Source organism: Mobula hypostoma, chromosome 14, assembly GCF_963921235.1.
Source record: "Mobula hypostoma chromosome 14, sMobHyp1.1, whole genome shotgun sequence".
Lineage (NCBI taxonomy): Eukaryota > Metazoa > Chordata > Chondrichthyes > Myliobatiformes > Myliobatidae > Mobula > Mobula hypostoma.
This window is the reverse complement of record NC_086110.1, coordinates 51,259,028-51,319,975: the sequence shown is the minus strand read 5'-3', so window position 1 is coordinate 51,319,975 and position 60,948 is coordinate 51,259,028. Positions and strand designations below refer to the sequence as shown.

Genomic DNA, 60,948 nt, shown 5'->3' with positions numbered 1-60,948 from the left:
GCAGGCCTGGCAGCATCTCCAGGAAGAGGTACAGTCGATGTTTCGGGCCAAGACCCTAGTCCTGACGAAGGGTCTCGGCCCGAAACATCGACTGTACCTCTTCCTAGAGATGCTGCCAGGCCTGCTGCATTCACCAGCAACTTTCACGTGTGTTGCTTGAATTTCCAGCATCTGCAGAATTCCTCTTGTTGACGCAAAACAAACTTTTCATTCTAGTCCTGACGAAGGGTCTTGGCCTGAAACGTCGACTGCACCTCTTTCTAGAAGTGCTGCCTGGCCTGCTGCATTCACCAGCAACTTTGAGGTGTGTTGTTTTCATTCTACCTCGGTGCATGTGACAATAAGAAACCAATTTCAATTGGTGTACTGAGGAGAGGTGTAAATCGATTGGCGGATTGTGTATCGATCGTACCAAGAATGTAAACAGCATTTCAGCATACGTACTCATCTTCTGTACATTTTTATTGTGAATAACGTTTACTTTTGGAGATAAATAAACAACCCGGGCCAGTAACTCCAAAACGCGCTGGGCGGTGGTTGGCCATCACAGCGCAAACCCTGGTAGAGCCGCCGCTTGGCCAACTACGGCTGGTTCTGGAGCTGCTCCGAGATCATGGGCGACGCCAACGACGAGCCGGAGCCCATCCGACTCAAGTCCCTGAAGTACGAGGGCAGCTTTACCGTGCCGCCGGAGGACAAGGTAACACCAAACAGTGAGGGAACGCAGAGCAGGTTCTCCTTCACCTGCTCCGGAGGGGCCATGCGATGGAAACAAACCTGTTCTGTTTGTGCATCAATGATTGGCCCTGGGCAGTCACGTGGATGAGTGCTGTCATATGACAGACCCCGGAAGTCTGCAACCCAGTCTCCAGCGTTTAAAAACTAAACACGAGCAATTCTGCAGATGCTGGAAATTCAAGCAACACACATCAAAGTTGCTGCAGGACGAAGGGTCTCGGCCTGAAACGTCGACTGTACCTCTTCCTAGAGATGCTGCCTGGCCTGCTGCGTTCACCAGCAAATTTGATGTGTGTTCCAGGGTTTAACTCTCACTCATTCACTGGGGATTTTAAAATGTATGCATACCTCAGTTATAGAGCTACCGTCAACAATGGTGTTCATGAAGCCACTCGATTACCATAAAGATCCATCTAATTAAACTTTCAGGTCAAAAACCACCAGAATTGCTCTTTGCAGAAAATACATTTTAAAAATTTGCCCTGTTTTTTAAAAAAAATTATATATTTGATCTGGCCATAATGCAAAATTTACTGATTCAGTAGAGAAAACTAATCTAATTTTCCTGGAATTTGCCTGAAATGTTATCTGTTTGTCGCTTCACGGATGCGGACCTGCAGTTATTTCGAGCATTCTTGGTTTCTGTTCCGTTTTTGTTTGTTACCCTTTGCATTCTTTCAGCCGCGCCGGTAATTCATAGGCTAATAGAGATGGATTTTACATGTTGACGCAATCTGATCTGCATTTCCAGTATTTCCAGCATTTTGTGTTTTTATTTTAGATTTCCAATAAATGTTTTTAAAGATGTATTTTGGGTATTAATTGTGTCTTACCAGTAACACACGTTCTGTGTCTGTAGACGATATGAATTGTCAATGTTTCAGATTGAATCAGATTCTGATCACGTTTATTATGACCGGCATGTGACGAGAAATTAACTTAGTAGCAGTTTCAATGCAATACATAATATAGAAGAAAAAAAATATAAGGAAATCTTAGTCAGTATACTTTATACAGTATACGTATATTGAATAGATTAAAAATCGCGCAAAAACTGAAATACTGTATATTTAAAAAAAGTGAGTTAGTGTCCAGGGGTTCAGTGTCCATTTAGGAATCGGATGGCGGAGGGTAAGAATCACTGAGTGCGTGCCTTCAGGCTTCTGTACCTCCTACCTGATGGTAACAGTGAGGAAAGGGCATAACCTGGGTGCTGGAGGCCCTTGATACTGGACGCTGCCTTTCTGAGACACCGCTTCTTGAAGGTGTCCTGGGTACTTTGCAGGCTAGTACCCAAGCTGGAGCTTACAAGGCAGTGGGGCTATTTACCCATATATGTGTATTACTTAGAGTGTTGCAAAATCTATGTGTTTTCCCACAGCCCTTTCCTATTCTAGCTGGTGAATTCTGTTGTCTGTCGGATGGATTGTTTTTGTTTTCTTGATGTGATATAAATTGTTGATGTGTGGCCAGAGCTAGGATTGGGACTGGGAAATACAGCCGGGATTGGGAACACTAGGATCAGGAGCATACCGATGCAAATTTACATAGTTGTTACACCTTTGGAGAGGGTGTTTGATTATAACTTCATTGTCATTGCCAATAGTCCAAGATTTACCTACAGGACACTCTGCCCTATCCCTTGCAAACAATAAGAGTGGCCTTGTGTACATTCATTGATATAACTAATACAGTTAATCAGATAGCTGACAGAAAGAAGTTTGTTTTCAGTGAATTAAAAATTCATATGTTGAAAGTTAACCTGCAGATAATTTGCTGTGTGAATTAATTAAGTAAAATAAATAATGTATTGTGTAGGCCTGTATCTTTGGCACTAGCAGCTTTTCTAGTTAGTGGATCTTGAAAGCTACCCTGTCATTAGTTTTTGTTGTACCTTTCTCCCCCTGTACAGAATAGTTGGAGGAAACCATGCTATCTTGCACAGATCTGGCTGTAACCCTCCTAAGGTTAGCTGTCAGGAAGAGTTTCAAATTATGAATCAATACCATTACATCAGAGATCCAAGTTGCATTCAAACAATTTTTTTTGAAAATAGGAGTTTCACTCACAAATTTTCTTCTGTGTTGAAATGGTATGTTTGTATTTTAACTTTGCAGCTGGGTAGAGGCAGGAGTGTGAAAGAATTTGTGAAGCTGAATCGTATTGGTGAAGGAACCTACGGTATTGTATGTAAGTCCAACTTTAATTCTTTCATAATGGGATGATTAAGATCTGCTGTTTTTATTTCAAAATCAATGAGGTTCGTGAAATATTCTTTTCAACCATTCTTAGATGTTTCAGGTGTGATAGTACTCAAGCATTCACTCTCATTGACCCATTGTCCACCATGCTTCTCTCTTCAGTTTTCCTTTCCCCATTGTCCACTTCCATGGCATTGTTCCACTGTGAACATTATATCATTCTCAAATGGTTTCTCCTTCATCGTCTGCATATGTTCCGTTCTCGGGCATCAACATTTTATGCCAAAGGACAAATTACGCTAACAAGAGAAAATCTGCAGATGCTAGAAATCCAAGCAACACAGACAAAATGCTGGAGGAACTCAGCAGGCCAGGCAGCATCTATGCAAAGGACTCCTTTGATTGGTGAAAGAGATACAGGGCTGGAGAAGGGGGAGTCTGATGGGAGAGGAGAGAAGGCTGTGGAAGAAAGAAAAGGGGAGGAGCACCAGAGAGTGCTGAGAGGGGGAAAAGGGGATGGGGAATGGTGAAGGGTGATGGGGGGTGGTGGCCATTATCAGAAGTTCAAGAAATCAATGTTTATGCTATCAGTTTGGAGGCTACCCAGACAGAACATAAGGTGTTGCTCCTCCACCCTGAGTGTGGCCTCATTGTGGCAGCAGAGGAGACCATGGATTGACATGTCAGAATGGGAATGGGACGTATTAAAATGGTGGCCACTGGGAAATCCCACTTTTTCTGGTGACGTAGGTACTCGGTGAAGCTCTCTTCTTAGCTAGTATATGATTTCACATTTTACTGTCACCCAGCTCTATCAGACCACTTTTTTCTATTAACCTCCTGTGTCTTGCCACCACTTCCTGCATTTGAGATGGATGCAGCAAAACTCACAATAAGCAAAAGCAGAACTATCTTCTTTGGTTTCTATAAATTTTATTACTATTTAATAATTTTATTATTTAATTATTTATGGGCAACTGTACGAAAACCAATTTCCCCCGGGATCAATAAAGTATGACTATGACTATGACTAAATAATTCTACACCTTTGGTTTTTAGCATAATTTTACTCCTTGACCAAACAACTCATACAGAACACAGAATTCATAATGTTTAGCCTAGAGTTAGCTTCGGCTGTGAAGTTCAATCTCTCTCAATGTTTGCTATCATTCACCCTCTTGCCCACCTCCTCGTTACTGAAACCTTAATTCATGTCATTAAAATCTTGTAGCTGCCCTTATCCAATGTACTTTTATTTGATTTTGATGTTTCTGCCATTGTAAACTAATAAGTAACCCAAAAGGTTTCAGCCCTAACCTTTACTGCATCCTCGTGATTTTTTTCTTATTCAATTTGACTGCAGCCTTGTAGCCTGAAGAGTCGTTGATAAACTTATTGTTTTCCACTTCAAAAGCCTTCAAGGCCAAACTCCACAGCTTTCAAAATCCCTTTGAGCCAAAAATCCCCTATGCACATTTTGTCCTCTGTATAACCCAGCTTCTCTTTCATCAATCCTCTATTTGACTGTTGGTGATAACCTCTTGTACCATTTTCCTCTACCTGCTGGATCAAAACTCATTCTATAATCCCACACCCATACCAGCTCCAGACTTGCCTTTAGAATTTTTTCTAACATTTGCTTTATATGTCTACCAGTCCTCCAGCTCAATTCTCTAGCCTCAGAAAGGGTGCATCAGCATGTGAAGCATTGTGACATGTCATTTTACACTGTATGTGCGAGCACTTTAGAAATTGAAGGCCAAAACTCTAACTCTTACACTCTGTGAATATAAACATTATTTAGCGCCATGGTAGAGTAGCTATTAATGCAACACAATTACTGCTTGGGGAATCGGAGTTCAATTCCAATGTTGTACATCCTCCCCATTAACACGTAGGTTTTGTCCGGGATGTCTGGTTTCCTTTCACGTTCCAAAGATGTACCAATAAGTAGGTCAATCGGTTATTGTAAATTGTCCTGTGATTAGTCTAGGGCACTGTTTTTGGGTTACCACCTGTTTGGCTCCCAGACCACATCCCCAGTCTCCCTCTCCTTTTCCATCTGTTACATAAAAATTGTGAAGAATTTTGATTAACGACGCACAGTAAAAGAAAACAGGAACTGCAGATTCAAAGCAGTGACAGGTAATACAAATCTATTAAAAGCTACAAAAAAAATTGTTTCTTTATTTAATTAAAGTAAAGACAATTTTCATCTACAATTTAAGAGCGTACCTTTGTAGTCCAACCACTGTATTCACAATTTCATTGCTTTTTCACCTTTCAATGAGGTGGATGGGCTTGGTGCGGTGATATCAGCTTTTCAACATCAGGCTGAATGTCACTCAGAAGGACTGTCAGATCTCCATGTTCAGCTACTTGAAGTCTATTTTGTTGCTCTGAAAGAAGTTGGGCCACTGCATGGAAACCACACTTCGCTAGTTAAGATTTTGAAAAGGCGATAAGGAACATCTTGATATTTTTCCACAGTACGGGATAGCATTCAGAGATTTTTTGTTGCAACCAAAAGTCTTGATATGATTTTCTGAATCTCTGCTTCAGCTCAAAGCCATTTTGCGGTGGGATCAGTTCTTCCTCCATCCTTCCAGTTAATTCCTCGTTACAAGTGTTCAGGAGTGGATTTATTACCCAATCTGATATTTGGATCAAGAGAAGATGGATCCAATGCAGATTACCGAGGAGGAGACATTTGCCATCTTGAGGCAAATCAGGGTGGATAAATCCCCAGGACCAGACAAGTTGTTTCCTTGGACCCTATGGGAGGCAAGTGCAGAAATTGCTGGGGCCCTAGCAGAGATATTTAAATCATCCTTACTGACAGGAGAGGTACCAGAGAATTGGAGGATAGCTGATGTTGTTCCACTGCCTAAGAAAGGCTCTGAACTTAAACCAAGAATTTATAGGCCAGTGAGTCTGATACCAGTTGTGGGAAGGTTATTGGAAGGTACTCTAATAGACCGGATATATAAGTATTTCAATAGTCAGCATAGCTTCATGCTGATAGGTCATGTCTAACCAAAGCTAAGGAGTTATTTGCGGAAATTACCAGGCAATCTCAGGTGGTGACAAGAGGGCGTACAGAAATGAGATATGCCAACTAGTGGAATGGTGCCACAGCAACAACCTGGCACTCAATGTCAGTAAGACGAAAGAGCTGATTGTGGACTTCAGGAAGGGTAAGACAAAGGAACACATACCAATCCTCATAGAGGGATCAGAAGTGGAGAGAGTGAGCAGCTTCAAATTCCTGGGCGTCAAGATCTCTAACCTGACCCCAACGTATTGATGTAGTCATAAAGAAGGCAAGACAGCGGCTATACTTTATTAGGAGTTTGAAGAGATTTGGTATGTCAACAAATACACTTAGAAACTTCAATAGTTGTACCGTGGAGAGCATTCTGACAGGCCGCATCACTGTCTGGTATGGAGAGGCTACTGCACAGTACCGAAAGAAGCTGCAGAAGGTTATAAATCTAGTCAGCTCCATCTTAGGCACTAGCCTAAAAAGTACCCAGGACATCTTTAGGGGGTGGTGTCTCAGAAAGGCAGCATCCATTATTATTAAGGACCTCCAGCACCCAGGGCATGCCCTTTTCTCACTGTTACCATCAGGTAGGAGGTACAGAAGCCTGAAGGCACACACTCAGTGATTCAGGAACAGCTTCTTCCTCTCTGCTATCAGATTCCAAAATGGACATTGAATCTTTGGACACTAACTCACTTTTTTTAATATACAGTATTCCTGTTTTTGCACATTTAAAAAAAAATCTATTCAATGTACGTAATTGATTTACTTGTTTATTTATTATGTTTTATTTTATTTATTATTATTATTATTTTTCTCTCTCTCTGCTAGATTATGTATTGCATTGAACTGCTGCTGCTAAGATAACAAATTTCACGTCACAGGCCGGTGATAATAAACTTGATTCTGATTCTGAAGTGGATAAGTTCAAGGCAGTGGATGTTGTCTACATGGACTAGCAAGGCATTTGACAAGATTCCACATGGGAGGTTGGTCAAGAAGGTTCAGTCCCTTGGTATTCAAGAGGAGGTAGTAAATTGGATTAGACATTTGCTTTGTGGGAGAAGCCAGAGAGTGGTAGTGAATGATTGCCTCTCTGACTGGAGGCCTGTGACTAGTGGTGTGCCGCAGGGATCTGTGGTGGGTCTGTTGTTGTTTGTCATCTATATCAACAATTTGTATGATCATGTAGTTAACTGGATCAGCAAATTTGCAGATGACACCAAGACTGGGGGTGCAGTAGACAGGGAGGACCACTATCATGGCTTGCAGAGCGATCTAGATCGGCTGAAAAAATGTGCTGAAAAATAGCAGATGGAATTTAATGCAGACAAGTGCGAGGTGTTGCACTTTGGTGGGACCAACAAGGGTAGGTCTTACACAGTGAGCAGTAGGGCATTGAACAAAGGAACCTGGGAACACAGGTCCATAATTCTTTGAAAGTGGCGTCACAGGTAGATAAGGTCATAAAGAAAGCTTTTTGCACAAATCAAAATACTGAGGAGATGGGATGTTATGTTGAAATTGTACAAGATGTTGGTGGGGCCTGATTTGCAGTATTGTGTGCAGTTTTGGTCACCTGCCTACAGGAAAGATGTAAATAAGGTTGAAAGAGTACAGAGAAAACGTACAAGGATCTGGAGGACCTGAGCTAGAAAGAAGGATTGAATAGGTTAGGGATTTTTTTTGCGACGGCAGATGTTGCACTTAACCAGGGTTAACTTGGACAGAAATATGGATATGATTGTTTTGACTTTGATTACTGAAAGAAGCATTCTAATCTTCAAAGAATTTTATCACAGTTTCCAAAAGCAGTTTCCTTTGGGAGCCATTTGAGTTCTGTGTGCAACAGCCAGTATTCAAACTGTTTGTCATTCTCAGTACAAAGCTCTCAACATGGTCGAGAATTGAGTGCGATGGACTTGATTTTATTTACCGCTCTGTTAACGGTGTTTAATGATTTGTGTAGCTAATTACATAGGCCTTTTGCAACAAGGTGTTGTCTGTTAATTGTACGGTGAATTCTCGATCAGGATTGTGGGAATGATGGTATTAAGTGCTGAGCTATAGTCGATGAACATCATCCTGACGTAGGTGTTTGTGTTGGCCAGGTGGTCTAAAGCCATGTGGAGAGCCATTGAGATTGCATCTGCCGTTGACTTATTATGGTGATAGGCAAATTGCAATGGGTCCAGGTCCTTGCTGAGGCAGGAGTTCAGTCTAGCCATAACCAACCTCTCAAAGCATTTCATCACTGTCGATGTGAGTGCTACCGGGCGATTGTCATTAAGGCAGCCCACATTATTATTCTTAGGCACTGATATAATTGTTGCCTTTTTGAAACAAGTGGAAACTTCTACCCGTAGTAGTGAGAGGTTGAAAGTATCCTTGAATACTCCCACTAGATATTAAATATTAACTCCTCTGTTGTATCTGTTTCTAGGCCCCTTGCAAATAACAACTCTTAAACCATATTTTTATCTTTTTTGAATCTAAGATTTGTTGACTGGCAATGTTGATCCATCTGACTTAAGAGAAAATTCTGTTGTCCTAAACATGTTGCACAATGCGTCTTCTGCATTCTCAGACATTTCAGCTATTTGTCTTTGAACAGAGTTGTTGCTGAGCGGATTTGCTTTAATTATTTGGTCTGGTGACTTATCCAAAACAGTACACAGAGCCTCTGTTACTGCTGGCAGAACCAGTTCTTGTCCAATTGTATGGGGCTTTCCAGATTTAGCAATGAGTAATGAAATGTTGTATGAAGCACACAAACCATCACTTTTTGTTGTGAAGGACTTTCTATTTTTGAAAGTTTTCACAGAGTGACTGAAAACAAGCCAAGGTCTTGTTAACTTTATCAGAGTGTTTTCTCTTCAGATGTTCAAGGAGCATAGATGGTTTCACTGCTTCATTTGAAAAAATCTTCTTCACACAACAGACGTATTGGCTGTTGTTGGTTGTTTGGTACTGGTATAACTCCATATTTCAGATCCTCCACACTATATCTTCGGCATTTCTTTTTTGTTTGGTCTGCTTCTGCCATTTTTGTTATGGATTAATGGCCATGGTCAATTACCTGTTGTTTAAGGCCAACCAATAAGGGGGAAAGTATGATCTCCTCATATTTCAGGCAAAACCTGACTCTCTGACTGAAGGTACACAAAGTGGGGCAGCAATACCTTGGTTGGGCCCTGGTTTAGAAAAATGCAGTCAAGACCAGTTGAAAGGGCAGATTCTGAACTTTATCCCATTGAACGCCATACCCTAATTCCCAGGAACTGCTTCACTGTGTGAGCATGGGAACTATACTAGCTAACCCTGCACTACAGTAGTGAACAGCAATAACGTGCAGGCCAGGCCCGGAAAAACAATTCCTTCAGTGCAGATTTCTGATCATATGCTAAATAAAGAAGTGTCACATTGCTTTTAAGCAACTATAATGCACTTTAAAGTTCAAAGTTTAAAGTACATTTATTATCAAGGTGTGTATACTGTATACAACCCTGAGATTCGTCACCTTACAGGCAGCCACAAAACAAGGAAACCCAATAGAACCCATTGAAAAAGAAGACTGCCAAATACCCAATGTGCAGAAAAGACAACAAATCGTGCAAACAGTAAAAGTAAGCAAACAATATTCAGAACGAAAGTTCACGAAAGTGATTTCACACAGCCACAAAGCAGTCACAGCCAATCGAGGAGCCCGTTTGTTGCAGGCCAAAGCCTCAGTTTAGCGCAGAGATGAGTAGACTTCGCAAGCAGCGTGCTGAACACCAGCCCATCCCTTCCTTCTGGCCTGAAACCCTGACCTTTACAGTCTGGCCCGGCGTTTAAGTTGTCCAAACAGTGGGTTGTTCCTTGCTATCAGACCTGGCCCTACCACTTCGATATACTCTTGGACTCAGGCTTTGAGGAAAGGGTGGGCTAGCAAAAGAAGAGGCAATTATTGATCATTGTAATCTTAATCAATTACAAGACACTGAGGATCAAATGCTTGTAATAAGTAATTCATTTCTTAAGTTAGGCTTGTAATCCTTCAGTTCCCTCTTGCTACCGAGCACCCCTCCCTACCGCCCCCTTTACCTTTATCACACCAGGGGTGGGGGGTGATAATCACCCACTTTGGGAACTACTGGTCTAGGGTTTAATAGATGAGTTGCAGTGTGGTGTGGCTCGTTGGGCTGGAGAAGCACTGTAGTTTGAAATAAAAATGAATAAAATATAAATGTTTTGACCTCTCCTCTTGATTGTGAATAGCTGCAAAGTAAAAGTTTCGGCATTAATGTTCTTTATTGCTTTAGACCGTGCCCATGATATGAAAACTGATGAAATTGTTGCTCTCAAGAAGGTTCGAATGGATAAAGAAAGGGATGGTAAGTTAGAGATAATAAAGTTAATACCAATTGTTTAATGCTTTGTAGGTAACTCAATTCATCTATTTTAAATGTTAGTCTGATAATGTTTGAAATCAATTCCACTCCAAGTAGATATTTTGAACAATGACTACTTTGGACTTAGTCAATTAGAAACTTTTACTCCAGCTAACTATTAAAAAAATAGGAAAAAGCCATTCATATATTTATATGTAAATATAGTACAGTCAACTTTCTCTACTTCAGGATGCTTTGAAATCCTTTATGCTTATTGTTTGTGCAATTTTAACTTAGGAGCATCTGCACCAATGGGTTACCCTTAAATTCACAATGATTGACACCCGTGACCATATTTTTTCATATATTAAGTTCTGGGGTCCAATGTCAGCAGTAAGATCAGAATTTAGAACTCAAGAAGAACCAGTACCAGTTTGATGAGAGTACCCAGGAGACAGAGAGAATTAATCACAGATTTAGGAGTTTACTGGATTGGCAGCTTAGATTTTTGTGTTTAAGTCTACAGTAATGTATAAAAATATGCAACACCCAAGTGTTGGGACATAGTACAGCTGGTACTTTGGAGAACTTTGTAGAGATGTTTTGAACACTTACTTTATGAAAATATGAAATAAATTTAATGGTTTTTAATTTTTACGTTATGAAATAAGACCATAAGACACAGGAGCAGAATTAGGTCATTTGGCCCATCGATTCTGTTCTGCCATTTTATCATGGCTGATCTATTATTCCTCTCAACCCCTTATCCTGCCTTCTCCCTGTAACTGTTGATGACCTTACTAATCAAGAATCTATCAACCTCTGTTTTGAATATACCCAATGACTTGGCTGTCAATGAATTCCAAGATTCACCACCCTGGGGCTAAAGAAATTCCTCTTCATCTTTGTTTTAAAGGTACATCTTTGTATTCTGAGGCCGTACCCTTGGTACGAGACTCTCCCACTATAGGAAATTTCCTCTGCTTGTCCACTCTACCTGGCCTATCTCTGAAAATAAACTGCTGCTGGATTCTAATAACTTCTGATTGGATCTCATTATGTACAAAGGTACAGTTGGCATTTCTGTCTTTTATGCAATAAAGCAGTCCACAGTCAAATGCAATGGGACTTGGACAATATCAAGGCCTTGGCTGATAAGTGGCAGAATTAGTACCAGATTTATTATCACTGACTTATGTATATGACGTAAAATCTGTTGCTTTGTGGCAGCAGTAAATACATTGACATAAAATTACAGCAAGTTATAAATTAAATAAATATAGCAAAACAATGAATAATGTGGCAGTGTTCATGAAATTTATTCAGAAATCTGACGGTGGGGGAGAAGAATAATTTGATTGTGGGATTTCTGGCTCCTGTACCTTCTCCCCATTGGTAGGAAGGAGAAGATGGCATGTTCTAAATGGCGAGAGTCCTTAGTGATGGTTGTCACCTTCTTGAGACACAGGCCCTTGAAGATGTCCTAGGTGGTGGTCTGGGTTGTGCACACACGTGCCAGGCAGTGATGAAGAAACAGCTATTACCCTAACTGGCATTATTGTCACTGAACTGCCCAGTGGACAATATCCTGGGGGTTACCAATGACTAGAAGCTGGAATGAAGTAGCCATAAATACAACGAGATTACTGCAGTAGGTCAGAGGCTAGGAATCCAATGTGAGTAACTCACCCCCTAACTCCCTTGAGCCTGCCCATCATCTACAAGTCTCCCATCAGGGGTGTGGTGGAACACACTCCAGTTGCTTTGTTGAGCGCAGTTTCAAAAGCACTCAAAAAGCTCAACTACGTACAGGACATAGCAGCCCACTTCATTGGCACCCCATTGGCACTTCATTCGCACCACCCTGCTGGCACTCCACTGGCACCACTTCATTGGCAGCCCACCTGCACCCATTCACTCATTCCACAACTGATACACAATAGCAGCAGTTTGTAACATCTACAGGATGTACTGCAGCTACTCACTAAGATTACCCAGACAGCACCTCAAAATCTTTAGATCTACTGATGAGGAAGAAAAGGACAGCAAAAGTATGGGGAACACCATCACTTAGAAGTTGTCCTCAAGCAACATAATGTCCTGACTTGGAAATACTTTCAGTGGCCACTTTATTTAGGTACACCTGAACATCTGCTCATTAATACAAATATCTAATCAGTCATTCACGTTGTAGCAACTCAATATATCAAAGCATGCAGACATGGTCAAGAGGTTCAGTTTTGTTCAGGCCAAACATCAGAATGGGGAAGAAATGTGATCTAAGTGACTTTGACTGTGGAGTGATTTTTGGTGCCAGGCGGGTGGATTGAATATTTCAGAAACTGCTGATCTTCTGGGATTTTCACGCGCAGCAGTCTCTAGAGTTTGCAGAGAACGGTGTGAAGAACAAAAAAACTACCTGTGAGCGGCAGTTCAGTGGGCAAAAACTCATTAATGAGAAAGGTCAGAGGAAAATGGGTAATCTGGTTCAAGCTGACCGGAAGGGAACAGTAACTCAGATAACCATGTGGAGCAGACTCAATGAGCCAAACAGCCTAATTCTGCTCCTATATCTTGTGTCTTATGGTTACAAAGTGTGGGCATGCGGCCAAGTGGTTAAGGCATTGGACTAGCGACCTGAAGGTCGTGAGTTCAAGCCCCAGCCGAGGCAACGTGTTGTGTCCTTGAGCAAGGTACTTAATCACACATTGCTCTGCGACGACACCGGTGCCAAGCTGTATGGGTCCTTGGACAACATTGGTGTCGTGGAGAGGGGAGACTTGCAGCATGGGCAACTGCTGGTCTTCCATACAACCTTGCCCAGGCCTACACCCTGGAGACTGAAGACTTTCAAGGCGCAGATCCATGGTCTCGCAAGACTAACGGATGCCTTATGGTTACAAAGAAGACCATCTGAACATACAACACATCAAACCTTGGAGTGGATGGGTTTCAACAGCAGACCACCACACTGGGTTCCACTCCTGTACCTAATAAAGTAACCATTCCTTCACCAGCTCTGTTCAAAATCCTACATCTTTCTCACCCTGTAACACCATTGTGGGTAAATCCACTCCTGAATGACTGCGCGGTTCAAGAAGGCAGCTCGCTTCCACCTTTCGAGGCCAATTACAGATGGGCAATTAAATGGGTTTCAGCCTGCAAAACCCACATCCCATGTATGAATATATATAAAAACGGAAAGCTGACAGAATTTAGTTTTATGAATTTATGTATCATCTTTTTCAACTTTGGGACATCTCAGAGTGATTTATAACTTTTGAAGTGTTGTCATTGTAAGCAGAAATAGAGTTTAATTTAATAAAACTACACAGCCAAGCTTCTTTGTTTCTTTTGCTTATTTGCAGGAATCCCCATCAGCAGTTTGAGAGAGATTAACCTACTACTTAAACTGAGACACCCTAATATTGTAGAGCTAAAAGAAGTAGTGGTGGGAAATCACCTGGACAGGTCAGTGATTTGATTTTTTACCTGAAGCTAATGGACAAGCCAGACTTTTGAGGTTAGCTTTTAAAAAAAAAACTTAATAATCTTAAATTTTCAATTTACGAGCAGGAAAATAATCATTTCTCCTTTGAGGTTTCTCTACCTGTTGTACGATCACATTGCAAGGAGAACGGGCAAATCTTTTGATAAGCAGTTTGTAGTTTTAAAATACAAAACTATCAGCACAAAATTTGAAAATTTTGTAATAACTTTATTAAAGTTAGTTTTGCTTAAAAAGGCAACAAAGCTTATTTTGAAAGGATAGAGACCCACCTTTTTGCAACAGAGGTTACTTCTAAAGACTTTTTCAGATTGACTTTATTTGTTACATGTATATTGAAACATCAAAACACAGGGAATTGTATTGTTTGAGTCATCAACGACCAACATATTCTGAATATGTGATGGTGGTAGCCCACAAGTGTAATTCACACATCTTTGGAATTTGGGAGGAAACCAGAGCCCTTGGAGGAAACCCATGCTATCATGGGGAGAACATACAGTACAAGCACTTTATAGAGAATGCTAGGAGGATGTTACCGAGGTTCTGTGTTGATGGACTGGACTGTGGACTCCTTCAGTTATGTTTTTTATATTCTGTGTTTTCACCCATTCTTTTTGTGTGGCGTGTTTTGTTAGTTTTTTTTGTGCAAGGGGAGGAGGTTTGGGAGAATGATGTTCTTGTTGTGTTTTGTTAGTTTTTTTCATGTGGATGGAGGGGTGTTTGGAACATTGAGGCGATTGTGGAAGGTGAGCAAGGGTTCAGCACCGGCTGCCTGGCTTTTGAATTGCTGATGGGATGGATCTCTGATGCTGGAGAAGTTTGTGGGTCCCATCGCTCTCTGATCCATCCCATCAGCGACTTGAAAGGCAGGCAGTCGGGACAGAACCCTTACTCACCTTTCGGTTAAGATGGCGCTACCGAATGTGTGCGATAGCTTCCTGGTCGTCAAAAAACTAAGAAATATGACTAAAAACATCACTAAAATACCTTTCCTGAGGTAAGTTGTGTTAAATTTTCACCACAAACATTGAAGGGCGAGTGATGATGAGAAAAGCTCGGGGGATGAATCATTGCAGGTGGAGTTTTGATGCTCGTACAACTGGCTCGGGAGTGAGGTTGGATCACTCTGGGTGCCGTAAGGAGAAGTTGGGCCCGGGCAGAGGAGATTTGATTTTGATGCTCGTACAATGCAAAGTTGGATCACTGTAGGTGCCAAGCTGATTTGAAGAACTTGAGAGCGGCTTTGGGCTGGGCCACGAAACCTGGGCCTGGAGTGAGTGGCTGGGCGGCGGAATCTGAAGTGAGTTACTGGGTGGCATGGTCTGGGCCCAGAGTGAGTTGCTGGGCGGCATGGTCTAGGCCCAGAGCGAATCGCTGGGTGGTGAAGTCTGGGCCTGGAGCTAGTTGCTAGGTAGCAAAATCTGGGCCTGGAGTGAGTCACAGGGCGGCGTGGTCTACACCTGGAGCCTTTTGCTGCAGCTGGGTCCTAGTGCAAGTTACGATTCGCTGTAAGAATTTAAATTTAAATTCCGGCCCAGATCGGAGGCCTGAACTGATTTTGCTTGCTCTCTGCGATCTTCACTCCTTTCTCCAGGGTGCTGGAGCCTTTCCCTGTTCCGTTGTTTGCTGGCCCTGAGAGCCTGAAAAGACAGGGCACTGGTCAGAACGAGAGCTGATTTTGCCCATTCTTCACAATGTCATCTCCATGGCGCTGAGGCATTGAAGACTCTCCCGGCTGCTGGGCTCCATGCCCACTAATATGATGAACTGATAAGCGAGGCTTTCTGGGCTGCTCAGGGGTTCAGATCTGAGGACTCAATTTTAGTTTGAAATGCTGTTGTTTGCTTCAATTGTTTGAATTATTTGTACTTTTTCTCCTTCCCTTGTGCATCGAGTGTTGGTCTTTTATTTTTATTCTTTTTGCTTAATTGGGTTCTTTCGGGTTTCTTGCTTTGTGGCTATCTGTAGGCAAACAAATCTCAAGTCTGTATAATTTATACATTCTTTGGTAATAAATGTTCTTGAATCTTGTTGGAGGACAGGCCTCTGTGCCTTGTTACGTTTGTTATTTTTTGTGTGGGGGTGGGGAGGTTTGGGGGTGGATGATCATGTTGTTCTTTTTTAGGCAGGGGTGGGGGGTGGTTTGATTTTTTTTTGCAGGGGTGGGGGTGGTTTGATTTTTTTTGCGGGGAGGGGGGTGGTTTGATGGGTTTTTTTGAACGATCTCCTTGGCTTTCTTTGTTTCCTGACTTTTTGGGGGAAGATGAATCTCAGAGTTGTATACTGCTTACATACTTTGATAATAAATAAACCTTTGACCCTTTTGACATCAATGGCGCTGTAAAGCGTTACACTAGCTGGTACTCTGACGTTCCACCCCCTATGCTCAGTTTGTCTTTAATTGTTGCTTTTTAATCTCCCCGTATTTACCTCATTATTAAGAGAAAAGGGATAATCTATTGGTAGTAAGTTCTGTAACTGGTAAATGTTCAAAAAGGTTGATTTTTTATTATGACAGATTCTTGTTAGAAAAAGTTTTGTCCAGTAATGCCCTGACATACCCTGACAAAAACATACTTCTTGATTTGTGCAAATGTTACTCCAGTGCAGTAATGAGAGCTGATGATCAAAGCCACCACCTGGTGTCAAATGAAACATTTATTTACTTATATTTTGAATATCAAGGCATACAAGCAGCAATTTTAACATCCTTAGCTTCACAATATTGTTAAGTTGTTGGTCAATAATGCTACTACTAACGACCGTGTGTGAGGACCAGTAGGAGACAATAAATTCACTGCAATTTAAATTTTATTTCCCACAGTATTTTCCTAGTAATGGGATACTGTGAACAGGATCTTGCCAGTCTTCTAGAAAATATGCAGTCACCATTCTCAGAGGCTCAGGTAAACAGAGAACTATTTAACATATTAGAATCTTTTTACAGGAGTTGCTTTACAAGTACAAATTTCTGCTTGAAGTTTTAGTACCAAATTAAAGTGATAAATATATGCTTTTGTATTTTTAAATATATGCTCCACATTTTAATTATGAGTCCCAGAGCTTTTTAAAATTTCTTATTTTTGTTGTTTCTGTTTTTCTTAAGGTGAAATGTATAATCTTGCAGTTATTAAAGGGACTGCGATATCTACATGAAAACTTCATTATTCACAGGTGAGTGAATTGAAAAGTTCAGCATCTGAGTAATTTTGTTTTAGCACAAGCAACGATTGAATGTGAATGAAAATTTTAAAAAATTGCAGTTGTTGGTAATCACACAAAGTGCTGCAAAGAAAGTGGAAACTAAGTTAAACATATTTGAGTAAAGTATGTTATTGAGTACAAGAAGCATGACTTTCTTTCTTGGGCCCTTAGCTCCGAAGTGGAGCGTAGGCCATTGATGACCTCCAGTCTGCGTCATCCTCTGAAGTCGATGGTATGGTTGGAGTTCATCAACATTTCTACAACCCATTGCATCCAGTGTACAGGGGGTTGGCCAATACAGCTTCACCAGAGCACTGTTGGCCAGCCGTACTCATTTCCACCTCTCACAACGAAGATGAAGGGAGGGACTTTTGAGAGGCATACAGGAACTGTATTCCATAAAAACTGGTTCAGCAAGAAAACAATTGAGCCTTGCTGGGTTGAAACTGCCGAGATAAATACCGCATTAAAAACAAATTAACTTTTATAGTGTCTCTTAACTTCTCAGACCTAGAATATAATGTAAGACCACAAGCCAAATGAGTATAATCAGGCCACTCTGCCCATTAAGTCTGCGTGGCCATTTCATCGTGGCTGATTCATTTTTGCTCTCAGCTCTATTTTCCTGCCTTCTCCCCATAATCTTAGATGCCCCTTACTAATCAAGAATCTATCAATCTCTGCTTTAAGTACACCCAGTGACTTGGCCTCCACCCTCATTGGTGGCAATGAATTCCACAGATATATGACCTCTGGCTTATGAAATTCTTCCTCATCTCTGTTCTAAAGGGCCATCCTTCTATTTTGAGACTGTTCCCTCTGGTCCTAGACACACATACTATTGGAAATATCCTCTTCATGTCCACTCTATCTAGGCCTTTCAATATTTGGTAGATTTCAATGAGATCCCCCTTCATTCAAGCTGAAGTCTATTGTCATCTGACTGTGCATATATATACAACCAAATGAAACAACATTCCTCCAGACCACAGTGCACCCATAAAACATGTATCCCACACAGCACATGAAACAAAATATTACTTATAAATAAGTTATTTAAATATAATTCAAAATGCATGTAGTGCACAGTACAAGTAAACAGTAAACAATTCACTGTCCTAGTGACGAGACCTCAGTGCTGGCAGAGTATTCATTAGTTTCACAGCCTGAGGGAAGAAGTTTTTACCCTGTTTGGCAGTCCTAGTCCTGATGCCCCTGTACCTCCATCCTGATGGTAGTAGGTCATAGAGATTGTGTGATGGATGATGGGGATTCTCAACAAGGATCCTCTACAATGCTCCCAGTAAATATCACAAATAGTGGGGAGGGAGTCCCGGTGATCCTCTCAGCAGATTTTACTATCCTCTGTAGGGTCTTGTGGTGCAATATCTTGCAGTTGTCATACCACACAATGGTACAGTTAGACGGTTCACTCTTGGTGGTACTCCTTTAGAAAGTTGTTAGAATGGGGCCAGTTGCATTCCTCAATCTCCTCAGAAAGTGTAGATACTTTTGTAGCTTCTGGACTAGTGAGGAGGTGTTATCTGTCCAAGTTAGAACTAATCTTTCTTTTAACCTCCTGTGAGTACAGGTCCAGGGCTATCAATCGCTTTTCATACATGATGAAATATTGAATTGGGCTATTTCTCTTTGCACATGGGTAAAACCTAAAACCATTTTATCTGTTGACTTAAACTTTACAAATATCCATTAAGTTCAACATATCAATTAAATGATCCTGATACAAAAACTTGCAGATGCTGGAAGTCCGAAACAAAAGAAATACGAGGAACACTCAATAGGCCTGGCAGTTTATACAGGGGGAGGAATAGACAACGTTTCAAGTCAATGACCCTTCAGTTTTAATGTATCGTGGTTTTTGCTAGTTCTGTTGATGTGAGAACACAGCTTAGGAGTCAATCATGTAGTGAGACCAGTCGACCAGTCAAAAGAGAACACTATTAAGCTTTATAGGACATAATTAGTTCCCTACAACTCATTCCATTCTCAAGTTTTTTTTTAAGATTATGCCCCTCAAATTATTAGATTTACTGAATTTATTAATATTTTGATCTATAGGGGAGTTCATAACCAGCACATTTTTAGCTCAAGGATAAAAATCACTACAGCGATGATACAGGATTAATTAAACTGATTTCTGAAGTAAGGTGGGAAGTTAGATTGTAAGAGCCAAATTGTCAATGGTTTACTCTTTTTCATAAATGCTGCCTGGCTTGCTGAGTTCCTCCAGTATTTTGTGTGTGTTGTTTTGGATTGCCAGCACCTGCAGAATTTCTTGTGATTGTGAAGAGAAAAATTCCCGAGTTTTCATATTTTAGCATTGACTTATACTTTGTAGAAATAATATTGTAGTTTTACTCCATTAGCCAGTCTTTTTCTTGTTGATGTGATTTGCCGAAAGAGAATGATGTGTTGAGTAGAGAGATTTTGCAAGTAAATATCAGAATAAATACTAGCCCAATCATAAAAGCCATCTAATAATTTATTTGCAGTCTCTCTTTAAAAAAGGATTTGCAGCAGTTTACTTCTTTCAGAATTAGTGGCACCTATCAAGAATTTGTATTTAAATCAGTGATGAGCAGAGTTTCTTAAAATAAAATTTGATTGAGATTCAACTGAGACCTAAAGATAAGATCTAAAAATTAAATTAAAACTGTCAGCAAACAAATAGACAGTTTTAATTGACTTTATTGATGAGTGACAAAAAGAAGCTGTGTAAAATCAGGGCAGGCATTTAGAAAGCAAAATTCAAATTGCATTTTGAAAATTTAGGTCTAAGTGCATTTTTAGAAAAAGTTAAAATGGTTCTGTTGGCAAATTTTGACATATTCGGGAATTCCCAAACCATTGTCCTGATTATGACAAGGTATGGGTTCAGGCTATACTAGTTGTATACTATCCTTGTATTTTAGTGCATCAAACCAATAAAAATATGGTATTGTTGACTTAAGACCACAATGTTATGACAAAGAACCAGCAGGTCAACAAACTGCCAAATTTTGTTTTTTACATTTTGAAACAACTACATTGGTAATAAGAACGTTCCATTTCTTCAGAGACCTTAAGGTATCCAATTTGCTGATGACTGATAAAGGGTGCGTGAAGATAGGTGAGATTTGTATATTTCTTTTGTATTAACCTTATTAACATAAAAATTACAGACTAATATATTACATCAGCTGTATCTTTTTAAGTTTAAATTTAGCCTTTAAATGCTTGTTTTGGACATGATTGTTTTAGAAGAAGCTGTAAAAAATAATAGTAGCTATTAATGTAATTTTTTACTGTGTATTTGCCACTCTAATTTTTTGTCACCACACTTACCTCATTTGGTATGCAAATATTGACTGCTACGTTATGACTAACTGCTGAGCTACAAATTGCTTTGGAATGTCCTGAAGTTGTGGAACATGTTTAATAAATTCTTTCTTGCTTAACACTTATTGTCCACTACATAGCTTTCCTTTTTAAAATCTGTAAGTGTATTGTGTATCATTACAGCGGACTTTGGGCTGGCACGTGCATATGGGGTGCCTCTAAAACCCATGACTCCAAAAGTAGTAACACTATGGTAAGTTGGCAGAGACACGTTAGTGGAAGTCTTATGATAATTATAAGATGACTTAGTACTAAGCTAAAGGTGTAGCTAGGTTTGGCCCTTCCTGGAGTTACTCCACATGCTTTAATGCCTGTACATTATCTGCCCCATCACCCCCTCATGCTTTTATATCCAGCAGCATCTTGTGGCTCTATTTTAGTAATTGCTGTACAGGTATTTTAAAATTTAAAATACTTACATTGGTTTGGTGGATAGGAACATATGGAAAGAACAGATAAAGAATTTAAGCAATTTTAATTTGTTCCAAATTACTTCAAAATCTCTGTAGGGATGACTGGCTTCCTTTTACCCAGAGTATTTCCATATACTCAGATGCTGGCACTTTAGCACAGAGGTTAGCACAATGCTTTACAGTGCCAGCGGCCGGGGTTCAGTCCCTGCCACTGTACATTCTCCCTGTGCTGCAGTTTTCTCCCACAGTCCAAAGGTTTACCAGTTGATAGATCAATTGGTCATTGTAAATTGTCCCGTGATTAGGCTTGGGGTTTGCTGTGCACTGCGGCTGGCAGGGCCAGTAGGGCCTGTTCTGCACTGTATCTCGATAAGGTAAAAAAACAATTGGGTGTGTTGCATAAAGAATGGCTGTAGAATTATCCAAAGCACTATTGCTCCTGTTTTAAGAAATTAGCAAAATAAAGCCTGCCGTGGCTTTAAAGAACTAAACAATCTTTATTTATCATTTCCCTCCAAAGCTCTGAACGATGTTCATGGATTTCCTGCACTCAATACACTTGATGTTCCTACTTCTGTAAATTGATCTACGTAATCGATTGTCCAACAAATTTGTAGATCATGTTGGTTATTGACTCTAGGATTCAATGCAAAATCCCACACTATTGTTGCATTGCAAATATTGATTAAATGTCAGAGGCTAACCTTCATGAAACACATTACTTCCGGACTCTTAGATGAAAAATAGACTTCTTAAAAGCACTTTGTGGTAATGTTGTTCCCCACTGAGACATTCAGGTTAACTTGGTTTACAATTGTCTAAATTTGTCATTTCTTTTTGTGATGTATTTGTTGTGATTTTGTGGTACATTTGTTCATGTTAACTAAATAAGGTGATGTACGAAACCATAGTCCACAGTAATTTTTAAAGCTTTGCTGTTGGTTCCCAGGTAGTTACAGATCACAGTATATACTTACAATGTGTGGTTTTATTAGCTATTTTGACTTTGTGAAACCTTAAGGGCTGAGGTGATGCTTGTGTGTTTGTGGACTTGGAATTCCTAACTGGATCTTGTGTTCTTACATTGTTAGGTACAGAGCACCTGAATTACTACTGGGAACAAAAACACAGACTACGGCTATTGATATGTGGTTGGTAGCTTATGTGCACGGCTGTCTCACCATTTATGTGTGTTGCTAAACTTTGTTTTAGCTTTTCTCATAAGCTGCTCTTGTTTTTTGTTGTTAACAGGGCAGTAGGTTGCATCCTTGCAGAGCTACTGGCACACAAACCTTTGCTTCCTGGAAGCTCCGAAATCCATCAGATTGACTTAATTGTTCAGTTATTAGGGACTCCGAATGAGAACATCTGGCCTGTAAGTCTTACTGAAACCTATCAGAGGCCTTGAATATTAATATTGTTTTTAAAGCAAAAAAAATTACTCTGAGAAAATTTACGTTCATGTTTATTTTATTTCATTTTTTTGCCATTCATCTCAATTTAAAGTTAATATTCTCCTAACCAGATGGGCTCATACAGGAGCATCAATTCAAAATGCCTTTCTGGATAAGTGGACTGAGTTTTTAACTGCAATAAACATATCCAAGCATGTAATTTTCCCAAGTGCATGCACTCTATTATAGCATAGTTGATATTTAGTTTATAGTATTAGGTAGAGTCCTGATGAAGGATCTTGGCCCGAAATCTCAATGGTTTACTGTTTTCCATAGGTGCTGCCTGGCATGCAGAGCTCCTCCAATATATTGTGTGTTTATTAGATTGATTTACCTGGTTCACAAGCTGACATTACATTTGGTGGCATCCACTTCTTTCTTCTTTAAAAAGCACAAGTAGTGTTTTGTCCTGTTCTATTGATCATCAGTGAGTAACATGACAGTTACAATTGTAAGTCTCTGGTCTGATGGGAGTAAACTGGAAGTAACTAAGAGCTTCCTAATTCTTTTATCATATGTTGGAGTCCATTCAACTTTTGCATTAATTTTATTATTTTGATTCATTTTGTTTGCCTAATATTGAGCTTTGAATGAAAAAGAGATCCTTCTTAGAACAGAATCAGGTTTATTATCACTGGCATGTGACGTGAAATTTGTTAACTTAGCAGCAGCAGTTCAATGCAATACATAATATAGCAGAGGAAAAAAAATAAACAAGTAAATCAATTATGTATATTGAATAGATTAAAAAACATGCAAAAACTGAAATACTGTATATCAAAAGAATAGATAGTGTCCAAAGGTTCAATGTCCATTTAGGGATTGAATGGCAGAGGGGAAGACGCTGTTCCTGAATCACTGAGTGTGTGCCATCAAGCTTCTGTATCTCCTACCTGATGGTAACAGTGAGAAAAGGGCATACCCCGTGTGCTGGACGTCCTTAATAATAGACACTGCCTTTCTGAGACACCATTCCCTAAAGATATCCTGGGTACTTTGTAGGCTAGTACCCAAGATGGAGCTGACTATATTTACAACCCCCTGCAGCTTCTTTCAGTCCTGTGCAGTAGCCCCCCCCCCATGCTAGACAGTGATGCAGCCTGTCAGAATGCTCTCCACAGTACAACTATAGAAGTTTTTGAGTGTATTTGTTGACATGCCAAATCTCTTCAAACTCCTCATAAAGTTTAGCCACTGTCTGGCCTTCTTTATAACTACATCGATATGTTGGGGCCAGGTTAGATCCTCAGAGGTCTTGACACCCAGGAACTTAAAGCTGCTCACCCTCTCCACTTCTGATCCCTCTATGAGAATTGGTATGTGTTCCTTCGTCTTACCCTTCCTTAAATCCACAATCAGCTCTTTCATTTACTGACGTTGAGTGCCAGGTTGTTTCTGCGGCACCACTCCACTAGTTGGCATATCTCACTCCTGTACACCCTCCCGTCACCACCTGAGATTCTACCAACTATTTGGCTATAGGGAATATTACCAAACATTTGTAATTATCTTTGCTTGAAAAAATTGATATGATACAGTTATTACTACACTGGATTTGATTCTATCATTTAACTCTTACATGCATATACTGTATGTTGTAATTTAGGGCTTTTCCAAGTTACCATTAGTGGGACAATACACTCTGAGAAAACAGCCTTACAATAACCTGAAGCACAAATTTCCATGGTTATCAGAAGCTGGCCTCCGACTTCTCAACTTCCTCTTCATGTATGACCCAAAAAAAAGGTATTATAACATAGTGTCTCTATTTAATGAGGTTTCCTTTCAGTGGCAGTTCATGTGGGGACTTTGCTCAGAGCTACTGGAAAATTGGGTTGGTCTTAGGAGGGTAGTATAGTTCAATGGGTGTTGCCTTTTAATCTAAAATTATTCTAACTACTTCCCTTGCAGAACGCACAAAGAAAATAACGTACTTCCTGCTATGACTTTTAAATTTTCAGCTGATGTGATGAAACAAATAATTCAGATTGTAGTTAAGGTGGAGAAATAAAATTGTTCTTCTTTTTATGTAATTGTAATATGAACTCTTTGCTAAATAATCTATTTTAAAAATGTTATTTTTTAAACTTGCTTGCCTCGGTTTGTTCCTATTTCTCCATTTTTTTTTTGTTTTGCCTCACTTTTCTACAAGGCCAATTAGAGCGGACAGTTTAAAATTGTTGAAGTTGATTAATTGAGTTTAACATCCAGAAAGAATGGAAGTATGATTTGGTCCATTGATGTTGTTTCATCTAGAGTTCAATTTTATGTTAGGTGATCAACATTCCTTCAGCCACCTGGTTTCTGGGTGATATTAATCTTTTGTTTTGATTCATGGTCTGTGTTGAATTCTGAAGGTAAATCATAATTTGTGAATTCTGATTCACGTCATTAGGTCTCATGCTCTTCATAAAGATATTGCTTCAATGTGCTTTTGTCACAGCGTGTTCTCATAAAACTCCACCACACTGTACTTAGATTCTAAGTGTAGACAGAATTAATGTATAGAAGGCATAGGTTTGTAAGGGGGTAAGAGGATTAGATGGCACCTGAGGAAGATTTTTTTTGTGAGGATGATTGGCATTTACAACGTGCAGCCTGGGTGGAGAATGATGAATGCAGACACAATTGAAACATTTAAAAAGATCTGGATAGATGCTTGAATAGCCAGGCTTAGAAGAAGTCGTCCTGATAAATGGCATTATACAGATGGCCACTTGAAGTCAGTAAAAGCACAATCAATGGGTCCTAAATGGACACAAGCCTATGCTGAAAGTCTCTATGACTGTGTGTGTGTGTGTGTGTCCCTCAGTCTTGGGTCCTCTACCAGAGGCCTGGGAGCTTGTTTGGTGCAGTATCCTTGCAGTTCCTAGTAGTGTGCTCTTCTGGACTGAGATCTCAGATGTTGTCCCAGGATTTGTTGGAGCCACTCTCCCAGTCCAGATGTCACAGCTCCAAGTGTTCCTATCACCACTGGGATTACTCTGGCTTTAATTTCCACATCCTTTCTATCTGCTCTTTTGAGCTCTGGTATTTCTCCAGCTTCTCATATTCTTTCATCCTGATGTTACTGCCATTTGGAATTGCCATATCTATTACTATTGCTTTCTTCTGGTCCTTGTCCAATAGTACTACGTCTGGTTGGTTGGTTGGTTCATACCTGCTAATCAGTCTGTGTTTGGAAGTCCCACAGGATGTGTGTGTGGTGTGGGACTTTTTAAAATATATTGCTCCTTTTCTCTGTTCTTAAGTTGCAGTGTTATTTTTCTCTGAAGAATTTAATTGGATGTTGATTCATTGACTCTCAACATGAGTAATTGGGAAACTGCTAATTTTCTGAAAAACCTCCAGTAGTCTATTAGATTTCAGTTAATGTAATTGTACACTGGCATTCAATTATTAGGATGCAGAAAAACTGATGGATATTCTATGTTTTAAGGGCTACAGCAGAAGATAGTCTGGAGAGTTCCTATTTTAAAGAAAAGCCATTGCGTAAGTTCAAAAATATTTTGTAAAAATTGTGCTGATCTTTTTTTCCTGAATGAGTCAAAATGACACTGTGATTAATAGTGAAACTTCGAAGTGGTGCTGGAATGCTATGATCCTTACCTGCATTTTTACATAGTCAAGTATATTATAAATATACCTTTGACCTCTGATATATTTTGTCATCTGCAGAAATTCCACTCACATTTATGACTTGTACAAATTTTGCCTGTTTAACAGTCACAAACCCAGCTTCTGACAAAGCCATACATTCGATTCCTTGTTGCAAATCTATTTCTGACTCTCAAGCATCAGACATAAGTAGTATGGGAATCAAAAATCATGAAGAAACAATTGTCGTGCAACTGCTCCACATTAACCATTCACAGGAAGCTATTACTGTGTTGCCACTGCTGATTCTATACTGACTACATGTTCACTATGTGCACTGCACATTAATACTTATTGACATAAAGATCACAGGCCCATCGTAGACTGTTAGAATTAAAACAGTATTTCAGTGACGTATGACTTTAAGGCAGCACCAAGACATTGTACACAGAGTGGATTTGATTGCACAATTCTCTATATGCTGTGACAATTTATCATCAACATTGTGCCATGCAGTATGATGTAGGCTGTCATGGTCTCATGACCATGATCGTTCTCAGCAAATATTTTTATGTAAGTGGTTTGCCATTGTCTTCTGGGCAGTGTCTTTACAAGACAGGTGACCCAAGCCATTATCAATATTCTTCAAAGATTGTCTATCTTTTCATGGAGAAGATAGTAATGTTCAGACAAATTCATGGTATCAAAGCAGAAATCAAAATGATTCAAAAATAATTAAAAGAATTAAAACTTCTGAAATCAGTTAGTTTATCAAGGTTGTATGCAATATTATGGCTGACAATCTCATTGAGAACAAAATGATAACAGTTTCAATGGTGTTTACAGAAATAATAAATAAGTGGAAGTTTATGTCAGAAGTAAGACCATCGGACAACATTTGCAGCAACTTCAGAATTTTTGGTTTTAACTGGTGAAAGACTTGACACTAAAAACATTCATGTTGTTGAGGGCAGGCATTTTTACCATCATTATGAACAGTTTCCCTTCTTACAACGATGAAGGACTTGACTTGAAATGCTAGTTGTCCATTTCTCTCTACTGATACTGTTTGACCTATCCCAACATCTTGCTTCTTCCTTCAAAATAATTAAGAATATTTACTAAGTATATTTTTTTACTGCGACATTTGGGCCACTTATTCATCTTCCTAACATTCTAAAATCCAAATATGATGGTATTCAGTACAAGCATCCTCACCTCTAGTAGTTCGTGAAGTACTTGATTGAATTGATTGAATCGTATAAAGGAATTTAAACATTGAAATGGGATGTAATTTCTAAGGTAATGTTTTATTTTTGTTTCTTTGAAGCATGTGAACCAGAACTTATGCCAACGTTCCCCCATCATCGTAACAAACGAGCTGCTTCTAGTGTGGATAACCAACAGAAACGTCCCAAGGTGTGATTCATTGATTCTGGTGACCTGGAAACCATCTTCCAGTGTAACTGTCTTTTGTTCAGTGGATTTTGTATTTTGTTTTATGACAATAAACTTCTCCACCAGAAAGTAGTCATCAAATTACAGGAATGAAACAACTCTGCAGTGCTGTTTTAAATTTAAGTGGATGGTTTGATGCTTTGCAAGTATGTCAAACATCTTTTCAAAATTTTCCATTAAGCACTTGATGTTCATTTCTCTTCCTCTTTTTGTATTCAAAGCATTGAATTCAAGGTATGAAACCATTTCATACTTTTCAATCTCAGTTGAAAATTTCTCGAGAAAAGGCTACATTTATTGAAAAGTTTTAACTTTTACAATGTAAACAATCTGTATCAAAAAGCTGGTGTTCCAGTATTTCTTGTGCAAGAATAAGGGAAATTGACTGGTTATTTAATTGACAGTGATATTTTCATGAATTTTATATACCAAACCTCAGAACGTGAAAAGATTTTACAGACAACTATTACACTTTCGTAAGGCTGTGTGTGGTTGTGCAGAATGCTGCATTCGAATTGAGAATGCTATTCAGGAAGATCAGTGTTCTGTAATCACTAAGATTTTTGAAAAGTATATTGTCATTATGTATTTTTTAAATCAATCTATTATACATTCTGTCAGATTACACTTGAGAGCCAGAGGGTGTATCGTTTCATCCCAGCTGGACATTAGTGAACTAACCAAGCCAGAGATAATCCAGGTGCAGAAGAGACAAGGGTCTGAATTATCAAACTATCCAACTATTTAAAACTACTTAATGCACAAAAAAACAAATATTTCAACAAATTGTCACTTATTTTAAATTAAGTCTTTCATAATGTGTAGTCAGCTACTTGAATTTAAAAAAATTCCACAAGCTTAAGTTTTTTAGGCATGTAATTGCAATACTTATGCTGTGATGCTCCCCTCTTATCATAGTTCTATGTTGTTTTGGCTTTGATCAGATGTTTCTTTTCATGTATTAATTAGTATTTGTACAGTTGGATTCCACCATTGTATTCAACCACAGATGGTATCAGACACAGTAAAATACCATCGGAGAGAGATACAGTACTTGAAGACCTACACATCGTTTTAAGAACTGCTTCTTCCCTTCACTAGATTTCTAAATGGTCCATGAACACCATCTTACTATTTGCCTTTTGCACTATTTTGTTACTTAGTGAGTTTTATGTCTTTCACTGCACTACTGCTGCAAAACAAATTTCACAGCATAGGTCAGTGACAATAAACCTGGTTCCAAATGACACATTTGATTACTTAGATCCATCTCTCCTGAATATTAAATTAGAAAAGGACAATTCTGTTTAGTTACCAGAAAAACTTGTGTTGTGCTGAAATATACTTTGTGCTGGCAGATGGGAAAGGAACGTTTAGCAAGATCCTGTTCCCCAGATCAATACATTTATATGACTATCAGTGTGCGCATGTTGCTAGGTGAAATGAGGAAAACACTGCAACAACACATTTGACTTCTGGCTCACCTGCTTACTCATTTTCAAGTCCAGTAGCACAGCTTAATTGGTGCTGAGTTGAGGACCAGATGCAGTTAACGTTTGATCCCTTTATACTTTATGGCAATCGGGTGTTTAGGACTGGACTTCCAATCCATTTGCCTGACACCAAGTCACTACTGGCAGACTTCTCAATTCCACAGGATGCCATAGGAGTGAGACTTGCAGTTCCACACAGCTGCAGAACATCAGTGTGGCCACAGGGCAAGTGGAGTATAATCTAACCTATATTTCAACAAGGGGGATTTTATAGAACTTCCATACTACATGGTCAAATCTCCATAATAAATCCATTATACACTTCAATATGGTCTTGGCTTTTTCAACTTCAATTTTAGCTAAAATTGAGGAGGTGTGTATCTCTTAGGGAGCAAGGGGATTTGACTAGACTAAACAGCCAGGTACCAAATTAAGAAGCAAACCAGACTGGATAATAATTGATATCTTGTTTAACATCCAACTGAGAGACCCCTTTGCCAGATTGTACCCAAGAGAGTTAAAAACACATGTCAAATACTGGTGTGGAAGAAATGGGTCTTAATAGAGCACTGACATTGCAACTGGGAAGGGGGAACTGTCTCACTAGGACAAGACAGACAATTGAAAACTATCTGAATGCACTCAATCATCAGAGGACCATTCAGGACTGAGAGTGCAGTGCAATAAAACAAATGCGAGTGTGTTTCAAGGAACTCTCAAGTCCATATAAAGGAATATAACATTCATGAAGGAAGCCTTTGGTAACTGCAAGGCAAAATGTTCTCTGAAATTGCTTTTCTCTCTGAGTCTCAGAAACAGAACAGGTCCGGTTTAGCCTTTCAACACAGGCGTCAACACTGGTCATCCATTTTCTTTGTAAAAGCATTTCTTCTACTGAAACCTTACAGCCATCATATTTACAAGTAGTACTGAAAGCCAGACACAACAGTAAGTAATGGTTAACTTGAGAATGTAATTCACAGCAAATATTCCCTTTACGACACAAACCAAGAGGGAAAAAGTATCCAGTTTTCCAGAATACATTACTATTGATGAATCTGCAAAAATGAATGAAATATTTTCCAGGAATACATGAAGTTAAATTTTGTAATCAGAAAAGGCTGCGTAAAACAGAATAGGAAGTTTGTTACAATATTCAGTTAAGCAAGTAGTTACAAAGAGCGTTGAGCCCGAAACATTAACTGTTTATTCATTTCCATAGACGCGAGCTGACCAGCTGAGCTCCGCCAGCATTTTGTGTGCTACAGTGAAAATTCATAAAGTGAATGGTTGAAAATCAAGAAATATTAGTAATACTGCAAGAGGAATTGGTTTTATTACAAGAAAACTGAATAATTTTAGAAGTGAATGGAGGAACAAGACATTAACAAGAATGGGAACAATTAACAGGATATCAAAACGAACTAAAAAAGCTTCTATAGATAAGAAAATATTAGTTATAGTTAATATTACATAATTTAAAATGATGGAAGATTGAAAAGGGGTGTTGTTCAGCTTCCTTGTATAGGAATCATTGAAAATGAATGCAGTTACAAAAACTAAGAATGTAATTGCTACATTGACTTTTATTACAAGAGGCTTTAAGTGCAAGAGTAAAGACCTCATATTTCAATTCTACACAGCCCCAACAGACCATTACCATTCTAGTCTCCTTACCCAAAGGGAAGGGTATACTTGCAATAGGGAGGATGTTATGATGGGTCATCAGATTAATTCCTGGGATTATCCTGCAAGGAGAAATTAGAAGCATCAATGGTCATTTCAGTGAAATAAAATGTTTATGGGGCTTGGCAAGGTAGATACAAGATGCTTTCCCTGGTCGAACTGTCTAGACCCAACAAGTCAAAACACACAAAGGATGAACTATTTTGGGCAGATGAGAAGAAATTTCTTCTGTTAGAGAAAGCATTGAGTCTTTGGAATTCTCCAATTTCTGTAGAGGCCGAGTTAGTGAGTGCATTCAAAACAGATTAAAATCTATGAAGAAAAACAAAGTATCAGGTTTTTTAATTGACACAGATGTTAAAAAACAGCTATGATTTGACCAACCAGCAAAACACGTTCAGAACTATTGCTTCCAAATGTTCCTTCTAGAAGGAAATGAATCTTAGTTCTTATTAAGCGATGCATGACTGTAACCATTAATGAATTTTGTTTTGTTACTGTTGATGTCCTGATACTGCTGTTAGTATGTGAAATTTAGTTAAGTGCCAAAAACAGTACAAGTTGTTAAAATACTGTACTGGTTGAGACAATAGGTGAAAAGATCTAATTTGGAGTCCAAAGAGTGAATATCGAAGTTCAGAACAGGTTCTTTTGAATCTGGGAAAGCACCAGTAGAATTACAGGAAAGAATACAGGAAGGTTTTGAAAACGATGAGCAGTGGTAGCTTAAAAGACATTAGACAAGAGTAAATTGTCAAAGGTCCTCAGGTTTTACTGTGCAAACACGATGGGATCTGCTCAGGCTGGTAACCCTCAGAAGGGGGAAAGAGCTACAAGCTGGCAACATTGATGCCTTTGCCCTTCTCACTGTAAACCATTGTAATGATCAGAATTGTCATCATCAGAAATATTATCTAAAAGTAATGACATTTTTAGTCCAATGGTATTTTTTCGCTGATGCTTCAAAGTCAAATGTTTGCACATAATATTTCTTCCCTATTTTAACATTGTGCATATGACTATCGTACTAACACACAGTTAACTGTTTACGTTTGGGAAATTTAAGACAATCGACCTCAAAAGAGATGTAGATTTTCATTTCCTCTTCTGCAAGTTAACCCGAACAGCCAATATTAAACATGTAAAATTTGACTGTGCACCTTGCCATAAGTATCAGGCACTTTCAGATTCAAACAGTTTAATGGAAAATGATAGGTACTCGAGTCTGCAGAGTACATTTGATCAAAGACAAAAATTCTTATATGATGAAAACTTTACAAATCAAAATGTTTTCACAAGCAATCATTTCTCAAAGTGATACTATTTTACTGCCCATTCACATAAATCACTTGTATACACCCTACCGTTTTACCATAAACTTGTGTCGGTGTCCGAACACAATCAGGATCTTAACTTCTCAAGCATCTTGTCACATTTCTGACATACTAGTATAGATTGGTAACCACAGTATGTACACTTACACATGCCACATTCACAACAAATGTATGTGGCTAATGCCTTACACACTACACAGGCAGGATCTACTTTTAGTATGCCTGCATTTGATGACTGCGCCAAGTTACTGCAAGCACCTTCAGCCTGTTGGAGACAAACAGAGTCTGCAGCTTCAAAAAATCTGAGGACATGATCCATGCAGGTTTTCATACTGTTACAGGAAATGGTGTGAGCTGTGCAACATGTATCACAACAGTAGCGAACTGATTCACCACTGTCAAGACAATTATGCTTTAAGTATTTTTTCAGATCCAAAACATCTCCAGCTGTATCGGGCTCACCAACAGATTTAAACTCAGCTGTGGTTTTATGTAGGTCTTGAGATTCCTCAAATTTATTGTCTTCAATATTCGAAGGAGGAATGTGCTCATTACCAGAGATTCTAGTAATGTGCTTGTTGCAAGTTTCATCCTTATACTGGTCACTACTATAAGGCCTGTACTCTACATGCATTGCCAAGGGGATTGTGCTTCTATTGTATTCCTGCTGAGAAGGAGAATCGGTTTGATGATTTGCACTAGGATTAGACCCTGAATCCATATAGATATCTTCTGCATTAGAGACAGATGCAAGTGTTCTTTGAAGTTGCTTTCCTCTCTGGGTCTCAGAAGTAGAACAGGTCCGGTTTAGCCTTTCAACACAGGCGTCAATATTGGTCATCAATTTTCTTTGTAAAAGCAGTTCTTCTACTGAAACCTTACAGTAGCCAAGTTTTCCAATGACTTCTAACAAGATTTCACATTCAGTCCTTGCAACAAAGAAGTTAAACGCTAGACTTATCAATTGTGAAGCATGTGGAAGATCCCCCACTTCAAGTTCAAGATTATCCTTTACCCGATAGCCCATTCTCTTAAAAATTCTTTCAAGGTCTTCATTACAGATTGTAGGTTTTAGGTGGTACACATAGGCTCCTGAAAAAGTCTTTTAAAAAAGAGAAACATATGATTAAGATTTTGGACAAGGATGTTGAGGGTGATAAAGAGATGTAGAGGGGAGTACAACAGCAGAAAATTGAGCCAGTAGAAGTACTGTATTGTAAATTCATCAACAATTAAAACTATGGACATTTTGGTTTGTATAAATGTATTGCAACAGACAAAACACATTGGAAAATAATGTTTTTGTTGAACATTTAGAGCATTTAACTCTTCAAATTCTGTGTAAACAGGACAACTTAGCTGGCAAAATAAAATTTATTAGCAGACTTACCTTTATTGTTTTGAATTCATTTCTCCATGGGTACTGAAAGAGGTTGGCAGCAGCCATTTCCAATAATTCAAAAGCCCCAATCAGCTTCTTGAAAATATTTGGGTTATTATGTGACCTTTGCAAGGATTTGGCAATTATTTCATGCACATCAACCCACAGTAAGGAAGCCAAATGTGCGCCACTTTTTATTAACCACTGTCTGATTTGTTCTTTTAATTTGTTATCGTGACAAATTCCATTGTGTCCCAAAGATGATTCTTCACAAACCTTCTTGTATCGCTCGAGATAACATTGTAGTTCAGCGGCCATTCTGAAAGAAAATCTAACACAATTTATTCTATTAGAGCACTTTTTAAGCACACAGTTGTTTACATTAGGAATTTAAATGGATACATGCCCTAAACAGGACAATTAACAAGGAGAGAGATTTACTTTCCCCACTTACTAGTGAAGATAATAATCACATGGGTTCATTCTTAATACACATATTTGATTAAGAATTTGAGTCTTTATTACTATTTTCACTTTTAACCACTATTGGGCAATTTATATTTTGATGTACATTAAGATTGACGATTCCTTGCTGAGGGCAGCACAGTAATGTAGGGGCTTAGCATAATTACAGTCCCAGCAACCCAGGTTCAATTCCCGCTGCTGACTGTAAGGACCTTGTATATGTTCCCCATGACCACGTATGTTTGCTCCAGGTGCTCCTGGTTTCCTCCCCCATCCCAAAGACATATAGGTTAGTAGGTTGATTGTCACTTGGGTTGTATTTGAGCAGTGCAAGTTCATTCGGCTGGAAGGGCCTATTACTATGCTGACTCTCTAAATAAAATAAAATTCAACCGTAGTTAATGATTATTTTGCCTGTGTATTTCTAATCCAAAACTCAGCTACGTTGTAGCATAAGAGTGCATGCACTGTTAGAATATTATGTGTGCTTACTGACAGTAGAGGACAGAAGACCATGGAAGGAAGCGAAGGGGGAGCAGAACCAGAGGGAGGTGATGGGCAGGTAAGAAGGTAAGGTGAGAGGGGGAAAATGGGAATGGGGAATGGTGAAGGAGGAGGGTGCAATTACTGGAAGTTTAAGAAATCGAAGTTCATGTCAACAGGCTGGAGGCTACCTAAACGGAATACGAAGCGTTCCTCCTCCAACCTGAGTGTGGCCTCATTGTGGCAGTAGAGGTGGCTATGGACTGACATGTCGGAATGAGAATAGGAAGTAGAATTGAAATGGTGGCCACTGGGGGAAATCCCACTTTTTGTGGCAGATGATACATTCTTCCAATCTACGTTGGGTCTCACAATACAGGAGGCCACACTGGGAGCACTAGATGCAGTAGATGATCCCAAAAGATTCACATGTGACATGTTGTCTCACCTGGAAGGGCCCAGAATGGTAGTGGGGAAGGAGGTGTAGGGGCAGGTGTGGCACTAGTTCTGCTTGCAAGTGTAAACACCAGGAGGGAAATCATTGGGGTGGGACAAGAGAACAAAGGAGTGGGGAGTGAGTGATCCCTGTGGAAATTTGTGGGGGGTGGGGCTGGATATCCGGGTGGTGGGATCCCATTGGAGATGGCATTAGTAACAGGAGATGTGTGTTAAATGCCTTTTTACCACCCTGTCTAACCATGACAACATTTTCAAAAAACTAAGTAACCGTACGCCTAGGTCCCTCCATTGTATTACACTTCCCCTCCCCGCCCCCCAAACCAGGATGAAGCCGCTTAGCAATAGGAATCCACATCAAACTGGGAGAGCAGATTGATTGGCACTGAGAACCCAAATTTAACGTTTGGGGAGGTGGGGGCACAAAGTAATTTGTCCATAAATGCTCAGAGGAACACACCACCTAATGAACAACCCAGTTGCCTCCCCTGTCATGCAGCTCTTGGGAGTGTCAGTGTGTGGGCCCCAAGTTGGTCCCATACTGGAGTGGAAGCTAGTCATCCTCACCCAAAGCGTCTGCCCAGGGGGAATGGGAGAGGGTAGATTAATACATCCACTAAATCACCTCATCTTTTCAATTACTTTCAGTAATTGAAAACCTGCTGCAGAGCTGCCTGTTGGTTTTAATCATGTTGTTAAAAATCACTTCACTGATTAAGAGTCTGGAAATGATCACAGACATGAAGGCCTGTTGAATTAGCTCTCCTGCTCTGAGCATCATAGGATAGAGCATTTGGCACTTTACCAAAGGCTACAAGGTGGAACTGTTCCTCACCCTATTGTGTTAATTATTCAATTCTGTTCAATTTATTTTATTCAGAGATGCAGCATAGTAACAGGTGTTTCAGGCCCAATGAGCCTACGCCACCCAATTATTCCCATGCAACCAATTAATGGACTAACATCTGAAATGTGGAAAGAGGCCGGAGTGCTTGGAGCAAACCCATGCGGCCACAGGGGTGACGTACAAAGTCTTTACAGAGAGAGGTAGCATTAAACTGGGTCGCTCTAGCTGTGGAAGCTTGTGCTGAGTGTCACGCTGCCGTGCTGCCCCCAGTCAAGGTCTCATTGCCACCTGCTTCACTATTCAACAAGGCTCCTTAATTTAGTGTCATCAGCAAACTTGCTAATCCTCCGAAATACATTCATATCTAAACCATTTACATACACAAGAAATGCAGAGGTCCCGACACTGACCCCTGGGCATCTACTAGTCACAGGTATCCTTCAACCCTCACCCTCTGCCTCCTCTCATTGAGAGAACCTGAACCCAGCTTGCTGGCTCCACCCAACTGCATATAACCCAACTCTTCAGGTCGACCTTCCATCTGTCTTAAAGTTCATCTAGGCAACAATTGCTACCCTACCTTCGTCAGACATGACCTCTCATGCACAAAACCATGCTTCCTCATCAGTCATTAACTGACCAAGCAACAGCAGATCCAGTCTCTCAAAATTCCCTCCAGTAACTTCTCCACAACCTAAGTAAGGCTCACTAGCTTGTAGGTCCCCTACCTATTCTTGCTGCCCTTCTTGAACAATGGAAGAACATTAGCCACCCTCCAGTCATCTGGGATTTCACATGTGGCTAATGACAAAACAAACACCTTGACAAGGGCCTCTTGTGATTTCTTCCTGAAAGGTCTGGGGTGCACTCATTCAGGCCCTGGGGATTTGCTCATCTTAAGGAGCTTCAAGACTGCAAATACCTCCCTAATAAGCACACAATCTAAGGCCTCACTACTTATCACCCTCATTTCTTTGGAATCCATGATTTTCCCCTCAGGAAACACAGAGGAGAAATAGACATTAATCTCAGCTATCTCCTGCATCTCCACACATTGGTGGCCCTGACAGCCTTTTAAGACGCCTAGTCCCTCCTTAATAACCCTTTTACTGTTAACATAATGGAGTAACCTCTTGACACCTTTAACCCTGCCTGCCTAATCAATTTCATACCTTCTTTTTGCCTTTTAAGTTGTTCTTAATCCTTTTCAATTCACAGAATACTCTGTCGATTCCTCTTTTGATTCACAGCAAGCAGGCAGCGGAGTAAGTCGCCGTTTTTCGGGAGAAAATTCAGATTTTTTTTTAACTACTTGGGATAAAAGAGGCACGACTGCGCAGGCGCGTGACCTCAGAGCGCGGAAGGCTTAAAAAGAACACAGCCCTATCCAGTGGGCAGCGTCGGAGCGGGCTGTGGAGTGAGAGGGTACGGAGTGATAGGGCTTTGGCTCAACGGGGCTTAGGCGGAAATGGGAAGAGGCTTCTGCGACCTTTGAGTCTCATGATAAAAGGGTAAGTTACAGATTTATTTTGTAATAACAGTAGCATTAAAAGTATGCATCTAGGATTAGTGTTGTGCTTGAAGTGCCAGATGTGGGGACCCTGGGAGACTCCCAGCCTCCCCAAGGATTACAACTGCACCAGGCGCATTGAGATGAGGCTCCTTAAGGGCCATGTTAGGGATCTGGAGCTACAACTTGATGACCTTCAGCTAGTTAGGGAAAGTGAGGAGGCGATTGATAATACCTATAGAGAGATAGTGGACAGCACCCCTGTGACAGTCCCCCTCAGAAATCGATATATCATTTTAGATACTGTTGGAGAGATTGACCTGACAGAGGAAAACCACAGCGAACAGGACTCTGGCACTCTGCCCAGTGGCGTGATCAAGAGAGCAAGGAGAAATGCAGTATTTATAGGGGATTCCATAGTGAGGGGTAAAGACAAGAGATTCTGTGAGCCGGACAAGGATACCTGGATGGTGTGTTGCCTCCCTGGTGCCAGGGTACGGGATGTCTCAGATCGGGTCCAGAGTATTCTAAGGAGAGAGGGCCAGCAGCCAGAAGTCTTGGTACATGTTGGTACCAATGACATAGACAGAAAAAGAGAGGAGGTCCTGAAGGAAGATTACTGGGAGCTAAGAAGAAAATTGAAAAGCCGGACCTCCAGAGTAATAATCTCATGATTACCGCCTGAGCCACGCGCTAATGAAGGTAAGAATAGCAGAATTAAGCAGATGAATGCGTGGCTAAGTAACCGATGCAGGGGGCAGGGCTTCAAATTCTTGGATATCTGGGATCTGTTTGGGGGAGGTATGACATATACAAAAACGATGGGTTACACCTGAACTCAAAGGGTACTAATATCCTGGCGGGATTGTTTAATATAGCTGTTAGGGAGGGTTTAAACTAAGTTGGCAGGGGGAAGGAAACCAGAGTGTGAGGGTTGAGGAAGAGGAAAATAGAAATAAGTCAAAGATACTGTGCAGTGAAGATGGCAAGGAGGACAGACAGGTGACTAGACAGGATAATTTGCTGTGCGATAGAAATATAGCAAAATCGGTAACAGATACTGATCTAAATGTACTGTATTTAAATGCATGCAGCATTAGAAATAAAGTGGATGACCTTGTTGTACAGCTACAGGTTAAAAGATAGGACACTGTGGCCATCATCGAGTCATGGCTAAATGATGGATGTGATTGGGAACTGAATATCCAAGGATACGCAGTGTATAGGAAAGATAAGAAGGTAGGTAAAGGGGGTGGCGTGGCCCTGATGGTAAGCAATGATATCAAATCAGTAGAAAGAAGGGACACAGGATCAGAAGAGGTAGAATCCTTATGGGTCGAGTTAATAAATGGCAAGGGTAAAAAGACACTAATAGCAGTTATATACAGGCCTCCAAACAGCAGCCGGGATGTGGATTACAAGCTACAGCTGGAAATAGAAAAAGCTTGTCAGAAGGAAAATGTCAAGATAATTATGGGGGATTTTAATATGAAAGTGGATTGGGAAAGTCAGGAAGGTACTGGATCTCAGGAGAGGGTGTTTGTAGAATGCCTACAAGATGGCTTTTTGGAGCAACTTGTCCATAAGCCCACCACGGGATCGGCTGTTTTGCATTGGGTGCTGTGTAATGAACCTGAGGCAATTAGGGAGCTGGAGGTAATGAAACCCCTTGGAAGTAGTGATCATAACCTGATTAAGTTCAGTTTCAAATTTGAAAAGAAGCTGGTATCAGGTGTATCAATATTTCAGTGGAACAAAGGAAATTACAGTGGTATGAGAGAGGAAATGGCCCAAGTCGATTGGAAAAGTAAGCTAGATGGAGGGACGGTAGAGCATAATTGGATGAAGTTCCTACAGGAAATAAGGAAAGTGCAGGAAAAATATATTCCAAGAAAAAAGAAAATCATGAATGGAAAAATGGCACAAATGTGGCTAACGAGAGAGGTTAAGGCTAACATAAAAGCAAAAGAGATGGCATACAAGGAAGCAAAAATTAGTGGGAAAACTGAGGACTGGACAACTTTTAAAAACTTACAGAAGAAAACTAAGAAAGTCATTAGGAAAGAAAAGATGTATTATGAAAGGAAGTTGGCAATTAACATAAAAAAGGATACTAAGTTTTTTTAAATATATGAAGAGTAAAAGTGTGACATGGGTAGATATAGGACCGATTGAAAATGATGCTGGAGAAATTATAATGGGTAACAAAGAGATGGCAGAGGAACTAAATGAGTATTTTGCATCAGTCTTCAGAGTGGAAGACAATAGCAACATACCTGATAGGTCTCAGGGAATAGAATTAGGTACAGTCAAGATTACTAGAGAGAGAAAGTGCTTGGGAAACTAAATGGACTAAGAATAGATAAGTCTCCCGGTCCGGATGAGGTGCACCCAAGGGTTCTGAAGGAGGTGGCTTTGGAGATTGTGGAGGCATTGGAAATGATCTTCCAGGAATCAATAGACTCTGGCATGGTTCCGGAGGACTGGAAGGTCGCAAATGTAGTTCCGCTGTTTAAGAAAGGAGAGAGGCAGCAAAAAGAAAATTACAGACCAATTAGTCTGACATCAGTAGTTGGAAAGTTATTGGAGTCGATCCTCAAGGACAAGGTTGTGAAATACCTCAAGGTGCATGACAAGATAGGCCGAAGCCAGCATGGTTTCATGAAGGGAAGATCCTGCCTCACCAACCTATTGGAATTTTTTGAGGTAATCTCAAATAAGATTGACAAGGGAGAGGCTGTGGATGTTGTGTATTTGGATTTCCAAAAGGCCTTTGATAAGGTGCCGCATAAGAGGCTGCTTAGTAAAATCAGAGCCCATGGAATTACAGGAAAGATATTGGAATGGGTGGAGCATTGGCTGATAGGAAGAAAGCAAAGGGTGGGAATAAAGGGATCCTATTCTGATTGGTCGCCGGTTACTAGTGGTGTTCCGCAGGGGTCAGTGTTGGGGCCGCTTCTTTTTACAATGCATATCGATGATTTAGATTATGGATTAAATGGTTTTGTGGCTAAGTTTGCGGATGACACCAAGATAGGTGGAGGAGCAGGAGGTGTTGAAGAAACGGAAAGGTTGCAGAGAGACTTGGCCATTTTAGGAGAGTGGGCAAAGAAATGTCAGATGAGATACAATATTGACAAATGTACGGTTGTACATTTTGGAAGAAGAAATAGTCCAGCAGATTATTATTTAGATGGGGAGAAAATTTCGAAAATCCGAAAATCGGAAGTGCAAAGGGACTTGGGGGTCCTTGTGCAGGATACCCTAAAGGTTAAAGCAATAGTCACAACACGCTGGAGGAACTCAGCAGGTCGAAGAGAGGCTTCCCTTCGACGGGAGTTCAGTGAGACCCTCTCTCACTGCTCCCCCTCTGTGATCTCCGCCTTTCTCCGACTCTTAGACCAGATCCTCACCCAGACCCACTACCACAGTCACATCTCCTTCCTGGGAACATGTCTCCGCCGCCGCCTCCTTCTACTACCCATTGCATTTTCCCCTATTTCTTCTTCACCTTTCCTGCCCATCACCTCCCGGCTTCCACTCCCCCACCCCTTTTCTTTCCCCTTACTGGTTTTTCACCTGGAAACTACCAGCCTTCTCCTTCCCACCCTCCCCCCACCTTCTTTATAGGGCCTCTGCCCCTTCCCTCTTCAGTCCTGACGATGGGTTCCGGCCTGAAACATTGACTGATCGTTTCCACGGATGCTGCCCGGCCTGTTGAGTTCCTCCAGAATGTTGTGAGTGTTGCTTTGACCCCAGCATCTGCAAAGTATTTTGTGTTTACCCTAAAGGTTAACCACCAGGTTGGATCAGCAGTAAGGAAAGCGAATGCTATGTTGGCATTCATTTCAAGAGGAATAGTGTATAAGAGTAAGGAGGTGTTGATGAGGCTCTATGGGGCACTGGTGAGACCTCATTTGGAATACTGTGTGCAGTTTTGGGCCCCCTATCTTAGAAGAGATGTACTGATGTTGGAGAGAGTTCAGAGAAGATTTACGAGGATGATTCCTGGAATGCAGGAGCTAACATATGAGGAGTGTTTGTCGGCTCTTGGACTGTATTCATTAGAGTATCGAAGAAGGAGACAGGATCTCAGAACATTTTGAACGTTGACAGGGTTGGACAGAGTAGATGTGGAAAGGCTGTTTTCCTTGGTGGGTGAATCCAGGACAAGAGGCCAGTCTTAGAATTAGAGGGTACCCATTTAAAACAGAGATGAGAAGAAATTTTTTTTAGCCAGAGGGTTGTGGATCTATGGAATTCGTTGCTGCATAGAGCTGTGGAGGCCCAGTCACTGAGGGTGTTTAAGGAGGAGATTGACAGGTATCTAATTAGTCAGGGTATCAAGGGATATGGGGAAAAAGCCAGAAACTGAACTAGATGGGAGAATAGTATAGCTCATAGTGGAGTGGCGGAGCAGACTCAATGGGCCAAATGGCCTACTTCTGCTCCTTTGTCTTGTGATCAATTTACTAAGGGATCCAGTCATACCCAGCTACCTAACCACAACATACACTTCCTTCTTTTTCTGACCTGAGCCAGGATGTTTCATTTTGTTAGGTAAGGATGCCTGAGCTCGTTGTGTCTACCCTTCACTCAGACAGGAACACACTGCCCTCAGCTCTTGATGGGACATTTTTAAAAACCTTCCACTTGTCAACTGTTCCTTTCTCTTTGCAGTCAACCAGTCAACCCCAGCTAGATTCTGCTTGATGCTCTCAAAGATATTCCTGCTCTAGTTCAGGACTTTAACCTATGAATCTACTCTACCTTTTTCTGTAACTATTTTAAAACTAATAGCATTATGGTCAGTGGACTTCAGTTACTTGGCCACCTCATTTCCTAAAAGAAGGGCCTCTGTACCTCCCTCTGCTCCTGGATCCATGACTTCCTCATCGGGAGTCCACAGTCAGGGCAGATCAGAAATACCATCTCCTTCTCACTGACAATGAACACTGGTGTACCTCAGGAATGTGCGCTCAGCCTACTGCTCCATTTTGTCTACATCTATGACCATGCAGCTCATGACAACGATTGTTGAAGAATTTCATATGGGGACAATGAGTTGTACAGGAGTGAGACAGACAAGCTGGGTAAAAGGTGATGCAACAACGACTTTGCACTCAGTGTCAGTAAGACCAGGAACTGATTATTGACTTCAGAAAGGGGAAGTCAAGGGAAGACCCACCAGTCATCATTGAGGGATTAGCAGTGGAAAGTGAGCAATTTCAAGTTCCTGGGTGTCAGCATCTTGAAGATCTACTCTGGGCCCAACATATTGATACTATCACAAAGGAGTTATGCCCGTGGCTATATCTCATTAGCAGTCCGAGGAGATTTGGTATGTCACCAAAGATTCAAGAAAATTTCTACAGATATAGCGTGGAGAGCATTCTGTCTGCATCATCACCTGGTATGGAGGGGACACTGCACAGGATCAGAAAAAGCTGTAAACTCAGCCAGCTCCATCACGGGCAAGAGCCTCCCCAGCATCAGGGACATCTTTGAGAGACAACGTCCATCGCTAATGACCCCCCTCACCCAGGACATGCCCTCTTCTCATTGATACCATCAACATTTCAGGAACAGCTTTTTCCTCTCTGCCATCAAGTTCCTGAACAGACAACAAACTCAGGAACTTTTTGCCTCAGTATTTTCCCTCTTTTTGCTTCATTGTTTATATATAATATTCTTATTGCAATTTATAGTTGTTCTTATGTTTTGCAATGTACTGCTGCAGCAACCAATTTTCACAACGTCTACCAGTGATATTAAACCTGATTCTGATTCTCTTCTTTGGGGAAAATGTCTTGGATCTGCAACACAAGTTCTGCACTTTGCACTCTGGGTGTTCTAGTCTATACTGAGGAAACAGAAATCTCTCACTAGCACTACCCTGCTACTCTCACAACTACCTGCAATTTTCTAACACATCTGCTCAAGCTACCGCCGACAACTGGGGGAGGGGCGTTTAAAGTATAGCTCGACCAAGTGTCTTGGTCATAATTCAGACATAAAGTAACACCAAATTTAACAATGTGCAAAAAAAAATTAAACTGACACTTCGTGACTCTTGTTCATAAAAACTGCTGAAGATACCAGTCCATCACGATAATGATTACATCCACTAAGCACCTTCACCAGCTTGTGCCTTTGCACTCCAGAACAACGGAGGTACAAACTCAATTACCTCAAGGCAGAGGTAATGAAGATTCAAACTCCTGATACACCAATTTGGAAACGTCGTCAAGATGTTTGTTTTTATTTTAGACTACTCAAAATCGTCATTGATAGTGTGGTCAATAAAATGATTTAAAGATAATTGTATCTTAATATAGAGTGCAATTGACGCCACTTTTCACTGCACATAAGCATGAAGTGGCAAAGTTACTCCGGAGACACCCGTGGCTATGACTGAGACTTTCGTTTTGCTGGGATTTAGACCGAGTCAAATACCAGAGCGAATCCAATCTCCAGCAAGGGAGAAGGATGTTCCCTCTTCTATGCTGGACTCGAAAAGTCACACAAAAATTAATAGTCAAAAATGACTAACTTTTGAACAAGTTTTTTTTAGTACTTTTGGATGGCGGGGATGGAGGAGGGAACTAATTCTCAAATGTCAAATTCATTTGCCCCGATAAAGTAAAGAGCCTTATTTTGAACAACCACTGGGCACCCAGGTGGAAACTCTTTATACTCTACAGCTCCAGCTAATTTTTTAGGCACAGATATTGAAAACGGCTTTTACACCGCGGGTCTCTTCATATTATCTTCATCACTGTCCCAAGTACGGTGACTGTCGCGATTGTGACTGCTTTCACACACGACATGACCTCTTACCCAGTTAGTTGCACATGGATGAACGGACGGAACTGAAATCGAAAGTCTTAATTTTCCGTCTCCAACATTAAGCATACAAATTAACCCCACTTCCTGAGTTTTCGTTCACTTTTAGTGAGTTAGAAATTTCAGCAACTATCAATAATCCATACCCCTCAAATGTTGAACAACTTCTCCGGGCACGAAGACGAGAGCTTGCTATCGATCTTCTGCCACTGGAAGGTTCTCTTAAACTCGCCTGCCAGTAACCACCTTTAAGTTCCAGCCTCGACTGAAGATAAAGAAATCACCAAAAAGTACTTCTGGACGACACATAAATATAAAAGATAAAAAATAAACGCCGGGTAACACACACAAACCACTGTCAGCAAAAACTGCGAAATTCCCTTTCCCATAGGGCACGTGACGAACACAAGCCTGGCCTCCCGCAGCTCACTGGTGCATGGCAATGATTGACATCTCACGTCCGTAATCAGGCGCTGAGGGAGAAACTTCAGCTACCCTGAACCTAAATCAATGAAATCGTATTATTAAACGAGCTTAAAGTCGCTATGTTTACTGGGAACATAGCCTATACAGAAATAACAGCGTATCGTTAAGTTATTTGGCACAGGTGGTACAATGTTCTCAACTCTATAGCTTCTAATCTGATTCCTTTTGACCTCCTCTCTCATTTTTACCTATTGTGTACCTACCATTTTTACTTCAACAACTCCTTGTGATATCAAATTCTACGTTCCCCACACTCCTTGGGCGATTTCCTGTTGGATTACTTAGTGATTATCTCATATTAAACAAAGGGCCCTTCTCACCAGCGCAACATTCTCCTTGTGTCCGTCCTGTCAACAGTATCATTTTAAAAATCTCTGTCAAGTCATCCCTCAGTTTTGTTCATAAGTGAAATAAGACCTAGTCTGTTCATCCTTTTCTGATGTGTAATTCTGAACTCTGAATCTTGATCCTTTGCAGCTTCTCACACTATAAATCGGCTTTCCTGAAGGATGGTTGCCTTTTCAATATTTTTTCATTAATAAGAAGGCCACAAGAAGGAACACAAGTAGGCCATTTGGCCTGTTGCGCCTGCTTTGCTATCCATGGCTGGCCAACTTTCCATAAGTCCAGTTTCCTGCTCTATTCCCATATCTATTGAACTTATTGCTAATTTTCAAAGAATCAATCACTGGAGGTTTGAAGAATGAGAAGGGATATAATGAAATTATTGTATCACATATGTAACACCCTCTGTGTGAAAAAATTCAAAGTTCAACATTCAAGGTAAATATATTACCAAATTATGCTTATGTCACCATATACTGCCCTGAACACAATCTGTGCGGATTGGTGATAACATCTCGTCCTCGCTGACGATCAACACTGGTGCAGCTCAGGGATGTGTGCTTAGCCCACTGCTCTGCTCTTTATATACCCATGACTGTGTGGATAGACACAGCTCAAGTACCATCTATAAATTTGCTGGTGATGCAACCATTGTTGGTAGAATCTCAGGTGGAGATGGGAGGGTGTACAGGAGTGAGATATGCCAACTAGTGGAGTGGTGTCACAGCAACAACCTGGCACTCAACATCAGTAAGACAAAAGAGCTGATTGTGGACTTCAGGAAGGGTAAGACGAAGGAACACATACCAATCCTCATAGAGGGATCAGGACTGGAGCGAGTGAGCAGTTTCAAGTTCCTGGGTGTCAAGACCTCTGAGGATCTAACCTGGTCACAACATATTAATGCAGTTATAAAGAAGGCAAGACGGTGAATATACTTCATTAGGAGTATGAAGAGATTTGATATGTCAACAAATACACTCAAAAACTTCTATAGATGTACTGTGGAGAGCATTCTGATAGGCTGCATCACTGTCTGGTATGGAGGGGTGGGGCTACTGTACAGGACCGAAAGAAGCTGCAGAGGGTTGGAAATTTAGTTGGCTCCATCTTGGGTACTAACCTATAATGTACCCAGGATATCCTCATGGAGCGGTGTCTCAGAAAGGCAGCACAAATTTTAAGGACGTCCAACACCCAGGGCATGCCCTTTTCTCACTGTTGCCATCAGGCAGGAGGTACAGAAGCCTGAAGGCACACGCTCAGCGATTCAGGAATAGCTTCTTCCCCTCTGTCATCCAATTCTTAAATGGACATTGGACCCGTGAACACTACCTCCTTTTAAAATATATATTATTTCTGTTTTTGCACAATTTTTAGTCTATTCAATATACATATACTGTATTTGGTGTACTTAATTATTTATTATTATTATTTCTTCTTCTTCTTCCTCTATATTGCATTGAGCTGCTGCTGCGGTCAACAAATTTCACGACACATGCGAGTGATAATAAACCTGATTCTGAGATTCACTTTCTTGTGGGCATTTACAATCGAAATACAACAGACTTTAAAAAACTACACACTACAAAGATGGACAAACAACCAACGTGCAAAAGAAGACAAACTGTGCAAGTAGAAAATAATAATAAAACTACATAGTGACATACTGCGTAGGTTTAACAGCAGTGCAGAGCAATGGCTCCAAAATAGTCACTCATTAACAGAAACCCAAAACTGAGTATTGAAATCAGCACACCAATACAGCAGAAGAGATTAAGAAGCAAAATTGAAACCTTAAGAGCAGAAATAGACCACCTATTGAAGTACGAGATGGATAATCCAAGTAAGAAAGTTAAGAGAAAAGCTGAAGAAACACTTAGGGAATATAAGGTCCACTCAAGCCGTGGCCAGCTTAACAAAAGCATTGTAGAATTTATAGCAACACACATCAAAGTTGCTGGTGAACGCAGCAGGCCAGGAAGCATCTCTAGGAAGAGGTACAGTCGACGTTTCAGGCCGAGACCCTTCGTCGGGACTAACTGAAGAAAGAGCTAAGAGATTTAAAAGTGAGAGGGGGAGGGGGAGATCCAAAATGATAGGAGAAGACAGGAGGGGGAGGGATGGAGCCAAGAGCTGGACAGGTGATTGGCAAAAGGGATATGAGAGGATCATGGGACAGGAGGTCCAGGGACAAGGAAAAGGGGGAGGGGAACCCAGAGGATGGGCAAGGGGTATAGTGAGAGGGACAGAGGGAGAAAAAGGAGAGAGAGAGAAAGAATGTGTGTATAAAAATAAATAATGGATGGGGTATGAGGGGGAGGTGGGGCATTAGTGGAAGTTAGAGAAGTCAATGTTCATGCCATCAGGTTGGAGGCTACCCAGACGGAATATAAGGTGTTGTTCCTCCAACCTGAGTGTGGCTTCATCTTTACAGTAGGGGAGGCCGTGGATAGACATGTCAGAATGGGAATGGGATGTGGAATTAAAATGTGTGGCCACTGGGAGATCCTGCTTTCTCTGGTGGACAGAGCGTAGGTGTTCAGCAAAGCGGTCTCCCAGTCTGCGTCGGGTCTCACCAATATATAAAAGGCCATATCGGGAGCACTGGACGCAGTATATCACCCCAGCTGACTCACAGGTGAAGTGTCGCCTCACCTGGAAGGACTGTCTGGGGCCCTGAATGGTGGTAAGGGAGGAAGTGTAAGGGCATGTGTAGCACTTGTTCCGCTTACAAGGATAAGTGCCAGGAGGGAGATCAGTGGGGAGGGATGGGGGGGACGAATGGACAAGGGAGTCGTGTAGGGAGCGATCCCTGCGGAAAGCAGAGGGAGAGGGGGGAGGGAAAGATGTGCTTAGTGGTGGGATCCCGTTGGAGGTGGCGGAAGTTACGGAGAATTGTATGTTGGACCCGGAGGCTGGTGGAGTGGCAGGTGAGGACCAGGGGAACCCTACTCCTAATGGGGTGGTGGGAGGATGGAGTGAGAGCAGATGTGCATGAAATGGGAGAGATGCGTTTGAGAGCAGAGTTGATGGTGGAGGAAGGGAAGCCCCTTTCTTTAAAAAAGGAGGACATCTCCCTCGTCCTGGAATGAAAAGCCTCATCCTGAGAACAGATGCGGCAGAGATGAAGGAATTTCGAGAAGGGGATGGCATTTTTGCAAGAGACAGGGTGAGAAGAGGAATAGTCTAGATAGCTGTGAGTGTCAGTAGGCTTATAGAATTTATAGATACACTCAAACAAAAGCATGCTGCACACAAAGCCAGACCAAATAGATATACTGTGGCATGCAAAAGTTTGGGCTCTCCGGTCAAAATTTCTGTTACTGGGAATAATTAAGTGAGTAGAAGATGAACTGATCTCCAAAAGTCATAATATTAAAGATGAAACATTCTTTTCAACATTTTAAGCAAGATTAGTGTATTATTTTTGTTTTGTATAATTTTAGAGTGAAAAAAGGAAAGAAGCACCATGCAAAAGTTTGGGCACCCCAAGAGATTTGAGCTCTCAGATAACTTTTACCAAGGTCTTAGACCTTAATTAGCTTGTTAGGGCTATGGCTTGTTCAGTCATCATTAGGAAAGGCCAGGTGATGCAAATTTCAAAGCTTTATAAATACCCTGACTCCTCAAACCTTGTCCCAACAATCAGCAGCCATGGGTTCCTCTAAGCAACTGCCCAGCACTCTAAAAATTAAAATAAACGATACCCACAAAGCAGGAGAAGGCTATAAGAAGATAGCAAAGCATTTTCGGGTAGCTGTTTCCTCAGTTTGTAATGTAATTAAGAAATGGCAGTTAACAGGAACGGTGGAGATCAAGTTGAGGTCCAGAAGACCAAGAAAACTTTCCAAGAGAACTGCTCATAGGATTGCTAGAAAGGCAAATCAAAACTCCTGTTTGACTGCAAAAGACCTTCAAGAAGATTTAGCAGACTCTGGAGTGGCGGTGCACTGTTCTACTGTGCAGCGACACCTGCACAAATATGATCTTCGTGGAAGAATCATCAGAAGAAAACCTTTCCTGCATCCTCACCACAAAATTCAGCATCAGTAGTTTGCAAAGGAACATCTAAACAAGCCTGATGCATTCTGGAAACAAGTCCTGTGGACTGGTGAAGTTAAACATATAGAACATAGAACATAGAATGGTAGAGCACAGTACAGGCCCTTCGGCCCACAATGTCATGCCAACCCTTAAACCCTACCTCCCATATAACCCCCCACCTTAAATTCCTCCATATACCCGTCTAGAAGTCTCTTAAATTTCACTAGTGTATCTGCCTCGACCACTGACTCAGGCAGTGCATTCTACACACCAATCACTCTCTGAGTAAAAAACCTTCCTCTAATCTCCCCCTTGAATTTCACACCCCTTACCTTAAAGCCATGTCCTCTTGGATTGAGCAGTGGTGCCCTGGGGAAGAGGCGCTGGCTGTCCACTCTATCTATTCCTCTTAATACCTTGTATACTTCTATCATGTCTTTCATCTTCCTTCTCTCCAAAGAGAAAGGCCCTAGTTCCCTTAATCTCTGATTATAATGCATATTCTCTAAACAAGGCAGCATCCTGGTAAATCTCCTCTGTACCCTTTCCAATACATCCACAACCTTCCTATAGTGAGGTGACCAGAACTGGACACAGTACTCCAAGTGTGGCCTAACCAGAGTTTTATAGAGCTGCGTCATTACCCCTCGACTCTTAAACTCTGTCCCTCGACTTATGAAAGCTAACACCCCATAAGCTTTCTTAACTACCCTATCTACCTGTGAGGCAACTTTCACGGATCTGCGGACATGTACCCCCAGATCCCTCTGCTCCTCCACACTACCAAGTATCCTGCCATTTACTTTGTACTCTGCCTTGGAGTTTGTCCTTCCAAACTGTACCACCTCACACTTCTCCGGGTTGAATTCCATCTGCCACTTCTCAGCCCACTTCTGCATCCCATCAATGTCTCTCTGCAATCTTCGACAATCCTCTACACTATTCACAACATCACCAACCTTTGTGTCGTCCGCAAACTTGCCAACCCACCCTTCTACCCTCACATCCAGGTCGTTAATAAAAATCACAAAAAGTAGAGGTCCCAGAACTGATCCTTGTGGGACGCCACTAGTCACAACCCTCTAATCCGAATGTACTCCCTCTACCATGACCCTCTGCTTTCTGCAGGCGAGCCAATTCTGAATCCACCTGGCCAAAATTCCCTGGATCTCATGCCTTCTGACTTTCTGAATAAGCCCACCGTGTGTCAAATGCCTTACTGAAATCCATATAAATCACATCCACTGCACTACCCTCATCTATATACCTGGTCACCTCCTCAAAGAACTCTATCAGGCTTGTTAGATTTGATCTGCCCTTCACAAAGCCATGCTGACTGTCCTTGATCAGACCATGATTCTCTAAATGCCCATAGATCCTATCTCTAAGAATCTTTTCCAACAGCTTTCCCACCACAGACGTAAGGCTCACTGGTCTATAATTACCCAGACTATCCCTACTACCTTTTTTGAACAAGGGGACAACATTCATCTCCCTTCAATCCTCTGGTACCATTCCCATGGACAACGAGGACTTTTTGGCCACAATGAGCAAAGGTATGTTTGGAGAAAAAAGGGTGCAGAATTTCATGAAAAGAACACCTCTGTTAAGCACAGGGGTGGATCGATCATGCTTCGGGCTTGTGTTGCAGACAGTGGCACAGGGAACATTTCACTGGTAGAGGGAAGAATGAATTCAATTAAACACCAGCAAATTCTGGAAGCAAACATCACACGGTCTGTAAAAAAAAATGAAGAAGCAAAAAGTAACAACAGGAATTCTGCAGATGCTGGAAATTCAAGCAACACACATCAAAGTTGCTGGTGAACACAGCAGGCCAAGCAGCATCCCTAGGAAGAGTTTCAGTCGACGTTTCAGGCCAAGACCCTTCGTCAGGACTAACTGAAGGAAGAGTTAGTAAGAGATTTGAAAGTGAGAGGGGGAGGGGGAGATCCAAAATGATAGGAGGAGACAGGAGGGGGAGGGATGGAGCCAAGAGTTGGACAGGTGATAGGCAAAAGGGGATACGAGAGGATCATGGGACAGGAGGTCCGGGGAGAAAGACAAGGGGGGGGTGACCCAAAGGATGGGCTAAGGGTATATTCAGAGGGACAGAGGGAGAAAAAGGAGAGTGAGAGAAAGAATGTGTGCATAAAAATAAGTAACAGATGGGGTACGAGGGGGAGGTGGGGCCTTAGCGGAAGTTAGAGAAGTCGATGTTCATGCCATCAGGTTGGAGGCTTCCCAGACAGAATATAAGATGTTGTTCCCCCAACCTGAGTGTGGCTTCATCTTTACAGTAGAGGAGGCCGTGGATGGACATGCCAGAATGGGAATGGGACATGGAATTAAAATGTGTGGCCACTGGGAGATCCTGCTTTCTCTGGCAGACAGAGTGTAGGTGTTCAGCAAAACAATCTTCCAGTCTGCATCGGGTCTCGCCAATATATAGAAGGCCACATCGGGAGCACTGGATGCAGTATATCACCCCAGCCGACTCACAGGTGAAGTCGACGTTTCAGGCCGAGACCCTTCGTCAGGACTAACTGAAGGAAGAGTTAGTAAGTAACCCTTACTCACTCTTCCTTCAGTTAGTCCTGACGAAGGGTCTTGGCCTGAAACGTCAACTGCACCTCTTCCTAGAGATGCTGCCTGGCCTGCTGCGTTCACCAGCAACTTTTATGTGTGTTGCTTGAATTTCCAGCATCTGCAGGATTCCTGTTGTTCACAGGTGAAGTGTCACCTCACCTGGAAACCCTGTCTGGGGCCCTGAATGGTGGTAAGGGAGGAAGTGTAAGGGCATGTGTAGCACTTGTTCCGCTTACAAGGATCCTTGGCACTTATCCTTGTAACAGAATAGGCACGGAACATAGATTGTGGTATCTGGTATTCTGGTATCTGTCCCCCACTTTTCCTTCGCTACATCGACGACTGCATTGGCGCTGCTTCCTGCACGCATGCTGAGCTCGTTGAGTTCATTAACTTTGCCTCCAACTTTCACCCTGCCCTCAAGTTTACCTGGTCCATTTCCGACACCTCCCTCCCCTTTCTAGATCTTTCTGTCTCTATCTTTAGTACTGTTGGGGGGGACAGCTTACCCGGGGGAAGCGACAGTGGCCGTGCCTCCGGCACAGAGTCTGGCCCTGTAGCTCAGAAGGGTAGGGCAAGGAAGAGGAGGGCAGTTGTGATAGGGGACTCGATAGTAAGGGGGTCAGATAGGCGATTCTGTGGACGCAGTCCAGAGACCCGGATGGTAGTTTGCCTCCCTGGTGCCAGGGTCCGGGATATTTCTGATCGCGTCCAAGATATCCTGAAATGGGAGGGTGAGGAGCCAGAGGTCGTGGTACATATAGGTACCAATGACATAGGTAGGAAAAGGGATGAGGTCCTGAAAGGAGAATATAGGGAGCTAGGAAGGGAGTTGAGAAAAAGGACCGCAAAGGTAGTAATCTCGGGATTATTGCCTGTGCCATGTGACAGTGAGAGTAGGAATGCGATGAGGTGGAGGATAAATGCGTGGCTGAGGGATTGGAGCAGGGGGCAGGGGTTCAAGTTTTTGGATCATTGGGACCTCTTTTGGCGCAGGCGTGACCTGTACAAAAAGGACGGGTTACACTTGAATCCTAGGGGGACCAATATCCTGGCAGGGAGATTAGCGGGGGCTACTGAGTTGACTTTAAACTAGAATGGTTGGAGGGGGGTGGGAATCAAATTAAAGAGGCTAGGCGTGAGGAGGTTAGTTCACAACAGAGGGATGGGAACCAGTGCAGAGAGACAGAGGGGTGTAAAGTGAGCGTAGAAGCAAAAAGTACAAAGGAGAAAAGTAAAAGTGGCAGGCCGACAAATCCAGGGCAAGCATTAAAAAGGGCCACTTTTCAACATAATTGTACAAGAGCTAAGAGAGTTGTAAAAGAGCGCCTGAAGGCTTTATGTGTCAATGCAAGGAGCATTCGTAATAAGGTGGATGAATTGAAAGTGCAGATTGTTATTAATGATTATGAGATAGTTGGGATCACAGAGACATGGCTCCAGGGTGACCAGGGATGGGAGCTCAATGTTCAGGGATATTCAATATTCAGGAGGGATAGACATGAAGGAAGGGGAGGTGGGGTGGCGTTGCTGGTTAAAGAAGAGATTAACGCAATAGAAAGGAAGGACATAAGCCGGGAAGATGTGGAATCGATATGGGTAGAGCTGCGTAACACTAAGGGGCAGAAGACGCTGGTGGGAGTTGTGTACAGGCCACCTAACAGTAGTAGTGAGGTCGGAGATGGTATTAAACAGGAAATTAGAAATGTGTGCAATAAAGGAACAGCAGTTATAATGGGTGACTTCAATCTACATGTAGACTGGGTGAACCAAATTGGTAAAGGTGCTGAGGAAGAGGATTTCTTGGAATGTATGCGGGATGGTTTTTTGAACCAACATGTCGAGGAACCAACTAGAGAGCAGGCTATTCTGGACTGGGTTTTGAGCAATGAGGAAGGGTTAATTAGCGATCTTGTCGTGAGAGGTCCCTTGGGTAAGAGTGACCATAATATGGTGGAATTCTTCATTAATATGGAGAGTGACATAGTTAATTCAGAAACAAACGTTCTGAACTTAAAGAGGGGTAACTTTGAAGGTATGAGACGTGAATTAGCTAAGATAGACTGGCAAATGACACTTAAAGGATTGACGGTGGATATGCAATGGCAAGCATTTAAAGGTTGCATGGATGAACTACAACAATTGTTCATCCCAGTTTGGCAAAAGAATAAATCAAGGAAGGTAGTGCACCCGTGGCTGACAAGAGAAATTAGGGATAGTATCAATTCCAAAGAAGTAGCATACAAATTAGCCAGAGAAAGTGGCTCACCTGAGGACTGGGAGAAATTCAGAGTTCAGCAGAGGAGGACAAAGGGTTTAATTAGGAAGGGGAAAAAAGATTATGAGAGAAAACTGGCAGAGAACATAAAAACGGACTGTAAAAGCTTTTATAGATATGTAAAAAGGAAAAGACTGGTAAAGACAAATGTAGGTCCCCTGCAGACAGAAACAGGTGAATTGATTATGGGGAGCAAGGACATGGCAGACCAATTGAATAATTACTTTGGTTCTGTCTTCACTGAGGAGGACATAAATAATCTTCCAGAAATAGTAAGGGACAGAGGGTCCAGTGAGATGGAGGAACTGAGTGAAATACATGTTAGTAGGGAAGTGGTGTTAGGTAAGTTGAAGGGATTGAAGGCAGATAAATCCCCAGGGCCAGATGGTCTGCATCCTCCTGCACCTATTTTCTATGTTTCTATGTATCTCTGGAGACAGCTTATCCACTGATGTCTACTATAAGCCTGCTGACTCTCACAGCTATCTGGACTATTCCTCTTCTCACCCTGTCTCTTGCAAAAACGCCATCCCCTTCTCGCGATTCCTCTGTCTCCACCGCATCTGCTCTCAGGATGAGGCTTTTCATTCCAGGACGAGGGAGATGTCCTCCTTTTTTAAAGAAAGGGGCTTCCCTTCCTCCACTATCAACTCTGCTCTCAAACGCATCTCCCCCATTTCACGCACATCTGCTCTCACTCCATCCTCCCGCCACCCCACTAGGAATAGGGTTCCCCTGGTCCTCACCTACCACCCCACCAGCTTCCGGGTCCAACATATTATTCTCCGTAACTTCCGCCACCTCCAACGGGATCCCACCACTAAGCACATCTTTCCCTCCCCCCCCTCCTTTCCGCAGGGTTCGTTCCCTACGCGACTCCCTTGTCCATTCCTCCCCCCCATCCCTCCCCACTGATCTCCCTCCTGGAACTTATCCGTGTAAGCGGAACAAGTGCTACACATGCCCTTATACTTCCTCCCTTACCACCATTCAGGGCCCCAAACAGTCCTTCCAGGTGAGGCGACACTTCACCTGTGAGTCGGCTGGGGTGATATACTGCGTCCGGTGCTCCCGATGTGGCCTTTTATATATTGGCGAGACCCGACGCAGACCGGGAGACCGCTTTGCTGAACACCTATGCTCTGTCCGCCAGAGAAAGCAGGATCTCTCAGTGGCCACACGTTTTAATTCCACATCCCATTCCCATTCTGACATGTCTATCCACGGCCTCCTCTACTGTAAAGATGAAGCCACACTCAGGTTGGAGGAACAACACCTTATATTCCGTCTGGGTAGCCTCCAACCTGATGGCATGAATATCGACTTCTCTAACTTCCGCTAATGCCCCACCTCCCCCTCGTACCCCATCTGTTACTTATTTTTATACACACATTCTTTCTCTCACTCTCCTTTTTCTCCCTCTGTCCCTCTGAATATACCCCTTGCCCATCCTCTGGGATCTCCCCCCCCCGTCTTTCTTCCTGGACCTCCTGTCCCATGATCCTCTCATATCCCTTTTGCCAATCAACTGTCCAGCTCTTGGCTCCATCCCTCCCCCTCCTGTCTTCTCCTATCATTTTGGATCTCCCCCTCCCCCTCCAACTTTCAAATCTCTCACTCACTCTTCCTTCAGTTAGTCCTGATGAAGGGTCTCGGCCTGAAACGTCGACTGCACCTCTTCCTAGAGATGCTGCCTGGCCTGCTGCGTTCACCAGCAACTTTGATGTGTGTTGCTGCAATTTAACACAATCTGATTACTAACACAGGCACAATCAAGTGGCAAACGCCATTCATCAAAATATTGCTTCAAAATACAAACTCTTAAATGAAATTGCACCTTACTATAAATACAAGCCTGATCCAATTTTATAGTCAGAATACCACAAATTATATTATGACCAATCAGTTATTACAGATAGGACAATCCATACCAACCATCTGGATACAGGATAAGCATGAACAATTTATTTAATAGATATAGCAATTCCAAATACATATAACACAGAAATCAACAAGTATAAAACACCAGAAATATGCTGAATTAAAAGAGGAAATTGAAAGATTTTGGAATGTGAACAAGGTATCCATTGTCCTGATAGTAAAATCTACACAGTAATATCCATGTAAGTCTTCAGAAAGCCACAATACTAAGCACCACTAGAATAGTCCAAAAGTTCCTAGTAATTGACACATGAGTGTGCTTGGCTGTGCCCATACCTCAGGTTTCACCAGGTTGATCTGAGAAAAAATAAGTAGTAATAGAATTTTGATAACCACCATTATCAGAATAAACTGAGGCATTTCCCAAGTTGACTCTCTAAGTTCACTATGGTTCTGTCTAGCTTTGAGCCCGCTCTCTAATTGACTGAATTGGACAAAAATTGGATATCAAATCAGAAAGAACGAAATGAACTATACTTTAGCACACCTTCTGGATGATTTGAAATTATATGCTCCTTCATCAGTAAAGCTAAAGCAATTAATTCAAACAGTAGAACTATTTTCGAAAGACATGAACATGAACTTTTGACTGGATAAACAGAACATTAAACATAAAGAAAGGTGCCATAGAACTAATAGAATACAAAGCAGAGCAGCAGGATACAATACAACCGATGGATGAATATGAAATATGTAAGTATCTGGGATATCAGCGAGAAAAGAAAATAGATCATAGTGTGATAAAGGAAAAACTTTTGACAGAATTTACTACAAGGCTTGAGAAAACCTGCCAAACAGAGCTCAGTCATAAAATTATAACAAGGGCAATAAACACTTTTGCTATACCCATATTAACATATTCCTTTGGCATAATACCTTGGTCTGAAAACAATCTGGAAAATTTACAGAGAAAAATAAGAACTGAAATGACAAATTTCAGGAAGCGTATATATACTCGAATACACGTAGATTAACGCTACCTAGGACAGAAGAGGCAAGAGGAATAACAGACATTAAACATCTACACAATAGTCAGATAAAACCCCTGAGGATATATTTTCATTAACAATAACATGATTCAGCACTCCGTGTGAGCATATGCAATTCTGATAAGGAGTATACAGCACTAAACTTAAATAAAACACAGCTTAGAAAAATGAAGATGTTATCACTATTGAAGACAAAATTAACCAGTGGAAGAGCATGACCCTCCATGGAGGACATCCCATGACCTGAGCAGATTAGATGTCAACAAGGAAGCGTTGAATGCCTGGCTTAAAGTTGGAGACCTATTCCCGGAAACAGAAGAGTTACTTGCGGCAATAGGGGACCAGGTGGTTAACACAAAAAATATTAAAAATAAATAATAAAAGATCAACAAATTCAAGATGATAAATGTAGAACATGCTAAGGAAAACCAGAAGCAATTCAACACATTACAGGATCCTGTAGCAGTTTAACTCAATCTGATTACTTACAGAGGAACAAACAAGTGGCCAATATCATTCACCAAAATCTTGCTTTAAAATACAACTTATAAAAGAAATTGTGCCTTACTACAGATACAAGTCCGATCCAGTTTTAGAGTCAGAAAACCATAGATTATATTATGACTGATCTGTTATTACAGGTAAGACAATCCATAATAATTATTCTGATGTAATAATACAGGATAACCAAGCAAGAATAACTTACTTAATAGATATAGCCATTCCAAACATACATAACTTCCAGAAATCAATTAATGAAAAACACTAGAAATATGCTGAATTATAAGAGGAAATTGAAAGACTTTGGAACCTGAACAGGTTATCCATTGTCCTGATAGCAACATCTACAACTGGTATCATTCCAAATTCACTACACAATAGCAATAAACAATTAGGGCTACACAGCAATATTTATGTAAATCTTCAGAAAACCGCAATGCTAAACACTACTGGAATAGTCCAAAAATTCCTAGCAATTGAGAAATGAGTATGTTTGGCTATGCCTGTACATCAGGTTTCACCTGTCTGAGCAGAGAAAAATCAGAACTCCAGTGTGTTAAATGAAATATGAAACTGAGCCTAATGTGTTTAAAGGGTGCACAGGAACTAGGCGCTAAGGTGCTTATACAGAAACCACAAACCTAGGCGAGTATAACAAAACTAATGTCCATTGTGTTGAAGTGTTTTGATAGATTGGTCATGAAGCAACTCATGCCTGAGAAGTGACCTGGATCTACTCCACACATCAGAAAGAAGTCAAGACAGCACCTCTACTTTCTTAGAGGTTTGCGCAGATTCAGACAAATTCTATAGAAGATATCCTACCTGGCTGCAACATGGGCTGGGATGGAAAAAACAATGCCCAGGAATGGAGAAGGTTAAGGAAAGTGGTGGATGAGGCCCAGTTCTTCCCAGGCAAAGCCCTCCCCACCACTGAGGACATTTACCTGGATCACTGCCACAGGAAAGCAGCATCATTGCCAATGACCACAACCATCCAGGCCATGCTCTCTTCTTCCATGTACCACCATGGGGCAGAAGGTACAGAATAGCTCCCACACCACCAGGTTCAGGATCAGTAATTACCCTACAACTGTCAGGCTCCTGAACCCATGTGAATAACTTCAATCATTACTACCCTGAATTGATCCTATGACCTGCAGGACCTTTTACAACTCATGGTCTTATTAGTTTTTCTACTTGCACAGCTTGAGTCTTTTCATAAATTCTATTGCACTTCTTTTCCCTCCCATAAAATGCCTGCGAGAAAATGAATTTCATGATAGTATTTGGTAATATACATGTACCTTGATATAAAAAATACTGCACTTTGAACTTTGAGTGAAAGGGAGTGTGGAATCGAGGGCCCTCATATGTCAAAAGGATCAGGAGAAGTCAGACACCACTGTATTAAAAGGAGCATGGGAACTAGGGTTCTGGTGTTTTAAAGGGATGCAGAGATCAACACCTAGTTTGGCCGTCACATCAGCATCAAGATCACCAAATAAATGAATAGAGGATTATTGGACTTCAATAATATCGCTTCCAAATATTTCACATAAAATACACCAGGGGGCACTCTCTAAACATTTTTGATCACTTTAATGGTGCTTTTGCTAAACTAAATAACATACAAGCCCTGCAAGACACAAAATTTTACATTTAAAAGTATTTGTAATCTTTTAAAATGCTTAAAACTATTTTCTTTAAATCTGAAAAATATGTTGAAATCAGTCTGAATATTTACTGTTCGTAATCAATGTTGCCATCTTATTGCAAAGATTCAGAGTTACAAAAACAGTCTTTAAAGAGAGCGTTCAGTCAAATTAACAATAATATTTAGTCATGTATTTGCACACATTTAATAAACAGTCAGACTTGTGAAGGAAAGGAATTTAGAGTATGATTTTAACCCAATTTGCTGGATGAGGGACAGAAATGCGTGACTCCCATTAGTTTCCTAATGAAGAAGCTAAATTCCTTTTTGGCGTTTTGACACAGGTAACATAAATGCAAGTTTCATGCAGGTACAGAAAATCATTGTGTGCCCTTGTAGTTGATAATTATACTTTATCATTTAGGATCATTCTTGTCTTTATCATAATGCCCGAGGAATATTTTGCCACAGAGAAAAATATTTTCTTCCTACGGTCAGCATCAACAGTCACTAATGCTGGGATAGGTCATTGGGCAGGAAACAGATTTTATTTTATCATAAAGATCAAGATCTTCATGGTTTGTTTTCTATAAAGAAATCAAAAGATAATTACACTTATTAAAGATAATCTAATTCCCAATGTAAAATCAATTTCCGTAAAATTAACTTTTATTATGTCCTGATATCAGTCCAAAAGATAAAAGTTAGAATCTTGAACAGCATTTTCTATTTTTGCTTCTGCTAACCAACGTGAAGCAACATTCCCTGGAACTATTGCAAACTTATAATAATATTTCCATTTTAATTGGTCTCAGTACAGTTTTCCAGCTCTTCTGTCTTAGTGATCACACATACTGAGATGCAGTGAAAAACTTTGTTTTGTATGCTGTCCAGACAGACAATTCGAAACATAAGCCCAGGGTTGTACAAAGGTCTTAGGCACATACAATATACCTTGGGTACCTAAGACATTTCCACAGTACACAGAAAATAGAAATCTACAGGCCTTTCAGCCCACAATGTTATGCTGACCATTTAACTTACTCTAGCAACTGCCTAGAATACCCTACCACACGGTTCTCTACTTGTCTGATCCCCATGCACCTAAGAGCCTCTTAAAAGACCCTATCATATCCGCCTCCACCACCATCACTGGCAGAGCATTCCACACACCTACCACTCTCTGTGTGAAAAACTTACCCCTGACATCCCCTTTGTACCTACTTCCAAGCACCTTTAAAATATGCCCCCTCACGTTAGCCATTTCAGCCCTGGGAAAAAGCGTCTGGCTATCTACACAATCAATACCTCTTATCATCTTATACACCTCTATCCGGTCACCTCTCACCCTCTGTCACTCCAAGGAGAAAAGGCCAAATTCACTCAACCTATTCTCAGAAAGCATGCTCCCCAATCCAGGCAAAATGCTTCTAAATCTTCTCTGAACTCTCTCTCCAGTACCCACTTCCTTCCTGTAGTGAGGTGACCAGAACTGAACACAGTACTCCAAGTGGGGTCTGACCAAGGTCTGATATAGCTGCAACATTACCTCATGGCTCTTGAAATCAATCCCATGGTTGATGAGTGTCAACACACCATACACCTTCTTAACAACACTGACAACCTGCGTAGCAAATTTTGTTTTCTTTAGCCAGAGAGTGGTGAATCTGTGGAATTCGTTGCAACAGGCAGCTGTGGAGGCCAAGTGTCCACTAAAACTGTAGTGGTAATTTTATGGACTGCACTGTACTACTGCTGCAAAAATAAAACAGATTTCATGACATATGTGAGTGATGATAACCCTGATTCTGATATGGTTTTGTATTGTGGACTGAGAGTGGGAAGGGGACAGGGAGAGGGGAAGGGAAAGGGAGAAGGGAGGAAGCAGGAAGCATCAGAGAGATATCTGTAAAGATCAATAAACTAATTGTTTGGAATTAAATTACATTGCCCGGTGTCTCAGGGCTGGGTATATCTGCACATACGCCACCTTCCACTCCTGGCACTCCTTCTCTGCCACCTGTCCCACACCCCTCCCTCCTTCGGAATCCACTCTCACCAATCCTAACATCGTTTGCTCCCACCAGACTTATAAACATGCTCTCCACTCCATGTTGACTAATACAGTGCTGTGCAAAAGTCTCAGAGAGCCTATATATATATGTGCCCAAGACTTTTGCACAGTACTGTACATAAAATCAAGATGAAAATTTGAAGAAA

The 60,948-nt window shown here is 41.2% G+C and overlaps 2 protein-coding genes across 4 annotated transcripts; one reads left to right on the top strand and one right to left on the bottom strand.

The window, feature by feature from the left end:
• The first annotated feature begins 285 nt into the window (after nt 1-285).
• cdk10 (cyclin dependent kinase 10) lies at nt 286-27,405 on the top strand. 3 transcript variants are annotated; one of them, XM_063067120.1, is made up of 13 exons: nt 286-304; nt 2,856-2,928; nt 10,290-10,361; nt 13,727-13,829; nt 16,694-16,775; nt 16,976-17,043; nt 20,151-20,203; nt 20,596-20,665; nt 21,977-22,036; nt 22,137-22,260; nt 23,946-24,085; nt 25,779-25,831; nt 27,267-27,405. In XM_063067120.1, exons 3-13 carry the CDS (start codon nt 10,304-10,306, stop codon nt 27,359-27,361), a joined length of 906 nt encoding a protein of 301 aa, XP_062923190.1. In that variant the 5' UTR covers nt 286-304; nt 2,856-2,928; nt 10,290-10,303; the 3' UTR covers nt 27,362-27,405. The 3 variants fall into 3 exon arrangements, with proteins under 3 accessions (XP_062923190.1, XP_062923187.1, XP_062923188.1); XM_063067117.1 differs by lacking the exon at nt 286-304 and adding an exon at nt 440-700; XM_063067118.1 differs by lacking the exon at nt 286-304 and adding an exon at nt 888-1,028.
• Nucleotides 27,406-31,965: 4,560 nt separating this feature from the next.
• Nucleotides 31,966-44,251, bottom strand: spata2l (spermatogenesis associated 2-like). Its single transcript, XM_063067116.1, has 3 exons — nt 44,042-44,251; nt 33,298-33,619; nt 31,966-33,009 (listed from the first exon to the last, which is right to left on the bottom strand). The coding sequence occupies exons 2-3, from the start codon at nt 33,604-33,606 to the stop codon at nt 31,975-31,977; spliced, it is 1,344 nt and encodes a 447-aa protein (XP_062923186.1). The 5' UTR covers nt 33,607-33,619; nt 44,042-44,251; the 3' UTR covers nt 31,966-31,974.
• Nucleotides 44,252-60,948: the final 16,697 nt, after the last annotated feature.

Coding starts and splice junctions, on each gene's coding strand:
- spata2l (XM_063067116.1), bottom strand. CDS start 33,606: ATGGCCGCTGAACTACAATGTTATCTCGAGCGATACAAGAAGGTTTGT. Junction 33,010..33,297: donor ATGAATTCAAAACAATAAAG/GTAAGTCTGCTA, acceptor CTTTTTTAAAAG/ACTTTTTCAGGAGCCTATGT.
- cdk10 (XM_063067117.1), top strand. CDS start 614: ATGGGCGACGCCAACGACGAGCCGGAGCCCATCCGACTCAAGTCCCTG. Junction 10,362..13,726: donor AATGGATAAAGAAAGGGATG/GTAAGTTAGAGA, acceptor GCTTATTTGCAG/GAATCCCCATCAGCAGTTTG. Junction 25,832..27,266: donor TTTTAAAGAAAAGCCATTGC/GTAAGTTCAAAA, acceptor GTTTCTTTGAAG/CATGTGAACCAGAACTTATG.